General features: G+C 32.5%; 4 protein-coding genes and 1 pseudogene across 4 annotated transcripts; 4 read left to right on the top strand and 1 right to left on the bottom strand.

The window, feature by feature from the left end:
* Positions 1-28,589: 28,589 nt before the first annotated feature.
* LOC145613812 (uncharacterized) lies at positions 28,590-29,229 on the bottom strand. The gene is made up of 3 exons (XM_081668860.1): positions 28,922-29,229; positions 28,711-28,847; positions 28,590-28,621 (listed from the first exon to the last, which is right to left on the bottom strand). Exons 1-3 carry the CDS (start codon positions 29,227-29,229, stop codon positions 28,590-28,592), a joined length of 477 nt encoding a protein of 158 aa, XP_081524986.1.
* A 9,316-nt stretch (positions 29,230-38,545) lies between these two features.
* On the top strand, positions 38,546-39,448 carry LOC145613811 (fatty acid elongase 3-like pseudogene; annotated as a pseudogene).
* A 2,247-nt stretch (positions 39,449-41,695) lies between these two features.
* LOC145613810 (uncharacterized) lies at positions 41,696-44,878 on the top strand. Its single transcript, XM_081668859.1, has 5 exons — positions 41,696-42,013; positions 42,352-42,447; positions 42,542-43,162; positions 43,777-44,130; positions 44,249-44,878. Exons 1-5 carry the CDS (start codon positions 41,696-41,698, stop codon positions 44,876-44,878), a joined length of 2,019 nt encoding a protein of 672 aa, XP_081524985.1.
* Positions 44,879-52,147: 7,269 nt separating this feature from the next.
* LOC145614859 (heat shock 70 kDa protein 18-like) lies at positions 52,148-55,633 on the top strand. Its single transcript, XM_081669924.1, has 2 exons — positions 52,148-52,479; positions 53,727-55,633. The coding sequence occupies exons 1-2, from the start codon at positions 52,251-52,253 to the stop codon at positions 55,436-55,438; spliced, it is 1,941 nt and encodes a 646-aa protein (XP_081526050.1). The 5' UTR covers positions 52,148-52,250; the 3' UTR covers positions 55,439-55,633.
* Positions 55,634-64,355: 8,722 nt separating this feature from the next.
* Positions 64,356-65,705, top strand: LOC145615631 (uncharacterized). Its single transcript, XM_081670700.1, has one exon. The coding sequence runs from the start codon at positions 64,356-64,358 to the stop codon at positions 65,703-65,705; it is 1,350 nt and encodes a 449-aa protein (XP_081526826.1).
* The last annotated feature ends 6,384 nt before the right edge of the window (positions 65,706-72,089 follow it).

The following is a 72,089-nucleotide window of genomic DNA, read 5'->3' as shown; positions in this document are numbered from 1 at the left end:
ACTTTCATTTGATTCAAATAGATTTGTTGCGTGCATTTCACTTTCATTTGATTCAAAAAGCTTTGTTTTAATGTGATTGACTTTTATTTGATTAAAAAACTTTTGTTAAATGAATTTGACTTTCATTTCATTTTAAAAGCTTTGTTTGAATATGTTTGTCTTTAATTTAACCAAATTAGCTTTATTGTATGCATTTGACTTTCATTTGATTAAAAAAGCTTTGTTTAAATGTGTTTGATTTTTATTTCATTCAAGAATATTTGTTTAATATGTTTGACTTTGATTTGATTGAATTAGCTTTGTTGAATGCATTTAACTTTCACTTGTTTTACAAAGTTTTGTTTGAATGTGTTTGACTTTCATTTGACTCAAATAGGCTTATTGAAGGCATTTGACTTTAATTTGATTCAAAAATCTTTGTTTGTATGCATTTGACTTTCATTTGATTCAAAAAGCCTTGTTTGAATGTGTTTGACTTTCATTTGATTCAAAAAGCCTTGTTTGAATGTGTTTGACTTTCATTTGATTCAAAAAGCTTTGATGAATGCATTTTACTTTCATTTGACTCAATTAACTTTGTTGAATGCATTTGACTTTTATTTGATTCAAAAAGCTTTGTTGAATGCATTTGACATTCATTTGATTCAATATATTTGTTGAGTGCTTTTTACTTTCATTTGATTTAAAAAGCTTTGTTTGAATGTGATTGGTTAATTTGATTCAAAGACTTTTATTCCATTCTAATAGCTTTGTTAGAATATGTTTGACTTTCATTTAATCACATTAGCTTTGTTAAATGTATTTAACTTTCATTTGATTCAAAAAGCTTTCTTTCAATGTGTATGATTTTCATTTCATTCAAGAATCTTTGTTTCAATATGTTTGACATTTATTTGATTGAATTAAATTTGTTGGATGCATTTGACATTTATTTGTTTAAAAAAGCCCTATTTGAATCTGTTTGACTTTCATTTCACCCAAATAGCTTTGTTGAAAACATTAAACTTTCATTTGATTCAATAATCTTTCTGGAACGCATTTGACTTTCATTTGATTCAAAATCCTTTGTTGAATGTATTTGACTTTCATTTGACACAATTAAGCTTGTTGAATGCATTTGACTTTCATTTGATTTAAAAATCTTTGTTTGAATTTGTTTGACTTTCATTTGATTCAAAAAGTTTTGTTGAACACATTTAACTGTCATTTGATTTAAAAAGTTTGTTTGAATGTATTTGAATTTCACTTGATTTAAAAAGCTTTGTTGAATGTATTTGACGATCATTTGATTCAAATAACTTTATTGAATGCATTTGACTTTTAATATATTCTAAAAGCTTTGTTTCAATGTGATTGACTTTTATCTGACTCAGACACCATTATTGAATGCATATGACTTTCATTTCATTCTAAAACCTTTGTTTGAATGTGTTTTACTTTCATTTGACAAAATTAGCTTTGTTGATTACAATTGACTTTCATTTGATTCAAAAAGCTTTGTTTCAACGTGTGTAATATTCATTTCAAGAATATTTGTATGAATGTGTTTGACTTTCATTTGATTAAATTAGCTTTGTTGAATGCATTTGACTTTTATTTGACACAATTAGCTTTGTTAGAATATTGTTTGACTTCATTTGACTTTATTTGTTAGAATGTGTTCGACTTTCATTTGATTCAAAAAGTTTTATTGAATGCATTTGACTTTCATTTTATTCAAAAGGTTTTGTTTGAATGTGTTTGACTTTCATTTGATTCAAAAAGCTTTGTTGAATACATTTGACTTCCATTTGATTCAAAAAGCCTTGTTATAATGTGCTTGACTTTCATTTGATTTAAAAAGCTTTGTTGAATGCATTTGACTTTAATTTGATTCAACAATCTTTTTGTTGAATGTGTTTGACTTTCATTTACTAAATTAATTTGTTGAATGCATTTGACTTTCATTTGATAGAAAAAGCCTTGTTTGAATATGTTTGACTTTCATTTGATTTAAAAAGCTTTAATGAATGCATTTGACTTTCATTTGACTCAATTAGCATTGTTGAATGCATTTGACTTTCATTTGATTTAAAAAGCTTTGTTTGAATGTGTTTGACTTTCATTTGATTCAATATGCTTTGTTAAATGCATTTGACTTTCCTTTGGTTCAAATAGCTTTGTTAAATGCATTTGACTTTCATTTAAATTTAAAAACCTTTGTTTGAATGTGATTGACTTTCATTTGATTCAAAAACCTTTTTTGAATGCATTTGACTTTCATTTCATTATAAAAGCTTTGTTTGAATGTGTTTGACTTTCATTAGAAAAATTAGCTTTGTTGAATGTATTTGACTATCATTTGATCAAAAAGCTTTGTTTCAATGTTTTTGATTTTCATTTCATTCAAGCATCTTTGTTTGAATGTGTTTGACTTTCATTTGATTCAATTAGCTTTGTTGAATGAATTTGATTTTTTTTTTATTCAAAAAGCCTTGTTTGAATGTGTTTGACTTTTATTTGACTCAGTTATCATTGTTAAATGCATTTGACTTTTATTTAATTCATAAAGCCTTGTTAGAATGTGTTTGAATTTGATTTGACTCAATTGACTTTGTGAATGCATTTGACTTTCATTTGATTTAAATAGCTTTGTTTGAATGTATTTGACTTTCATTTGATTAAAAAAGCTTTGTTGAATGCATTTAACTTTCATTTTATTCAAAAAGCTTTGTTTGAATGTGTTTGACTTTCATTTGATTCAAAAAGCTTTGTTGAATGTATTTGACTTTCATTTGACACAATTACGCTTTGCTTGGATAGCAAAAAAGGAAGGAAAAGAAGGGGGGAAAATGAAGGAAGGGAAAGGAAAAGTAATGGATGGGGGAGGTGAGCTCCATTTTCCCTCCAAATCTCTTCAATTTGGAAGAGAACATGCTTATTAAAGAGAGAGGGAAAATGGATCCCTCCCTCTTTTTGCCCTTCCTTCCCCCAATCTTTTACCCAAACAAGAGAATTTGTCCCCCTCTATTTTTCTTCTCTTGTTTTCCCTCCATTTCTTCTTATCCAAACAAAGTGTTAGGCTTGTTGAATGCATTTGACTTTCATTTGATTCAAAAAGCATTGTTTGAATGTGTGACTTTCATTTGTTTCAAAAACCTTTGCTGAATGCATTTTACTTTCATTTGATTAAAAAAGCTTTATTTGAATGTGATTTACATTTATTTGATTCAAAAACCTTTGTTGAATGCATATGACTTTCATTTTATTCTAAGAGCTTTGTTTGAATGTGTTTGACTTTCATTTGACTAAATTAGCTTTGTTGAATGAATGCATATGACTTTCATTTGATTCAAAAAGCTTTGTTTCAATGTGTTTGATTTTCATTTCATTCATTAATATTTGTTTGAATGTGTTTAACTTTGATTTGATTGAATTTTCTTTGTTGAATTCATTTGACTTTCATTTGATTTAAACAACCTTGTTTTAATGTGTTTGACTTTCATTTGATTCAAAAAGCTTTATTGAATGCATTTAAATTTCATTTGACTCAATTAGGCTAGTTGAATGCATTTGACTTTAATTTGATTTAACAATATTTGTTTGAATGTGTTTGACTTTCATTTGATTCAAAAAGCTTTATTGAATGCATTTGACTTTCATTTGATTCAAAACTTTTTGTTTGAATGCATGTGTTTGACTTTCATTTGATTCAAAAAGCTTTGTTGAATGCATTTGACTTTAATTTGATTCAACAATCTTTGTTTGAATGTGTTTGACTTTCATTTGACTCAATTAATTTGTTGAATGTATATTTGACTTTTATTTGATTCAAAAAGTTTTGTTTGAATGTGTTTGACTTTCATTTGATTCAAAAAGCTTTGTTGAACGCATTTAACTTTCATTTGATTTATAAAGCTTTGTTTGAATGTGTTTGACTTTCACTTACTTGTTTTAAAAAGCAAAAATCAAAAATTGGGTACATAGTTTTGGGAATTAAGTATGAGTCAAACAAGTATGGTTTGATTGGAGGATTAATATCCAACTTACCCCCTGCACACAAGACTCTTTAGACATTGTCAAGGTGTAACATACATACAAAGTGTGTGCTTTAATAGTTAGTGAAAGTGAAATACTTTGACTCATGTGCAAGACCATGGGACTATGTGCTTAGACTCAATGAAGGACTAAATATGATTATTGTCATTAATGAATTGTTTAAACCGATTAATAAACTAATTAATTAGACTCGTCGTGGAGACTTGAGCAAAAAACTGGACAATCGCTGAAGCAACAGGACTATTGCCACACGCCAGGATCCAGCGCCAGACGACAACATTGTCGCCTCGCCCTTTTTTTGTCCTTACACACAACAAAAAATGTCCTTACACACAACAACAATACAATACTTCCTCCGTTTCTTAAAGACTGTTACACTTTTTTTCACGTGTATCAAGGCAACGATGTAAACAAGCAAATTTTTCGACAAAATTTTAATACAACCAAGAATGAGATTGTATATGGCATGTCTTAAAATTTCATTGAAAATTTTGCTCATTTACACCATTAAATCGTTTCCTCAATATGCGTGAAAAAAAGTGTGACACTTTTCAAGAAACGGAGGAAGTATAAAAGTCTATTTACTTGGTGCTAACACTATTTTACCTTTTAGTGAATTCTTTTTACCTTCTATAGAACATCTTTACCATGTACTAAAAGCTATTTACCAATTGTTTTTTGTTATTTTTACTTTGTTTTGCCCCTGTATGAGGATTAAAAGTCCTCCCTCGACAGGTGTTTTATTAATCCTCCCATGACTCTTTCAAGCATGGTTGCATGGGGGTATTAACCATTAAGCAATAAAAGTAAGATTGTAAGAAGATGAAAACTAAAAGAGAAGAAAGGGAGATGGACTAAATGAAAGCATGACACATTTCAGGCATTGACACATGCTCACATGCACGGCTAGGTAGCATGAAAACGAACACAAACACTGATAAGGGTACAGAACGGATACAAGATACTTTAGATTTATATAATACAAATACTAAAAATGCAACAGTTCGACCTTTGACACTATTCACACTTTTTACTTTGACCTTAATTTGTGACTTACACATAAGACAAAATATATTCCATCCGTCACTCAAAGATTGCACAAGTTTCTTTTTTTGGTTATACCAAAATAATTGCAACATACCAAAAATAACATGTGAGACCATTATTTTACTCTACAAAAAATTAACTTAGATCCCACAATTATTCTCTTTCCTCCAACTCCCTCTCACTATTCTTAATAAATTGCTCCGTAAATATTTATCTTTGTTGCAATATTCGGGGGACGAAGGGAGTAATCATTTGAGGTCAAGTTGGATTAATCTCAACTTATACTTTTTACTTAATATACGTAGTACTATTTACAATTTTTACAAATACATTACTAAAGATTTAATCTTTAAGTTTAGCATCGACGTAAAAAGTACAAGTGTTGCATTTTTTTTGTTAAAAGGAGGAAGTGTTATCCATTTCAAAGCTTTTTGTTTCCTTCTTGAAAACCATTTTACTTCATTATTCTTCAATTTTAATACTTTCTCTACTCCAATTTATTTGTAACAATTAGGATTATTTGTAAGAGATAAAATATTGATTTGTTGCGAGTAAATCAAAACGGAGGAAGTACTTCAAATGGCTAACTATCACCGCCGGATTTTAACAATGTTTTGATATGTTTTGCTTACCATTACAGCAGGTTTTGTTGATTTAATTGATGACTTCTGTTTTGTTTGTTGACAGTTTCAGTTCAAATAAGGTGTAGACATATCTGAAAAAAGAAAAAAAAAGTTAATAATTAAATAGAAACAACAATTATGAAGTATTAAGAATCTTTAATGTACTTGCATTATACATATTTAAACTGCAGGTAAAAGAAGCTACTCCAATTCAGTATGTTAGAAAACATTTTTTGATTTTTTTTTTCCCATTCTATTGTTGTTGAATTTGAGTTTTGTGTTATGTGGCTTTTTATACCCCATTTTTTAATCATTGGAATCCGTTAGGGAAAGCAAAAAGATCTTTAGAAATCAATGGATATGGATTACATTGATTACAATTATCTTTTACCTGCCATTAATGATATTGTTTTGGAAACTTTAGTACCCTTTGTAGAATACTTGACGGAATACATGCATTGCGAGTGAGTTAAGTATTTGACGGAATACATTTCTAGTGAGTAAAGTGCAAGATTTGCAACTACAGTGAGTTGTTTACAACTTTCGGCAAAGTTCAATACCTTGAATTATGTTTAACTCCAAAAGCTACACAAACAATCCCTTATGAATGCAATAACCATGCATAACACTATAGCAGTAGCACAATACGTAGTATGTTACTCAAACAAATATTTTTACCTCAGGTATTCGTGTTTTATAATTTATATATATATCCTCAACTATTGGTGTTAAGTTCTCGACACATGAATATGAATACGAGTGTACGACAACTACCCATGTGAAGCATGGGTATCCGAGTTCAAATAACATTCACAATACACGTGATGAGATACTCCCTTCGTAGCGAAATAGATGTTACACTTTTTTTCATGTTTGTCAAGGAAGCGATTTAATTAAGGGTGAAAACGAATAAATTTTTAGATGAATATTTAACACAAACAAGAATTAGATTCTATATCACTTGTGTTAAAATTTCATCGAAAAATTTACTCAATATCACCCTTTATTCGCTTCCTTGATAAGCGTGAAAAAAAAGGTATAACTTCTATTTTGTTACGGCGGGAGTACAAGATTTTTCTCCCAAGACAAATTTCGTCCAATGATTAATTGAAATTTGAAGATAAATGTTAAAACTAGAATTAAAAATCTTCGTTGCATTAGCTTTAATACAGCAGTGCAAAATTTTTGAGCTGATTGTTTTGTTCAGTTCATTTCAACTCCAATCAGTTCAGCTCAGTTCAGATGCAATCAGTTCAGTTCAGTTCAACTCATCTCTTAATATCCTTCTCTCATAAAATATTGATTTTCAGCTCAGTTCAATTCAGTTCAGTTCAGTTCAGCACTAATCAGTTCAGTTCAATTCAACACCAATCTGTTCAGTTCAGTTCAGTTCAACCGAAACAAACAGACCCTTATTTTGCATTCATGTAGGTCTCCACTCCGTTTTGTTTTGTTGAATTTTATATTGTACTTCATGCAAATTCAGCTTAAGTCGATTCAAAAGGAAAAGGCGGCGCAAGTATGGATTGAAACTCGTTGAAGTAATTAATAGAACTAAGTACGAGTAATCAGTATCCTCTCTATATCTTTTTCTCATTTTCACAAAGTTTTATTTAATAGTTCGGCAAAATAAGGGAGAACGGAGAATCTATTATGTTTATGAACTGTCTAAGATCCATCTATCATTAGGGCCTTAGGGGTTATAAACTCCTTAGGCAATGATGATCAATTTTTTTATGAGATACCCAAATAAAATTAATTGAAGTACCCTACTTTCAAAATAATGCCAACTCCTACAATGATATATTTTTGTGAGATCGTAAAAATAGTGAGAGGAATGACAAAATCTTAGTGAGAAACATTTAAATATATTTGGTATCGATTGAAAGAACATTTTAAACTAATATCATAATAATTTTAGATTTTTAGTGTCTTTTAATCTTTTTGATTTTTAACTCCAGCCTTAAAAGAGCTAGCAAGACTGTAAACGACACTTGTATGCATTAGTATTAAAACTCTAAGGCCCTGATCTTTTAGGATTAATTTTACGGTACTTCAGTTCAGTTCAACCTACTTCAGTTCATTTCAGTTTAGTTTAGTTCAGTTCAGTTTAGCCCAATTTAGTTCAGCCACTTCTGCTGACTGTAATTCAGCTACTTCAGTTTAATTAATTTCAGCTCTTTCTTAATTATTTCAGCTTTATTATTATAATTACTATTAATATTATTGTTGTAGTTATTATTATTATTATTATTATTATTATTATTATTATTATTATTATTATTATTATTATCATTATTATTATCATTATCATTATCATTATCATTATCATTATCATTATCATTATCATTATCATTATCATTATCATTATCATTATCATTATCATTATCATTATTATTATTATTATTATTATTACAATTATTACAATTATTATTAATTAATTAATTATCATTAATCAATTAGTAAATATCAATAATAACTGTTATTTATTGATTAATATTTCAGTTCAGCTACTGTAGTTCAGTTCAGTTCAGCCCACTTTAGTTCATTTCAGCCTACTTCAGCCCAAAAGAACATGGCCTAATTATACATACAAGTTAAGAAGTGCACACAATGTGTGCATGATGTAAATCAATCTCATCAAAGATATAAGAAAACTAATTAGTTGCTAAAAATGTAATGTTATCTTTTTATTTGTAAAAATCAGTTCAACTTGAAATTAGGTGTAACCACAATAATAAAGTGGGTAGTTAAAGAAATATGCATAGATAAAAGGAAAAAGTGATTTTTGGATTTGGCCCAAGGAAAGCCTAACTGTGCTTTCTATTATATATATTAAGGTTAGTTAAGCAGGTTTTTTTACACCGCTCAGCTTTCTCATCTCTTTTATCTTCTCTTTCCTTTCTTCATAATCTTAAAAAAACAATAAAAAAAATTCAAAAAAAAAAATGTACGTTGCATCACTCGAAAATCCCCTCGTTCAGTTACAACAGGAGGAATTCTTACCAAAATTTCGATATTATCCTTTCTTGAACTATCTTCAAGATGAGAATCAGATGTACTAGGATCTTCGCGAGTATGTTGAATGTGAAGGGTATTGGAGCAACAACACTCAACAATAACCAATCCAACTATATATATATATATATGTGTGTGTGTGTGTGTGTGTGTGTGTGTGTTACGTAATTTGTTAATATATAAGTTACGTATTTGTTAATATATAAGTTACGTATTTGTTAATATATAAGTTACGTAACATATGTATACATATATACATATACATATGTATTAACAAATTACGTAAAATATATATATGTATATATATATATGTGTATGTATGTATGTATGTATATATATATATATATATATATATATATATATATATATATATATATATATATATATATATATATATATATATATATATATATATATATATATATATATATATATGTTTATATATATAATATATATATATATATATATGACCGGGTTATAATGAGAACCAATTGTAAAATAGGAACTAGGAACCAATGAGGACCGTCAGATGAGGGAGAAGAGGCGCGTGGTCTGACGGCTCTGATTTATTCTCTCTCATACTCGCCATTTTCAACTGCGAAAACCTTCAAAAACCGCCATAACCGTGAAATCAACTGCTCAATTTTGCTTTAAAGTAACAATTTCATGTTCTACTATCTACATTTTTCAATTTTTGAACAAAAATTTTCGAAAATTGGCGAAAATTGACGAAAATAAGGTATTTTATCACAACTTCGAAGTTCATACTATTTTGTTTATTTTTTTTTTTAACTTATATTTGTGTTTTTTTCTTAATTATGTTGAAATTGAAGTAGCAGAACTTGAATCGGAGAAATTCATTTTAGTGTTTTCAGTTCGATTTCTTCATAATCAGGTATTATCGAAGTTTATTTTTGTTCAAATTATGATTAATTTACTTATAGTTTCTGTGCAAAATTTATTGTAAGTTAGGTTAAAATCGACATGCATGAGAAAATTATTCAAATTTTTACTTATATTTGTATTTTTTTTTTTGTTGCTTGATTATGTTGGAATTGAAGTAGCAGAACTTGAATCGGAGTATTTGAAGTTCAATTTTAGTGTTTTCTTTTCGATTTCTTCATAATCAGATATTATCGCAAATTTGTTCATTATTGTTCAATTTATGATTAAATTACTTATCATTTCGGTGCAAATTTGATGTAATTTAGGCTAAAATAGACATGCATGATAAAATTATTCAAAGTTTTACATATATTAATACTAGGTTTTTCGTAAATTTTGGTATAAATTTTATTAAAGTGTTTTTGACGAAAAACTGCAGATCTGTTTATATTTATGTACTTAAGTAATTTTATTTAAGCTCATACTAATTTATAATAATTTTGTTTAATTTATGAGTAATTTTTTACTGCATTATTGTTGCTATAATACTTCTGTTCTACTTGAGTGTCAGAAATTTACTAAGAGTAGATAAAAAATTATTAAAATTAAATAAAAATTAACTAAAAGTAAATTATTAGTAGTTGTTTGAGTTTCTATAGTTTTGAGTGTATAATTTTTTAAAAGTAGTTAGAAATTTTTTAAAAGTAGATAGAAATGTGTTAAAAGTATACATAAATTGAGTAAATGTGTATATCAAAAATGATGTTAATCTTTGCTCATTACTAACCCTATACATAATTCTTGATCATATCATATTTGTTTTGAATTGCTCAAATAATAAAATGGCCAAAAGTACAAAGAAAAAACCAGATCCACCAAAGGATATTGCTTCACCAAAGAAGGCTGCTGCAAATAAAAAAGTTACTGCAGCCAAGAAAACTCCTGCACCCAAGAAATCTCCTGCAGCCAAAAAGAGTCCTACAGCCAAGAAAGTTCCTGCAAATACAAAGCAATTTCCAATTAAAGGTATATAATATAAAGTAAATGGAGACTATTATAAAGTGAATAGAAACATTTATAAAGTAAATCATTTATCTATATAAGTCTGTGTTACAAATAATGCATACTATTACATTATTGAATATAAAAAGTAAATGGTTAGTGTAGAAAATTAATAAAAAAGCTTATAAAGTAAATGAATATGTTTTAAAAGTTTTTTAATATGTCTATACTTAGAATCTGATTGTGTAAACTAAATGTAATAGGTGCTAAGCTTCAAAGGATTTCAAAAAAGCAAATATTGATAAAGAGAAGAATTAAGGAACTAGAAGCATCAAAAGGTTCATAAAAGTTTATAAAATTAAATTCATATGTTATGTATTACAGCAATTTATTAATCTATTATAAAGTAAATAGAGCTGTTATAAAGTAAATAGAAATTGTTATAAAGTAAATAGAGACTATTATAAAGTAAATAAATAGAAACTGTTATAAAGTAAATAGGAACTGTTATAAAGTAAGTAGAAACTCTTCTAAAGTAGATAAAAACTGTTATAAAATAAATTGTTATATAGTGAGCTATTTACTGTTATATGTCTATGATGTTTATTGATAACTTTAATAAAGTAAATATAAATGTTATCAAAGTTGGTTAACATGTTTTAACAAATTATAGGAACAAAGAAAAGGGTAAAATCTGAATTGAAAGATAGCAATTATGAACCAGAAGAAGATCAGAATGAGAACTCTGACGGTTCATCAGAAGAAGACAGAAAAAAGGGAAAAGGTCATTTAAAGAAGAAATTGAAGCTTGACAATTTTGAACTTGATGTACATGAAGTACGTTATTGATGTTAATGATGATAATGATGGTAATCTAGAAGTCAAGAAAACACACTGTAGACCCAATGCAGTTGTTGATTTGATCAAAGATTTTAGTGAGCAGCAAAAAAAAGATGTCATAAGTATTGGTTTTGGAGGGCTGCTTGAGCTAAAATTAACAAGAATTTCAACAAAGATGCTTCCATGACTTTGTCAACATTTCAATGAAAGCAGCTGCATGTCAAGCTGCATGTACAAGATTGACATGCTGAAGGATTTTTCAATTAGTTCCTATGATGTTGAAGATATATTCTTGCTTCCACATGTAACTGAGAACAAGGTGAGTTTTCAGTTTAGGAAGCAACCTCTATCTAACTTGCTGATTCAAAAAGAATGGAAGAAGAAGCTAGGAATTCCAGAAGATGATTGTAGGCGTCGTTTGAAGTGCGCCTACGTTAAAGCATGTTGTGAATATGCTTGGCACTCATAGGAAGTGGGAATTGACATTACGATTAGGGACAACGATTAGGGACAAAGCAAAGTAGGGAGCCGCCAACAAGTTTTTAAGGAGCTTGTAAACCGTTCACGGATCATTTAAGGCAACCACGATTAAGGGACAACGATAGCCAACAACGATTGACCCATGAAGGTTACACCCCATTCATAATCCATGAGATTACTAACTCCATATGGTTCGGAACCACGAAAGGAGGATCGGGGATGATGGTACGAAGTGAGTAATGGAGTCACATTTGCCCGTATTGGCCTCTACTCAATTCTTATGATGAAAAGTATTCCTGAAATCTCAAAGGCATACAAACAAATATTCAATTTGCTCCAAACTATTATTATGCTAAATTGGTTGAATATTAATGCAACACATATAATTCTATAATATTGTGATCACTTGATTGAATAACAAAATTAAAAAGGAACCTAAACCGGTTGTCCAAATTATCTTATTAGTCGTGATATTCAATTACATATTCCCTTTAACATGCAATATGGTGATCAATAATAATAATATAATAAACAATAATATTGGAAGCAATTCAACAATAATAACGTTATTCAAATCAAATAATTATAACCCTAATCATGATATTAGCAATATAAAATAAAATGAGTAATTAAATTAATTAATTACTCACATTCCGCGCGTTCCTTTAAATTGCTACATCATGAATAAATTGTTAGTAACATCAATAAATATAATAAATCAAAATAAATCAAATGTAAATTAAATTAAATAAAAAGTAGAGTTGATTTGGTCCAAACCCTCAGTTAATTATACCATTCATGCCTTGGTTTAAGTATAGAACTTCGGGTATCGCATGGACTCCTTAGAGTGCTTAAGGGATATAAAATGAGAGAATGTGGTGGCTATAATTTAGGCTAGAGCAAGAGAATGATTTTTGGTGTAGGGAGAGAGAATAATTTTTGGTGTAGAAGAGAGAATAATTTTTGGTGTGGAAGAGAGGAAGAGAGAATGATTTGGTGATCAAGCTTGTTGATGATTGAAAAAGGGAAGATATGACCTCTATTTATAAGGAAAAAAGAGGGGTCGAATCAAGAAAAGATAAGAATTCGAATCGGATAAAACTCTTGCGATAGGCAACAGTTTTTACGGTTTTTGTTTTTATCATATCTTTTGATCCAGAAATCGGAATAAGATGAATAAGATATCGTTGGAAAGCTCTTGAAGTCTACGTTTTAACCCAATTGAAATGTGATTGAAATATTTTTATAGAATAAAAGATATGGCCGAAATAGTAGGACGGTGTCAGTTTTGGATAGAGTTTTGTATTTCGCTCATATCTTTTTCGTTATAGCTCGGAATTAATATTATAATATATCATTGGAAAGATAATTTCAAGAGCTATCCAACCATGTAATATTTAGATAAAAATTATGAGGCACCAAAATAATATCTGACAATCTTTGAACGTCTTTCAATTCGAATAGAATTAGGACTTTCAAAAAGAAAAGTTTTTTTCAATTTCAAATGCTTTCATCGTATCTTTTCAAAAAGGATAATTAAGATATTTTAGAAACTCATAGAAGCTTCCAATTAATCCTAATTGGATTAGGAGTAGGATTAAATCCTTTGGACCCTCCACATGATCATTGGGTCGTAGGCAAGGTGGGCTTAGGTTCGGTTTGGACTCAGTTTAGTATTTTAGCCATAACTTATTCGTTATAACTCCGATTTGGGCTTGTAATATATCTTTTGAAATATCTTTTAAAGCCCCATCCAAATATTTAACAATTGGACCCAGATTATGGACCAAAATAAACTGATCTAAATGTTTATATAAAAAGGACACAAAATGAATATTTTGAAGGACACGAAATGAATTATTTTAGGTTTAAAGGCACGAAATGAGGAAAATAAGTTATGATTTGGTGAAATGGGTTAGTAATTGGGTTAGTTTATGAAATGTATTGGGAATGAACATGGATTTAAGCACTCTAAAGATTACATATTCAACCCGACCAATAATGGCGGGAAAAGTTGTTCATCATCGGGTTTGGTTTTGGGGAGAAATTTTTAGGTGTCTACAGAAGCCCCCCCTTTGACTGAGTTTGTAGAAACGTCAGTTTCGAAAACAATAGTCAAAGTAGTCGATAGGGACGGAGAATGATTTAAGACGTTCTGCGATCCTAAATCACTCTGTATACGCCAATACCTGCAGAAAATGTTAGTTCCACAGATAAAAGAGTAAAGGGATCGAATGCATATCTGACACCTGTGTATCGGTGACAAATGAGTTTGCTAGCTTCCTATGCTTGAAGGAATCCACCAGATGATACTTTCCATGCTTAAGGAAAGTCGACAGATGATGTTGGCAGTTTTCTATGCTTGAAGAAACCCACCGGTTGAGATACTTTCCATGCTTGAGGAAAGTCGATAGATGACAATTTTCCATGCTTGAGGAAAAACTTGTCTGATGATGAAATTGCAAGTCTATGTGTATCGAGAACCTTGCGCCGTGAATCGTCTTCGCTTGGGAGATGATCACTAAAATGATGATGGTTCGATTATCCCCGAACGTGGGCTGTAGTTGGTTCGCTTGTCCCCGAACGTGGGCCGTAAAAGGTTCGCTTGTCCCCGAACGCGGGATGTAATTGGTTCGCTTGTCCCCGAACGTGGGCTGTAGATGATCCGCTTGTCCCTGGACGTGGGCTGTAGTTGGTCCGCTTGTCCCCGAACGTGGGTAGTAAATGGTCCGCTTGTCCCCGGACGTGGGCTGTTAATGGTCCGCTTGTCCCCGGACGTGGGCTGTAAATGGTCCGCTTGTCCCTGGACGTGGGTTGTAGCTTGAGACCTGCAAAATAAAATTTCCCAAGTGACTCGTGTAGACTATGATTGACTTGACCAACTGACTTGACCAAGTTTGACTTGACACGACTTGACATGACATGTGTATGACTTGTGAGTATGTGTGTGTGTGTATGATTTGAGTGTGTGTGCAGACACAAGCAAACGAAGATGCAAAAGCAAAAAAATTTCCATCATTTTCGTCATGAGATGAATGGAGGGTACCGACTTTCTCCCAAAAAAGAAAGACGTGAAAAAAAAGTTTATTTTCGAACTTCCCTCAAAAAAGAAATTTGAAAAAGTTTTTTTTTAACTTCCCCAAAAGAAAAGATATGAAAAAGGGAAGAAATTTTGAACTTCTCGTTCAGCAAGACGAAATGAATCGCATGCATGGATCAAATTGCTTTTCTTGAAGATAATGTATGCATGATACATGTTCTTAGGCCAGGAGGCTAAGGACAATTACATCATGTGACACGATAGATGAATTAACTTAGGTCATGGAGCTAAGCATCATATATGGTGTAAAGAAATGATCTCGAACGTCGCTTAGGTCTGGAAGCTAAGCACGTTAGATGAAGTGATTATTGCATAATGAACGTTGCTTAGGTCAAGGAGCTAAGCACAATATTCTTTGTATGATTAAAAATCATTGACATATAAATGTTGCTCAACGCATTATGCGATGTGTGAAACAATGAACATTGCTCAGGTCAGGAAGCTAGGCAAGTAAACAATGTTTCTTCTAAAGAATGTTGTTTTGAAAGATGATGACATGCACAGTGTTGAAACAAGATTTCATGATAAAGGGTTCTTAAAGGGAAGGATGATATGGCCATGTATGTGTGAGTGAAGTGTGTGAAAGTGATACTAAGGTTGGCTGCAAAGGTTGTGGTAATGGAAATGGATGTGAGAAGAGTCAAAGATGATGACTCTTGTTGGACTGGGTAAGCTAAATGATGTGGGTTCAAGCCCCCAAGTCTAGCTCTAAATGGTAAGGGATAAGCATTGGATATTCTTTGACTCAATCATGCATAGATATGAATATGAATGTGGCCGCACCTCAATGTGAGGTTGCCTACGTATCCGTTAGGAATCAGGCCGAACGTAGCTCTAACCGAGCTTTGCACAAGTGTACGTACACCTGAAAGAGGTCTTTCAAGGGTTGTAATGTAGTTAAGCTGATGGTTTAAGGAAAAAAAATGGTAAAAGGCTCAAGACCCGAGAGAAGCCCCCAAGATATGCAATTGTGTATTCGAAAATTTTAAATTCGCAAGTTTTATTTTTCACATTTTTTTTTTTGCTTTGATTTTTTTTTTTTTTTTTTTTTTTTTTTTTTTTTTTTTTTTTTTTTTTGCTCTTTTGAATCAATGTAGGCAATCCCAGATCATGCGGTTCATCACTCACTTAGCATTCATGTTTCTCAGGCACGGTACCAAGCACTCGATGAGAGACGCAATTCGAGACGTGTTCGTATCAAAGACATTGGAACACTTGCCTTTAGACATTGTTTTTTTATTTACTTATTCTTTTGTTTTTTTTTTGAACTTTCTTTTTGAATGTTACAAAAATTGCACACCTTCCTATCCCATGGTTAGGTAAATGTGGGTTGAATAAATGAGGCCAAACGTTAGACGAGGCTCAAAGTGGTTGATGAATAAATGGATATGTGATCGAATGAAAATGGTTTAAGGGGAATGATAGGGTTGCAAAGGTGCCTCAAATCATTGGTGTACCTTGTGTTTAGTTCGGCGGTTTTTTTTTTTCTTTTTTTTACTTTTGTTTTGTTTTTTTTTTTTGCCGAATGGCATGATCAGGCAAAGGAAAGAAATGGTTATTGATGGAAAAGGTAATAAACATGACACATAGACAGTACACATGGATAAGGGGAACATATGCCAGACTCATTAGGGGAAAGGGTTGAAACAAAAGAAGAAAAAAAAAGTATGAAATCTTGTATGGGAAACTTGTCTTGTGCTTCGTCTTCATGGATGCTTATGAATTACTTGTTACAGCCAAGAGGGACAAGAAATTTGTTATTGCTGATGCTTTGATTAGAAGAAAAGAAGGAAGGAATGACGTTCCCCTTATTCTTCCAACTCTTGCCTAGTGATTCTTGAACTCGAGTACTATATATGGAATAAAATGAGCTCACTTAATGCATTGACTCAATACTCGGATTGGAAAGGAAGAGTGTATGAAAGAATTTTCAAAACCAATGTGAAATACTCCACTCATTCCCATTACGACGGATAACGACGCATGCATGGTCCTAGAATATGATCATAAACAATATAGTGCATTACTCGAAGACAAAGTGTGTGCAACGACTCAACATGTGTGATTAGGTGAGTTTATTAAGACTCGTGGTATGATCGCATGGCTAGACATGAGGACGTTGTGAAAAACAAAGGACCAAGGGACCAAATAGCACGGAAGACCAAAAGACAAACTAACTTGATTAATTTTGTCCAATTTTAATGTTTATGCTATTTACTAGGTGAAAACGGTCCATTGGCAATCGTTAGTCATTAAAAGGATCAACCACAATCAAAGACATACAAAGAACACATGTTATGGTTAGCACAAAAATCACAAGAAACAAGGAAGACGAATGAAATTCTAGAAGACTTAGGACTCCTGGGTATAAATGAATAAAATCCTATAATCATATTTTATACGAATTAACATGGATTAAAGGACTTGCTAAATCTATCTTGACACGAAAAGATACAAAGAAAAAAAAAATAAAAAACGAAGGTTGGACACTAAAAAGACACCTAAATTGGACAGGCTGTAGTATATCGGTTATAATTTTGTATCTGTAACTCTGATTGGGACGAAACTAACGCCTAATGAAAGATAAAACTCGGGGCTATAGATCCATAGGTGGCACGACACGTAACTCTGTCTAGAACTCCGGCTATGACCAAAACAAGTTGACTCTTATGCAGGATACGAGAATAAAAATCCGGGTTGACTTAAAAAAAAAAAAAAAAAGAATCTATGACTCGACTCTAATAAAAAAGGAGGGTGGAAGTAAAAAAAAAGAGAAGAAAAAAAAAAAAAAAATATATATATATATATATATATATATATATATATATATATATATATATATATATATATATATATATATATATATATATATATATATATATATATATATATATATATATATATATATATATATATGCACACACATAAGCACATTGTCATGAATGATGCAATGAAGTTCGCAACCTAAAGTCAAGATCTATGTTCCACTATGGTCAAGCTTATTTGGGTGTCAAAGGGTACCATGGTTAAGAGTTTGGATGCGTTAGCAAGGCAGCCTCCCTTGAGGGTGTATGCCAATAGGCGGCTCCGCGAGTTCGTGATGAAATCGAACTCGACTCCATGGTTTGGGTGGATTTAGAAACTCGGATAAACCCTTATTGCCATGAGCGTTTTTGGGTTGATAGAGCTTAAATCCCCCGGGCTATCCACATACGTAAAACACGTACTATTGTGGAAAAATAGGTGACCTAAAATTGCATATGCATATGTGACAATGCCAATTAAATCGCAGGAATACAATTCAAGAATCTTTCAAGTCTCATCCACTCATCTCAATTAAATACTGATCACTCAAATCGATAAATAACCAAGAATCCTCCCCAGTGGAGTCGCCAAATTGTAGGCGTCGTTTGAAGTGCGCCTACGTTAAAGCATTTTGTGAATATGCTTGGCACTCATAGGAAGTGGGAATTGACATTACGATTAGGGACAACGATTAGGGACAAAGCAAATTAGGGAGCCGCTAACAAGTTTTTAAGGAACTTGTAAACCGTTCACGGATCATTTAAGGCAACCATGATTAAGGGACAACGATAGGCAACAACGATTGACCCGTGAAGGTTACACCCCATTCATAATCCATGAGATTACTAACTCCATATGGTTCGGAACCACGAAAGGAGGATCGGGGATGATGGTACGAAGTGAGTCATGGAGTCACATTCGCCCGTATTGGCCTACTCGATTCTTATAGTGAAAAGTATTCCTGAAATCTCAAAGGCATACAAACAAATATTCAATTTGCTCCAAACTATTATTATGCTAAATTGGTTGAATATTAATGCAACACATATAATTCTATAATATTGTGATCACTTGATTGAATAACAAAATTAAAAAGGAACCTAAACCGGTTGTCCAAATTATCTTATTAGTCGTGATATTCAATTACATATTCCCTTTAACATGCAATATGGTGATCAATAATAATAATATAATAAACATTAATATTGGAAGCAATTCAACAATAATAACATTATTCAAATCAAATAATAATAACCCTAATCATGATATTAGCAATATAAAATAAAATGAGTAATTAAATTAATTAATTACTCACATTCCGCGCGTTCCTTTAAATTGCTACATCATGAATAAATTGTTAGTAACATCAATAAATATAATAAATCAAATGTAAATTAAATTAAATAAAAAGTAGAGTTGATTTGGTCCAAACCCTCAGTTAATTATACCATTCACGCCTTGGTTTAAGTATAGAACTTCGGGTATCACATGGACTCCTTAGAGTGCTTAAGGGATATAAAATGAGAGAATGTGGTGGCTATAATTTAGGCTAGAGCAAGAGAATGATTTTTGGTGTAGGTAGAGAGAATAATTTTTGGTGTAGAAGAGAGAATAATTTTTGGTGTAGAAGAGAGGAAGAGAGAATGATTTGGTGATCAAGCTTGTTGATAATTGAAAAAGGGAAGATATGACCTCTATTTATAAGGAAAAAAGAGGGGTCGAATCAAGAAAAGATAAGAATTCGAATCGGATAAAACTCTTGCGATAGACAACAATTTTTACGGTTTTTGTTTTTATCATATCTTTTGATCCAGAAATCGGAATAATATGAATAAGATATCGTTGGAAAGCTCTTGAAGTCTACGTTTTAACCCAATTGAAATGAGATTGAAATATTTTTATGGAATAAAAGATATGGCCGAAATAGTGGGACGGTGTCAGTTTTGGATAGAGTTTCGTATTTTGCTCATATCTTTTCGTTATAGCTCGGAATTAATATTATTATATATCATTGGAAAGATAATTTCAAGAGCTATCCAACCATGTAATATTTAGATAAAAATTATGAGGCACCAAAATAATATCTGACAATCTTTGAACGTCTTTCAATTCGAATAGAATTAGGACTTTCAAAAAGAAAAGTTTTGTTCAATTTCAAATGCTTTCATCGTATCTTTTCAAAAAGGATAATTAAGATATTTTAGAAACTCATAGAAGCTTCCAATTAATCCTAATTGGATTAGGAGTAGGATTAAATCCTTTGGACCCTCCACATGATCATTGGGTCGTAGGTAAGGTGGGCTTAGGTTTGGTTTGGACTCAGTTTAGTATTTTAGCCATAACTTATTCGTTATAACTCCGATTTGGGCTTGTAATATATCTTTGGAAATATCTTTTAAAGCCCCATCCAAATATTTAACAATTGGACCCAAATTATGGACCAAAATAAACTGATCTAAACGTTTATATAAAAAGGACACAAAATGAATATTTTGAAGGACACGAAATGAATTATTTTAGGTTTAAAGGCACGAAATGAGGAAAATAAGTTATGATTTGGTGAAATGGGTTAGTAATTGGGTTAGTTTATGAAATGTATTGGGAATGAACATGGATTTAAGCACTCTAAAGATTACATATTCAACCCGACCAATAATGGCGGTGAAAAGTTGTTCATCATCGGGTTTGGTTTTGGGGAGACATTTTTAGGTGTCTACAATGATGAGATAATTGTGAATAATTTGGAGACCAAATTAAAGACTCTAAAGGAAGGAGGGGAGGATTTTAAAAGATTTTTTTGTGATGTATGTTTGCAGCACATTCTTGGCCCCTGTTGCAAACAGAGTGATTGATTACAAGATAATCAATTATGCAGACAATGTGAAAGAAATACATAACCTAGATTGGTGGGGTTATGTGATGAATAATATGTGCAAATCAGTGAGGAGCTTCAAGAACAACAAAAACAAAGATCCAAGATCAGGAATCAGTGGATGTGTCCTGATTCTTCAACTTATCTACTTTCATCATCTAGCGTTCAGAGGTCAGCCTGAACCTACAACACTACCATTGATCCAACATTGGACAGATGAAAAAGTCAAAGAAAGAATTGCAAAAGAGGCAAAGGCATCTTTTGGACAAGGAGAACTTCAAAAAGATGACTATCCAGTTTGTAGAAAAAAGGAAGGAAGCATTCTTGGGAGATGTAATTGAGAATGCTTATAAAAAATTTTCTGATAGAGTGAGAAGATTGGTGTCATTCAACCTACCAGAAGGTGTGATGACAGATAGTGAAATACATGAAGCTGCAAAAGATATGAGTAATTTTTTTTTTTTAGTTACAATGATTTACTTTAAAATGAAATGCAGTTATTTTTATCTCATATTTGTTTACTTTTATTATATTGAATTTCTCTGTTTCTAGTAGTAATAATATATAGTTAATGATAAACACAAAGTAAATAATGTTGACTTAAAAGTAAACAAATTAACTTTAAAAGTAAATATTATTTGTGTTAAAAAATAATGTACTAATAAATTGTTGTTACTTATTTTCAAGGAAATTGAAGAAGAACTGCATTTGTTGACTAGAGATTCACAACTCTTTGCAATGATACATGCTGAGCGTATAGCTACCAATGAAAAAACAACAAATGAATGTGAATACATCTAATTCTCAACAAGTTTCTGAAACCCAAAGGCTGACGGAAGATCCTAGAGTACAAAGGGCTATTGATGAAATAGTCAGGCTTTATGATGATCTAAGAGATGTATCTAGTGTGATTCTGTCAACATGGGAGGAGCAACATAAAACAGAAACAGATCCTATTGAAGAAGATGCAGTTGATCCTAAAACTGTCCATTTGGATGTTGATGATGAAGATTTTAATGTAGAGGATCTAGGTGATGGAAAAAAAGAGAAGGATGACAAAAAAGAAGATGATGAAAACAAAAAGGAGGAGGAAGAACAGGATGAGGAGGAAGATAAAGAGGAGGAGGAGGAAGAAAAACAGAAAAAGAAGGAAGAGGAAAAAAGGATAAAAAGAAAGATGACAAAGAAAAAGAACAAAAAGAAGATGAGGACAAAAAAGAAAAGGAGGAAGAAAATAAGGAAGACAAAGAATAACAGGAGGAGCAGAATAAAGGAGAGAAAGATTCTGATAATCAGAATGTTGATGCTGATAATCAAAGTGTTGATCCTGATATTACTAAGGTAGTACACTCAGTCACTGAGAGTATACTAAATCAAGCAACACTTACAAAGCAAGCAACACAAAAAAAACAATTGAAGGTAAGTTGTTAACTTTAGTAAATATTTAATCAATACATATTCAATAGTGTATCATAATTTTGTAACTATATGTGCTATTTTATTACAGTTGTTGCTGAAAAACAACTTCAGGAAGAAACAACTACAATTGAGTCACAAGGAGATAGTTTCAAAAGTTAAAATCAATTTAGATTGTGGAGAGAAAGATGTTGACATTGATTTTGTTTGTAAGACAATGAAAGGAAACAAATCAAGAATGAATGAAATGCCAGAGCTTTATCAAGTAGTGGCTGATTACTGCTTTGTGAAGTACAGCCCATTCAAGTAGTAAGTAACATATTATTTGATTCTAAACATATTATATCTACTTTAAATTATATGTAGTTTACTTTAAATAATATTTTATTTACTACAAATGTTTAATTTTTCACAGTGAAGAGATTGTGAAATTTGAAGGTCCTCTCATGATAACAAGAGATGACACAACATCCTTAGCTCCTACAGCCCCTACTCAAATGATGAAATCTAATATAGTTCAATGTTGGTCATTTCTAATGAATGATTCTCGATTGAAAGAAGATCCTTCATGCTTTTTCTTTGGCATTGATCACAGTGTAAGGGTTTAAAAATACTGTTAAGTTTAATCATAATTAAACATGTATGATCCCATAAAGTAATGTGTTTTATGTTCTCATTAATACACAGATCGAGACCTCTAGAGCTGTCTCTCAGGTCACAAGATGCTTCCCAGCCAAAAGATAAAACAGAGGTGAAGTCTCCTTCAGTACACTCACAAGAATTGAATCAAGCATGGTACGATCGAATGTGCCTATGTGATGCAAAGGAGAAAATTGTAACAGCTCAGTTCGTATGTCTTATTATTCATGTTTATTAAACTACATTGTATAGAATTATGATTTTGAATTTGTAGACTAATAACTGTAATTTTAATGATAGATTTTTATTCCAATCTGTACGAGTAACCACTATAGTTTGATAGTGGTTAACTTTATGAATCAGACCATTCAATACTTGGATAACTGACGGGACAAGGAACGGTAGGTCGTTGGGCTACCTCCCCACCCAATCAAACAATATTTATAACTCAACAAACCCCTATGGAAGTGTAGTGGTAAGTCGAGGTCGAACCCAAAGGAATGGAAGTTGAATGTATATTGCCTAATGTCAAGCTACTCCGAAGTCAAATGCGGGGTTTATGGTAAGAACTAGAACTACAGCTAATCAATGCAATGAACTTGTGTAAAATCAATATAAAAGACACTAGGGGAATGGATCCACATGTAATTGTAATGGAGAATGGTAATTTGGGAGGTCAATCCAACTAAGTCAAGTGATATGAAGGAAGATTAAACATGTATCCAAAAGAGCATACCAAGATATTTCTCCTAGAGGTCTAACTAGCGCCAACTACGCTAAACACTAACTAGGAAACGTCACAAGATACCTCAATCGAGAAATTGCAAGTTACTAATCAATGGTCCGTATCATAGCAAGCTTACAATGCAATCTAGTGCAACAATTAAAGATGGCCAAGCTTCAATCAATTACACACATGTACATGAATTATCAACCAAATTTAATCATATCATCAACTCCATTAATTATCCCCAAATTACTCTAATCCATCACTCAAACATGCTTCACCATTTCCCTAGCTAGAAAACTACTCACTAGCCATGGAAATTAAGATCAAAACTACACTAATCATCAATTTCATCATCAACATGTTAGAAATCAAAGATCAAATCAACAATCAATCAAACTTCAATCAAACATCAAACAAACTTCAATCAATCAACAATAATATGAAAAACAAATGAAATCAACTAAAAACAAACTTATATTGAAATCAAAGATGAAAGATCCTTACAAACTTTGATCAAAAGATCAATTACAATGAAGAATTCTTGAACAATCAACCAAAAACCATGAGTTTCTCTCTCTTCAATCCTTGAGTTTCTCTCTCTAAAATTCTAATAAAAAACTAAGATCTAATTTGCTTAATGAATTCTTTTGTAAAACTTCCCTCTAAAAATATAAGGAAATAACTATATATACAAAGAAGAGGTCGGTTTTTACGCCCAAAAATAGACCCACGCCGGTGCGGTCGCACGTAGGAGAGAGAGTGGCGCGCACGGGAAACACAACCAGATAGGTGCGCCCGCACACACCAGGTGTGCGGCCGCACTCGACATATGTGCGGCCGCACACTCCCCGAGTGCGCCCGCACAAAACTGGGTAGAGCCCCTCTCTTCTCTTCGTCCTAGCTCATGTGGTGCACACATCCTAGATGATGGTGATGGAGGACAAGGTAGGCAGCAACTTCCTTGGAATTCTTGAAGAATATAAGCCATGAAAAGAGCATAACCAAGGTCTTGAAACTTGCTCCTCGGATCCCCCTTGACTTGAAACTCTTTGCACAAGCATAAGGCATGAAAAGCAATGAAAAACCATGGAGAGGAAGCTCGGGAATTCTTGGACGATCAATCACAACCTACAAACAAAGGAGAAAAAGCAAATAAAAAGGAAAAATAACAAGTAAACTAGAAAATGCACAAAATAGAGAAACTAACTAAGAAAAGCATAAAATGAAGAAATTAAGAATAAAACTAAGGAAAACTAAAGAAAAGAGTAATAAAATGAAATGAAATTCATCCAAAAAGAGATCAAATGAGTGCCATAAATGTCACTCATCAATAACAGGGAGTATGATGACAGGCACAAGCCTTTCTACAAAATTCTTGGATCTATTGTGGTAAGATTTTTTTTAGTTTATAAAAAGTAAATTATTAAAGTAAATAAGAATACTATAAAAGTAAATGAATATGTATTAAAATATAGATTATAATGACAGTTAAAACATAAGATAATATATAAAGTAAAGGATGTTCTAATTAAAGTAGATAATATTGTTATTAAAATTAAAGAATAGCTATTAAAATACACATCATATTTCCTATAAATATATAATATAAAATATAAAGTAACAGATGTTTTAATTAAAGTAAATCTTATGTTTATTAAAGTAATTATACTATAAATTTTTTTTACTTATATATTGCTTTACAAATGTTAAAGGTGGAGGAAATGTCAAACTTTCTGAAGAGAATTAATCATGAAAAAGCTGATAAAATTCTTGAATATGAGTTTGATGAAGTTAACTTCAAGTGGAAGACACCAAGATATACTCTTGATTGTGGTGTTTTTGCAATGATCCATATGCTGTGTTTCTCTGGAGAGACTTTTGATTCTGACCTTGATTTAGCAAATAGGAGAAAGGTGTATCGTGGAGAAATATGTGCTGCTCTTGCTTTGGCAAACATAAACACCAAAAGAAAACAACTTGAGAAAAAAAATTCAAGATTCAGGGTAGTTAGAAAACTAGAGAAGGAGAAAGGAGTGTAAGATATGATTTGTGTTTCTGATTTCTTGAAGAAACACAAGGAAGTAATGGATAACTTGAGTTTGCAATGTTACCAAGTGATTGACTACTTAGCAATCAATGATGGTGAAAACTTTCCAAACAAGAGGTATGTTTTATACTTCCTAAAAAACAAATAATCATATTGCATTATATATAAAATTGTTTGGCATAAGTTTAACTTTAACTTTAATTCTACATTACAGCGAAGTAGTTGGCTGGTTTATAGATTCAATTGAAATAGTAAGGCAAGATTGTAATGCTTTGCTCAATGAATGGAAAATTTCAAGTAATGTGATCACTGCTTGGTCAAATCACCTGAATAACATTGAAATGGAAAGAGACAGGTCTGAAAATGACTTGGTCATATACTTTTTTGGATTTGACTTCATGGTTGTTTTTCAAATTAACTTTTATAATTAAAAATTCTGCATTAAATAAATATTAGAAATAATAATTGCATTTTTTTTTTTGAAAGGGTGCTTTAACAATGTGTTTGAAGGCTCATGTAAAAAAGGGAGTAACAAGTCTGCAAAAGCTATGGATTGATTGGAACAGTTCACAATCATTGGACATGGATGCAGCTCAATGTGTAAGACAAAATTAATATTAAAGTAGAACAATATATGTTTAAAGTAATTAAAAAACAGGTTTAAAGTAACTATATGTAAAACAAATCTATATGCAGGTATTTATGCCTTTGAGGTTAGAAGAGCATTATTTTCTTGCTGTGATAAACTTCAAAGATGAAACAATTGATCATCTAGACAGCACTTTGTATGAGACAAATGAAGAATATGAGCCTATACAGAGTTTTATCTTAGAAACGGTAAAGAATCAGTAGATTAAAAATTATCTTAATTAAATTCATTTTCCAATATCTTTTATTATACTAATATTCATTGCATTGCAGGTGATACAAGTGCAGAAGTTGTTTAAAAAAAGGAAGCATCCACAGGCAAATGATATACTGTCCTACAAGCTGAGAATAATTGAACTTCCATTCCAAAAAGAAAGAGAGGAAAACTTCTCAGAAAGCTATCTACTGTTGCATATGAAGGTTTATGATGGTGCAAATGGTATAGGATTAGGAACAATAATAGAGGTAAGTTAACATACTTATTTTTGAAGTCGTTACACTTTAGAACTAATCTATACTTAGTGTATAATTTATTTATAATTTATTTTTTTTATAAGAATTTGCAAGACTGAATCACCATCATGTAAGAACAGTGCTTGACCTACTTCTCAGTGAAAAAAATCAAATGAAACAGAAACTGCTAACAAATGTTGAGGATTGGGAAGAAAAGAAAGAATCTGAAGAAATGCTACAGTAGCTACTGCCATGTCTCTGTAGTTTTATGTCTTTTTTGTGATGGATGAAATAGCTTTTGGGTTAGTGCAGGTTTAGGAAAATGAATTTCAGGGACTATTGTATTGCAATCTGGTATATATATTGGGCCTTATTTTGGTTAGCATCAATTATAAATGTAAAAAATATATGATGCTATTTGTAATTAAAACTATGGCTTTAGCCACTTAATATAATATTTGCAGTTTGTGTTAAAAAAAGAATACATATTATATATCTAAGTTAAATTACTAGGATTGTTTTTTCTCAAAAATGATAATAGAAATAAAAGTAAATAATGTTAAAGTAAATAACAATGTGTTAAAAGTAAAAGAAATTTTTTTTTTAAAAAAAGCTTTCAGAAATATGGTGTTCAATTTTAAAGTAAAGATAAATACTTTTAAAGTAATAAAAAATGAATCAAAAGTAGAAGTGGAGATGGGAAAAAGTATTAAAGTCAAAAACATGTTATTCGATTATAAGTAAATGAAAATACTGTTAAAGTAAATAATACTATGTTTAAAGTAATAGGAAAAGAGTTTTAAAAACTTTTTTATGAAATAAGGTGTTCAATTTTAAAGTACAAAAAAATACTGTTAATTTAATAGAAAATAGTTATAAATAAAGGGAGAAATGAGAAAAAGTATTCAAGTCAAAATCATTGACACAAACCGAATGACTCAAATTTGACCCGAAATCATTGACCGAAAAAATGACCCAAAACCCAAAACTAACCCAACCCAACCCATACTTGACCCAAAAATTGAGTTAACCTAATCCTAACCACACACTCGAAATCACCCAACCCGAAGTTGAACAATAAAATTGGACACGAAGAGTTTGACCCGAAGTCTTTAACCAACCTAAATATGATCCGAAGCGTTTGACCTGAAATGTTTAACCAACTCGAATGTGATCATACACCAATCTAAGGATGGATCAAATCTCTTACCTCATTTGCCTCACTTACATCCATAGTTGGAGGTGGTTAATCAAATTAATACAATTATTTATGTTGATCAAATTACAACCGGCCTTACAATTTTTTTGATTTGGTAAAAGTTCATGAGTTTAATAACCGGTCAAATTACATTCAAGTAAAGTCTATAATTAATGGTTAAAAAAATTAACTCATTCTAGAATTTTAGTCAAATTTGGTTCAAGTCAATAATTTTACGGGTTATAATCAAAGTGAAATCACCAAGTCAATAATATATGGGATACATTTGGGTCGGGTCATTCACACGTCAATTAATGTTCAAAATTGGTATGAAATACTCTTGTCAACTTGGGTTCCATGAAAATGTGACAAGTATTTTAGAACAAAAAATGGATATGAACATTATATAAATCAAATAATTCATATGATATAAAATATAACAAAAGTAAATGAAATATTTCATAAAGTTAATGTATATTAGCTAGAAGTAAATAAACTAAACTTAAGTTCTGTTTGACAATACTTATAATAAATGTAAACATATTACATTTATAAAAATAATAAAAAATGTTTGGTCATTAAATCTTGATCTTGATCTTCCAAAACATCTTCTAATTTCCAAGTATTATAATAACTGCACAAAAAAATTAACATCAATTATTTGTCACAAATAAAAGTAAATAAATTAGAAAGTAAAGTAAATAAATTAAAACTTAAAGTAAATAGAAAACATAAAAAGGGTAAAATACTAAATAAAAAAAATTCCAAGTATTATAACACCTGCACAAAATAAAAAGTAAATGAAGTTACTGGTAAAGTAAATAAATAGATGTTTAAAGTAAATGAAACACACTTAAAAGTAAAAATACCTGAAAGACTACTTGTGTTTGGACAGTTTCTACTATCATGGGAAACACCAGATTGCCCACAAGCTCTACCAGTTCTGCCTTTTTTAGATTTTTCTTCAGTAGCAATTTCTTTTACACTCTTCAACCTCTTTGAACTTCTGGTAGAACCTTAATTAAGACACTGATTTGGAGGAAAGACGTTTACATCTATTTCATTTGATCCAACCAAAACCTGAATATCAGCATCTTCACCTCTTTTGAACTAGGTGCATTTTCAGGATAATTCTTTGTTATCATCTGCTCCTCAAATGAAGATAATGTCTTTATAAGCTCACATAAATCATCCTCAGATTGGTCAGTTAAACTGACACAACTGAAAATCTTGGACCATACATCACTTACCAATTGCTTCTTCTTATCATACTTAGAAGCATCTTCCAGAGCAACATCATCTATGACAGAAGCTTTCTTCAGAACATCTTTTCTCCAACGATTCAAGATATAAGCATCAGGAATTTCACGTACACACTTGCCTTTCATAACAAACAAAATGTGTCTACATAAAACACCTTGACTCTCAAACATTCTACAAGTACAACTTGACTCATATGTCTCCAAATCAAAATTTACATCAAAATTTTTCCTTTTCTCATGATCAACAATAACAGAAAACTCCACACCGTCTCCATACAGAGAACTACAACTTTCACCTCCACATGAAAAACAGGGGCCCTAGCATTCTTCTTGAAAATCATAAAATATGGCATGAGTATAAACATTAGCAGCATGCTTTTTCAAGTGTAAATTAGTAACCAATTGAGGCTCAAGTTTATTAAGCCTCTACAACTCATCCTGTTCATGCCTTTGAGCATCAAGCGCAGTTTCATAACGGACAAAGAATTCAACACAGGTCACATGAGGGTTTGTAAAGTTACAAAAGAAACTATTTTCACCTTCAGACCTAGATGTAGAACGCAGTAACCCACCCATAAATAAGTCCCTAAAATATGCAGGAATCCAAAGATGTTTAATTTTGAACATGTATGCAAACCACTCATGATCAACAAGGTTAAACTCCTCCATAACACTATTCCAGCCATCAACAAATACATGAGGATCAATCTCTCTATCCCAAACTACTGCACTTAGCTTTTTCAGGAAATCAGTTTCTTTACAAAAATCAGTTCCAACCTTTTCAGGTACCTTCCTCATTATGTGCCACATACACAGCCTATGTTTAGTCTTGGTAAAATTCTTTTCTATGGCAATACCCATTACAGGATATTGATCAGTGATAATACAAGAAGGTTCTCTTCCCATACACTTCAAAAAAGTTAGAAATAGCCACACAAAGTAATCTATGTCTTCTTTAGATAACAGAGCAGCACAAAATGTAACACATCTCTTGTGATTATCAACACTAGTAAAAGGACAGAAAACCAATTAATATTTATTTGTATCATAGGTGGAATCAAAAGATAAACATTCCCCAAATAATTGATAATCTCTTCTATCAATAGCATCAGCCCAAAAGACACGGGTCAAATGCCTACTTTCATCAACACAGTAATCAAAATTTCACTTTTTGTTGAAGGTTCTGAACAAACATCGCACCATCAGCATTAGAGATATAAACTTTCAAGTCCATAGAAAAATTTTTGAAATCATTTTTACTGCCTCTGACATTTTGAAACCCACCACAAAGTTCTTTCATGATCCTATAAGACATAACAGCCCCTATATTTAACTTTGAGTTGTCAAAAATGAACTTCTTATGAGCAAAATTTAAACCAACTTCATGTTTAGTAACCTGCCTAGTAATAGGTGTAGAAAAAGGGTGAGAATGAGATTCATAAAAACAATACACCATATACTTCCCATCAGTACAAAACCTAAATTTTATCTTAGCAGGACAACCAACTCTCTTCACAGTCTTTCTCTTTAATCAAGCACCTTCAACTTGTTTACCAGATTTCTTGTTATTTGTCACATAATAAATATTTAATTAAAGTAACTACTTTACCAGTAGGATCATCCTTATTATTTTGTGATTTAGTAGTACTAGAACGGACTTTAAATCCACACTCATTAGCATATTTGTAATAAAAGGCAATACCATCTTGAAGAGTATCAGATGTCATACCAAGAAAAGGTTTGTTTTCAGAAGTACAACATGACATATACTCTTTATCACCTTCAGAATTATAATATATTTTAGCAAGCAAAGGCTGAGTGGGTGTTTTGAAAATTCTTACATTGCTATCTTCAGTAGTGACAGAAGAAGAACAATACTCTACACTTTCTGACATGTTCCTGAAAAAGTAAATGAATAGAAAAAAAAAAGTAAATAAACAATATGTAAAAGTAAACAATATTTTTTAAAAATATGCTCTACGCTTTCAGACATGTTCCTGAAAAGTAAATGAATAGAAGTAAAAAGTAAATAAACAATAATTAAAAGTAAATAAACTATAACTAAAAGGAAACAATATTTTTAAAAAATATACTAATAAAAACTATTAAAGATATACTAAAAAGTAGATGACTCAAACCATAAAGTAATTGAAAAAAAATTAAAAAACTTGAAGAAATTAAAAAACATGAAGTTATAATAATTAAGTAAAACTAATCATGAAAAGTTAATGACTGAATGCAAAAAGTAAATTTAAAACAACAACAAATTATACTACTAGATTAATAACAGCATGCAATATAGCAACTATATGCAGAAAACAACTACATTGAATCCGTAAGTGTAAAACCATAAAATAGGATTAAAAACCAAAATCAAACACTAAATTATATAGAATTATTCAAAGAACACATAAAAAGTAAAAATTAAGAAAAATTACAATAAAAAACCCTAAATCGAAAAACTCAGCTCAAGATAAACAATGAAATCAAAATAAACAAAGAAAATACAAATATAATTAGAAAATTACCTCAATGAATGAAAAAAAATCAAAGAATACGATGTAATTGAAGATCAAAATCGAAAAATCTGGGCAAAAAATTCGGTAAATCGAAGAACTCAGATCGCGGCGGAGAGCTCAAAGTTAGAGAGAGAAAATGAGGACGCGTAGAGAGAGAAAATGAAAGGAAGAGTGAAAGAAAGAAAGGAGGTCATTCAAAGTGGCGAAATTACCAAAATGCCATTACTGAAATGAAAAAGGCGGGTGAAGCAAGGACCGTTGGATTAAGCGCGATCAACGGTCCAGATAAGTTCCTAGTTCCTGTTTTAGACATAGGTCCAGATATGTATATATATATATATAAGAACCCTTTCTTATGTAAGAACCCTTATATAAGAACCCTTTCTTATGTAAGAACACCTTATGTTCTAAATTTTTTCTTATGCTCTAAATTTTTTTCTGCTTATGTTCTAAATTTTTTCATATATTCTAAAGGTTTTCTACTAATGTTCCAAATTTTTTTCCAATGTTCAAAATTGTTTTTTAGATTATGTTCTAAATTATTTTTTTCAGCTTATGTTCAAAAAAATATCTACTTATGTTCCAAATTATTTTCAATGTTGTAAATTGTTTTTTAGATTATGTTCTAAATTTGTTCCTATGTTCTAAATTAATTTTTCAGCTTATATTCTAAATTTTATCCTATGTTCTAAATTATTTTTTTAACTTATGTTATTAATTTTTACCTATGTTATAAATCATTTTTTCAACTTATGTTCTAAATTATTTTTCTTATGTTCTAACATTTTTGGTTGCTTATGTTCTAAATTTTGCTATCTTCGAAATTATTTTTCTTATGTTCTAAAATTTTCTGCTTGTGTTCTAAATTTTTTCTGCTTATGTTCTATAATTTTACCTATGTTCTAAATTTATCTTATGTTCTAACATTTTTGGTTGCTTATGTTCTAAATTTTGCTATCTTCGAAATTATTTTTCTTATGTTCTAACATTTTTGGTTGCTTATGTTCTAAATTTTGCTAACTTCAAAATTATTTTTCTTATGTTCTAAAATTTTCTGCTTATGTTCTAAATTTTTTCAGCTTATGTTATAAAATTTTACATATGTTCTAAATTTTTTTCCATGTTCTAAATTTTTTTTTATATGTTCTAAATACGAAATTCTTAAAATTATAGAAATGACATTACTAAAGGATCATTTTAGATGGTTGGATCAAAATTAATAAAGGGCTGAGATTGGTTCTTATATAGAGGAGGGTTCTTACATGAGCCTTCCTATATATATATATATATATATATATATATATATATATATATATATATATATATATATATATATATATATATATATATATATATATATATATATATATATATATATATATATAGGGGAGGCTCTCGTGAGAATTTTTCTTATGTGAGAACAGTCTTTATGTTCTAAATTTTTACTCGTATGTTTTAAATTTTAAATCTGATGTTCTAAACATTTCCTTAGGTGTTCTAAATTAAATTAAATGTTCTAATTTAGTACTCACATGTTCTAAACCATAAATTAGTTAAGTTTGATGTCAAAAATTTTAAATAACTTGTTCCAAAATTTTAATTTATATATTCTAAATTTTAAAACGTGTGTTCTAAGATTTTTAATTATATGTTCCAGATTTTAAAGCGTATGTTCTATTTTTTTACACGTATGTTCTAAATTCTTTAGTCACACTTTCTATATCCTATATCAGTTTATTCTAAATTTTTATTCACATGTTCATATCTTAAATTAGATGTTCTAAATTTTACTCGTATGTTTAAAATTTCATAAAACAAATTTTATAAATTTTTAATCACTTGTTCTAATTCTTAAGTCATATGTTCTAAACATATGACTCACACAAATGTTCTAAATTATTACTCATATGTTCAGAATTTTAATTTGAGTTACATGTTTTAAATTTTTACTCGCATGTTCTAAATTTTACTCACATGTTCTAAATTTTAAATCAGTTCTCATATAAGTATGAATTCTAACATATGGACCTATTCTTACCGGATCCCTCCCCTATATATATATATGACCAGGTAACTCATGATGACCATTAGATCTAATAAAAAAACGCACTTAACAAACGGCTGAGATCAATTCTGAGAAATTATATGCAATTCCCAAAAGCTCTAGTATTTTCTCTTTCCTCCGCCATTATCTCTCACCTCAAGCTCTTTCTCTACGGATTTCTGGAAATCAGCCATCAGCTGCATAAGCAATGTACACAGGTATTTCGATTAAATTTTCTTGAATTTTTTTTTTTTTGTTAATTTTAGCGTTTTTTTAATGAATTGGTCAAATTTTGCGAATATGTAACCATTTTGTGGATGATTTGGTGCGAATTGTACAGACTACAGAGACTTGAATTTCTGAGTTGATTATATGTATTGAATGTTGTTATAATTTTTGATGAGAAATTTTAAGCAAAAATTACTTGTGTAGTTATATTTATTGGTTTTAATTTCTACTATGTTCAAATTAGGTTATTGAGATCGATGATTTGAGGTTTATTAGTTTAGTGTTCTTTTATGTTCTTATTAAAGCTATATTTGAATTTTGTATGTATAACCTATATTTGTGTTTGATATAATTGAGTGTAATAGTTGGAAATTTATTTGAAGATAGGCATGGTATGTAATTGTTGGTGTACTCAGAAATTCATTATTTACCATGCAGTCTTTAATTCTGCAAAATAATCGATATAGTTTTGCCAAATAATCTATACTACCTGCGTTTCTTTTTAGTTGACACTTATGCCTTTTTAAGGAAGTTTCTTTTTAGTTGACACGTTTTCTTTTTGGGTAAATTTTTTACCTTGCATTTACAAGCTACCCCACTTGCCTTTTCATTCTCTATCACTCTCTCTCCTCTCCTTAATATATGTGCCTAAATCAGACGCGTCAACTAAATGGAAACGGAGGAAGTATAATTTTGCAAAAATCTGCTGTTAGTTTTGGGTCAAAGGCCACTCCAACTCTTAAGTCCTATTATCCTTATTAATTATAGCTTTCAAAGTAAACTTAGCATAATTTGTCTTGTAGTTTGCTTGTCATATGCATATAGCAAGTTATCCATGTCATTTATTTCCGCACTTTGTACTGAAGTAATTGTCATGTCTCATGGCTTTATAATTTGTAGAGCTCCTTTAGATCATATATATGGTGGAGGTTATTGTGTGCCTAGGACTTATACTGATTAAAGATGAATGATTATTGTTTCTTATATTATGGTTATTTCTAAAGTAGATAGAAATTGGTATAAAGTAAATCATTTAGTCTCTAAAGTATGTCTTCCCTCTTCATTAAATAGTAGATAGAAATTTAATAAAAGTAAACTAATTAGACTCAAAAGTTAATATTTTGTAAGATTAAGTTGGAATCATAGTTAGGTTATTGATTAGGTTTGAGGGTTGCTCTATTGGTAGAAGAAGGGTTAAAGGAGTCTGCTGTTGGTAAGTTTGCCAGCAGGCTGCAAGGACTGAGGTGTATTGTAAACATACTGTCAAGAAAGTGGGAATCGTAGGTGCCTCTATTGTTTAACTGATAATTTTTGTGAATTTGGTTCCTTTGTTGCGTGTGTAATAACCTACGTTACTCAAACTCTTCATTTTACCTCAATTACCCGTGTCGGACCCTCGATCCTCGGACATGGGTATGACACATGGACACTTCATTTTAGTTGAAAATCATAGAATTTTTTCACAAAATAGCCGAGTCGGACACTTGGACACGTACCCGTGTTGGACATGGGTACCCGAGTCCGAGTAACATAGGTAATAACTACTTCAATCAGCATTATGTATGCGATTAAATAATTAGGGTGTCATCTTTTCATGCTTCATGACTTTTTTTAATTATCTTTGATCAATTTCCTTATCAAATTCCTTGATAAGAAGTAAGGGTATATGAGATATGAACCACTAAAAAAGGATGCTTATTAGCTTAAATGTTAGTTTATTGATTTCTCATTATTTTTAAAATTAAAAAATCAATCTAAAAAGCAATCTAGTCTATTCTCTTCTTACTAACTGATCTAGTTTAATTGAATCCAATGATACTTTGCTATTCAAAAATCATGCTACTACCATAAAGATAGACACCAAACATATTGTTCATATGAAGATGGCACTTACATGCTGCTCTAATGTTTGTATTGATGGCACTTACATGCTGTTGTACTGTTTGTATTCTTGCTTTGACAGATAATCGTTATACTATACTTTTGATCCCATCACTACTTTTAGGTTTTGAACATTCAGATGATGAATAAGCTTGGATAAAGTTGATTTCTATATCAATTGTCTCTGAAAATTAAATAAAATAAAATCTAAAGTGAATAAAATACACTTTAAAGTAAACCTATTAGCTCAAATGGTAGAGCACTAGCGGATGCATAGAGGTGTAGGTTCGATTCCTACATAGGCTATCTCTAAAAGTAAATATTAGACACTCTTAAAGTAATTCAAAATACTTCAATAGTAAATCAAATTTGCTCTAAGGTATACAAACAAAGAGATTGTTTTTTCATGAGGTTTGTAACATGAGATTAACTCGACCTTATAGTGGACACACCTGCTCTCAATAATGTCAGTCCATTTGATAGACGAAGAAGGAAAAAAATACACTAAAGTAAACTAAAATATCTTAAAAGTAAGTAGAAAAACTAAAAAAGTAAAGTAATATATCTCTAAAGTAAATCAAAATAACCGGAAAAATAAAAGATTAAAATATGTCGAAAGCAAATTATAATTATTAATTACTCTAATGGCATGCTTAGCTTGGATTAAGGGAGATGTATTACTAGGGTGATAGAAGTCAAACTAAGCAAAATAAAAGTGAATATAGAGAAGGAAGAGATAATGATGGTGTAATTGTAAGGAGAATTATATAGTGATGGTATGGTATGAGGTGAAGAGAGGAACTAATATCCTCATTTTGGGGGTAAAAGTTACACTAGGGGAGGGTGGGTAACACGAATCTCCGGGGGTCGAAGATCCGCCTCCGACGATCAAGTTAGTGATCGAAAAACGGAATAAATGCAGAGAGAGAAAGTAGAGAGAAGTTGGAGCTTTCAGTGCTCCTTTTAAGGTTATGTCACAATCCACCCCTCCTATCATCAATGATTAGGGTATTTATAGGGGTGGGGATTTGTGCCCCTAGGGTAAGTGACCTAGGAGTTAATGCTCTGATTGGCTGCGCAATCACGGAAGGGCACGTGTCCTAAGGGGGCGCCGTTTTTGCGGCATTCTAGGACAATGGGCCTTTTGATGTAAGGAGGCCCTTTGTCATTCTCTTTATTTAAGGTGCTCTCTTATTCTTCATACGTGTCATCTTCCTATAGTGACACGTGTCGCCTATTGATGGGGCCACGTGTCACCACGGGATTGGAACACGTACTTGGGGTATTTTTTACCCTAAACAGTTATTATAATAATAATAATAATTATTATTATTATTATTATCATCATCATCATCATAATGTCATCATTATTATTATTATTATTATTATTATTATTATTATAAGTGCATGACATCCAATAAAAAACAAATCTATGCTCTATACTTCAGTATTTAAAAACACAAACCATCATGTTCATCATGTTACATGGCACATGTAAACTTTATTTTTCAACAATGCCACATGACACCTCATTTAACATTTCTTTTTTTGATCCCCTTTCTCATTAAAAAAAAAAAAAAAAAAAAAAAAAAAAAAAAAAAAAAAAAATCACTAGCTTTAATTTAATACATGTATGAATTTTGTTTGGTTCACTTTCCCCCAACTTAATATCTTCTAAAGTTACATTCAATTTTCACGCATTCTTCTCCTTTATATAATATTCATTGTGCAATAAAAACATATTATAATTATAATTATAAATTATATGTATACGTATCCTGTAAACAACCCGTGCATTGCATGGGCGGCAGGCCAGTTAGTTAAATGGAAAGAAAGAGCCACGCGACATAATGAGTTTTTGAGTGAGTGACGTGGCACGGTGTGGGGGGGGGGGGGGGGGAGGGGGAGGGTTTACGTGACACGTAGACAATCTTAGGAACAACTTTTAATATATTAGTATAGACTCTTTATTATTATTTCTTACTTTGGTCATTAATTGTTATTACACTATTATCCTTTATTCCCTCCGTTTTTTAATTACTTGCTCCATTTCTATTTTTTACACTATTCATTTGTCCTACTTTGACTAATGTTTGTGATTTATACATAAGAAAAAATATAGTCTTGTGGGTACTTGTTGGAATTGTCTCAATGAATAGATTATTAATTTTTAATTGTTAGAATTTATACTTATTGATAATTAAAGATATAATAGATAAAAATTTGGAATGGCATACGTGCCCAAGAGAAATGGAGCAAGTATCAAAAAACGGGAGGGAGTATTTCTCATAGTTTTTTTTGGAGCCGACCGTGTAACCCCTGACCAACCAAGTAAACCATAATCAATTGACTCTTGACCTAGTAACCCCGACCACACAACATGACCAGCAGATTTAAAATTTGTGATTTATTTTTAATATCTATGACAAATTTAACACTTAACACTTAAGAATACACCTTAAAGTGCTCAACAAAGACAATTAAGTATATAACCTCACGAAATTCTGGAAGTACGAAGCATGAAATGTCAAAGTTGAACTAAGAGAAAAAGTCTTATTTGTAATGCAAAAGGGATCAAATTAATTATTGACTTATATTCTAGAAGAAAGAACAATAAACAATAAGACCATTGACTTATAATCACAAGCCTAACAAAAGTTCTAACCGATCAAATACAACGTTCAACAATCAACTTTATATTAAAGCCTTCCATTTTAAATGACAAATAGCAATATTATTACATTCTATTATCTATGAATCTATATGTACCATGCAAAACCTAAAATATTACCTCTCTCAACATCCTACAATAACAAACTTCCGTTGGAGTCCAACACAAACATGGTTCTCAACTTGGTACTTCCTAGTCATTACATTAACTTCCTACACCCTATTGTCCCTTTTCCTCCACCACACCCTCACCCTCCTCCTCCCGAATCGTCGTCGTTTCTACATCCCCCTCGGCCCCATCCCCGCCATCCACAACCTCTTAGTCTCACTCTTTTCCATCACCATCTTCGCAGGTACTCTCCTTTCCACTACTGCTGAAATTCACGACAACACGCGTTGGCTTTGGCGTTCCACCCACCTCCAAACCACCCCTATTAAATGGCTCCTTTGCTTCCCACCCGGGACTCGTCCCACAGGCCGTGTCTTCTTTTGGTCCTACACATTCTACCTCTCTCGTATCTTCCTTCACCTCCCCCGGACCTTCCTCAAAATCCTTAAACGTCGTCGGGTTAAGTTCTTCCACGTCTTGAACCAGTCCTCTCTTTTGCTCATGTCCTTCCTATGGCTCGAATTCTCTCAATCTTTTCAAGTTCTCGCGATACTTCTCTTGACCTTGCTATACGGCGTCGTTTATGGATACAGGTTTTGTGTTGCTGTTGGTTTTCCAAAACCTAGGTTTCTGTTTCTTGTAAACTGTCAAGTTGTGTTGTTGATTTGCAACTTAGTTTGCCACGTTGGAGTGTTGTTGTTGCATTTTTTTAGTGGTAATAAAGGAGGGTGTAACGGTATAGGAGCATGGGTGTTTAATTCCGTGTGTAATGGGTTAATATTTCTTGTGTTTTTTAAGGATTTTAAGAAGAGGTTTAGTAGAACAAGTTTGCTAGATGATGATTCTTCAACTCATCATCATTCGTCAACATACGTTAAAGAAAAGGATATGTGAGTCGTCCATTGGTGTTAGTGGAGCAATTCAACGAAAGATTAAGCTGATGGTTGAAACCTAATCGGTGTTTACGTTTTTTGTTTTCTTGCTATCTTACGACTACATCAGTACATTGTACACAAATTAACTAATTAACCATGGCGTGCTGCCTACGAAAAAAAATAGAATTTTGTACATTGTAGTGGACTAGGGGTATTTTGTTGACTAATTTACATATCAATATTCATATCATGATATGATATTACTTTGTCTTTGTGATTGCTTGATCAACTTTTTTTTTTTTCCTTTTAATAAGCATCTTACGTCTCCCCTTAATTCTTACTATCTTATATGAATTGAATCCTTCGTTTAAGATGATGTTTGTTCCCGCTTTGACTCGTCATAAATGTCAATATTATGACTCTTGAGTTTAATAGTCATGGTCAAATTTATTACACGGCCTTTCGTTCCAAAAACTAATTGACATGTTAGAGTTTATCTTTTTACTATTTATATACTAATTTTGATCAATTTTTTAAAGTAACATATTAAAAAGAATTTAATCATGAAATATGATAATGTAATATCAATTTTTTAAATCTTTTTTACTCATAACTAGTTTTGTGCCCCGTGCAATGCCCACGTAGTTTATTGAATTTTAAGATAAATTTTTAATCTATATGTCAAATTTTAAAAATCACAGATACAAAATTAGTTAGGAATTTATGTGTTTTTTTGACGGTTTAATCTATGTAGTAGGTATGACTAAAAATGGGCATAGATCGTGCCGGCACGCGGGCGACACGGCACGGCAGCCCACTTGTGGGCCGTGGGCCATGCCGTGAACACAAATGTTGAAAATAGGCACAAGCACGGCATAGGCACGGCATAGGCACGGTCGTTGGCCCGTGGGACGAAACGTCGGCAAGGCCCGTGCCAATATAGCCGTTGGAAGGCTTGGAACTAGCCACATAATACGGAGTTTGGTGCGATCATTGAAGGGTTTGGTGCGAAGGTGGTGAGGAAAGAGCATGATGAAAACAATTTGTTTGTCTTCAATAGTGGGGAGGATGTTATAACTGAAGGTAGTCAGACTACCTAAGTGGCGAAGGAAGGTAGTGGGGAAGGAAAAGTAGGAAAGGTTTGGAGGAGAAAGCCAAGAGATACTGACCACAGTATGGAGAGTAGTGTGATTATTTCGGGAGAAAAAAGGAGGAGTAGGGAGATGGATAATAGTAGGAGTGATGTGATGACTGATGATGAGGAAATGGGAGTAAAAAAAAAAGAGTACCATCGATGACGGCTGAAAAGGTGGCGAACCCCACTAATTGGGCTCTCGATGATAAATGAGTTACATCCTTTCTTGGAACTGTAGAGGTTTGGGGAGCACCGCTACAGTTAATGCACTAAAACGCATTGTTTTTCTTGAGCGTCCCCAAGTTGTGTTCCTTTCGGAGACAAGATTGAAGGCTTTTGAGATGGAAAAAATTAAACAAAAAATAAAATATAACTCTTGTTTTGTAGTTGAGTGTGACGGTGAAGGGAGGAGAAGGAGTGGAGGTCTTGCAGTTCTATGGCAGAGTACTATTGATATAGTGGTGAGCTCCTATTCTTTGAATCATGTGGATGCTTTGATAGGGGTGAGTGAGCAAGATCAAGGGCATTTATGGGCATCCGGAGGAGGAGAACAAATACAAAACCGGGCAGCTACTTGAAAGTTTTCGTGATTCAAATGCAAAACCTTGGGTTGTTGGAGGTGACCTCAATTTAATGCTCCATTCACATGAGAAAAAAGGAGGGAGAGGTTTTAGCTTTAAGGAGGCTGATATTCTTCGAAATGCGGTTGATAGTTGCTAGCTTGAAGACCTTGGTTTTATTGGACATGAGTTCACATGGACTAATAACCAAGGGGGGTTGAAAAATATCCAAGAGCGCTTGGATAGATTCCTAGCAAATCATGCCTGGAGGGAAGCTTTTATGGGTTTCTTTGTCTCTCATCTTATGAAGAGGAGGTCCGATCATTTGCCCATTCTTTTATGCATCAAAGAAGCTGTGTCGAAACAGAAAAAAAGAAAAGAAAAAATTGTATCGTTTTAAGGAGATGTGGCTCCGTGATGAGAATTGTGCTGGGATTGTTTCAGAGGCTTGGGAGCGTGGAGGAGACCTTTGTTCAAAAATAGTTTTCACTTCTTCGAGGCTAAGTGCATGGAGTATAGAGAAATTTGGTGATTTAATTTTTTGAAGGAGCAAAGTGATTGTAGAGCGCAAATGAAACACTTGATGGGGGAGGATCAATCGGAGGAGGTAATTGCGCAGATGAGAGCTATAGATGATCGTATGGATGAGCTTGAGACGAGGGAAGAAATGTATTGGAAGCAACGAAGTAGGCAAGAGTGGTTGAAGCACGGTGACAAAAACACATCTTTCTTTCATCACAAGGATAAACAAAGAGAAAAGAGAAATAATATTTCTCTTATAAAGGATGCTGCTGGTAATTTGTATAATGAAGAGGAGCAAATTTCAGAAATTTTTGTTTCTTATTTCGAGGATTTGTTTGTGGGAAATAGTAGTATAGCCAGAGCCTGTGTTAGAGAAAGTTGATCCTATCATTGATGAGAGACAGTTCACGAGCTTGGAAGCCCCATTCACTGCGGAAGAAGTCCAAGTTGCACTTTTCCAGATGCATCCTACAAAGGCCCCCGGGCCGGATGGTATGTCTGCAATTTTTTTTTTCAAAAATTTTGGGACATTGTCGGGGTTGATGTTATTGGGAAAGTACTTGATATTTTAAATAATGGTGGGGATGTAGGTTCGATTAATCAGACTCATATTGTGTTAATTCCGAAAAAAAAAAAGAATGTGAGTCTCTTGTTGATTATAGGCCTATTAGCTTGGGTAATGTCTTATATAAAATTGTTACTAAGGTGCTAGCAAATAGATTGAAGTTGGTGCTTCCTTACATTGTTCATGAGTCACAGAGTGGTTTTGTTCCGGAACGTTTGATCACGGATAATGTGTTGGTGGCTTATGAATGTTTTCATTACCTCAGAAAGAAAAAAACTGGAAAAAAGGCTATTTGGGTCTCAAGCTAGATATGAGTAAAGCCTATGATAGGGTGGAGTAGGCCTTTTTGGAAAAAATGATGTTAAAATTGGGGATGCCGATACTTTTGTGGGGTTGATCATGAATTGTGTTTGTACTGCATCTTTTGATATTCTTGTCAATGGTCAACCTTCGAGAAAGTTTAAGCCTAGCCGGGGTCTTAGACAAGGCGATCCCATTTCCCCTTTTCTGTTTATTTTGTGTGCCGAGAGCTTGTCTGCTTTGATCCGGGATGCGGAGTGTAGGAATCATATTCATGGGGTGAAAATTGGTAGACATGTTAAACCAATTTCTCACCTATTTTTTGCAGATGACAGTCTTCTTTTTTTGAGAGCTACAGAAGAGGAAGTTGAGAATGTGCTTGGAATTCTGTCTACTTATGAAGTGGCTTTGGGTCAGAAACTGAATGTGGATAAATCAGAGGTGTCATTTAGCCGAAACATTGATCAAGAACGGAAAAACATTCTTCAAATGAAGTTATCTTTTAAGGCTGTCAAAGGACATGACAAATATCTTGGGTTGCCAACTTACATTGGTAGCTCAAAGAAACAAGTTTTTCAGAATATTCAGGATCGGATTTGGAAGAAACTTAAAGGGGGGAAGGAGAAGTATTTATCTCAAGCCGGGAAGGAGGTTTGATTAAGTCAATTGCGCAAGCAATCTCGACTTACACTATGCAATGTTTTGTGATCCCGGATAGCATTTTAAATGTTGTTGAAAAATTGTGTCACCAATTTTTTTGGGGTCAAAAAGGTGAAGAAAGGAAGATTTGTTGGGTTGGGTGGGAGAAATTGTACGCTTCAAAAAATCAAGGAGGTCTTGGCTTTCGGAATATGAAATTTTTTAATAGGGCTCTCCTTGCAAAGCAAATGTGGCGTATTCTCTCAAATCAGGACTCTCTCATGGAAAAGGTTCTTAAAGGCAAATATTTTTCGCACACATCTTTTTTGGAAGCAAAAGTTAGCCTAAATGCTAGTTATACTTGGAGATCGATATTGGGGGCTCGAGATGTTCTGATGAAGGGCGCTAGAAAGAACATTGGAGATGGCACATCTGTTAATATTTGGAGGGATCCCTAGATACCAAATATGTCTGGGTTTAAGGTAGGGACGAGCCAAGATAACAATGCAACGGGTATCAATTGTGTGCGCCAATTGTGGAGTAATAGGGGCTAGGATACGAACACTTTGAAGGCCATTTTTTCAGAAACTGAGGTGAGTAATATTCAGAGTATCCCTATACCTCAGTTTGACCGCAAAGACTCGTGGACTTGGCACTACACCAAGGATGGAAACTACTCTGTGAGGAGTGCCTATCATTTGTTGCTTGAGGATAAAAAATGTGAGGTGGCGTCTCCTTCACATGGTGGCTGCTCTTTTGATTGGAAATCGATATGGCGTGTTGATCTCCCCCAAAAAATCAAATTATTTGCTTGGTGTGCTATTAGAGATGCTGTTGCTGCAAAGAGTAATCTAGCTCGAAGAGGTATGAATGTTGATCAATTATGTCCTTTGTGTCGTGAATATAATGAATGTACGGTGCATATGTTGGTGAAATGTGGGGATGCGAAACTAATCTGGTATATTTATTTCGCCACTGAGGTTAGACGTATTGAATTTTGGTGGGGAAACCTTTAGGGAGTGGTGCAACTCGATTAGGGAGACTTACAAAGATGCGTCTTGGTGGAACATCTTTTGGAGTGTTGCATGGGGAATATAGTTGAAGCGTAGATGGTGTTTTGAAGGAAAGAGGTGTGAGAGTAGTGAAGTCATTCGAAGAGCAGTGAGTTTGGTTGGGGAATTTGAGCAGGCGCAGGAAATAAGCAATACAAATCCTCCTTCCCCGACCCTAGACTCGAGTTGGAAACCTCCTGTGGAGGGTGTGATTAAGGTAAACTCGGATGCAGCGCTTTTCATTCCTAGTGGGGTGGGCCTTGGAGGGGTAATGACATATAGTGTTGGTGATGTGGTAGCCTCGACATGTTTGAAATTGGAAGGCAAATTTGAGGTTGGTGTGGTTGAGGCCCTTGCTATGAGACATGCTCTTAACATTGCTATTGAATCCGGCTTTCGCAAAGTTTGCCTAGAGACTGATTGTTTGAAGCTACACAACCATTTGGTGAAGAGTATCACTCCTAGTAGAGCTTTTGGGACGATTGTGAAGGATATCCTTCAGCTATCTATGGCTTGCCATATTGCTTCCTTTTCGTTTGTGAGGAGGAGTGGTAATCGGGTTGCTCATAACCTCGCCAAATTATGTCTTTCTTTTAATGAGCTTAGAGTTTGGATGGAGGATTTCCCTAGTGATGTAACTGAATTTGTTGTGGCTGATTTGAGCCCCGTTGTTTGATTGAATAAAGCTCTTGCTTCCCGTCAAAAAAAAAAAAAAAATAAATAAATTCTTTTAACCTTGTATTTATAAATACCCATTTTAGGGTAGAGAGAGAAACAATTAGATTATAATCCAATTTTAGATCATAATTTCTTAGCTTAGTTGAGAGCTTCTCTCTCTAGTTTTAGGGTTAGTTTTAGGAGTAGATTTTAGAGAGAGAAAGTGAGGAATTTCAATGGTGATTTGAGTGATTGAAGATTCAAGGTGACAATTGTATTGAAGATCATCAAATCAATCAATGAGGATTTCTAACTCAATCTCATTTTATTGCTTTGTTTAGTTAATTCATGTTTGTTTGATTGGATTTGGTTTGATTTTGATCTTTGATCTTTGATTAGTGTAATTGTTCTTCATATTTTGTTGATTCTTGTTTTTTTAGTTGTTTGTTGATAGATGATGATGTTTGAGTAGTTGTTTGGCTAGGGATAGGGTGAAGCTTGTATGATTGATTGATTGTGCTCCATTGAGGGAATTGTGTTGATTGATTGTTGATGTTAAAGTGATTAATGGAAGCTTGCATGTGTGTAATTCGATTAGGCCTTGAGAATTATGCTAGATTGCATTGTAGGTTCACATTGATATGGACAATTGATTTGTGGCTTGCATTCACACGATTGTGGTGTCTTGTGACGTTCCTAGCTAGAGTTTATCATAGTTGACGCTAGTTAGACCTCTAAGAAAATAGTTTGATATGCTCTTTTGGTTGAGCTTACCATTGATCTTCACAACCATTGGTTTGCGCATGTTTCCGGGTTGGTATAATTGTCATGATACTTGTTAATCCTTGTCCCTAGTACTTTATTTGTTTGGTTTCTTTGTCTTAGAAGTCGTTAGTGTCCTCTTTTATCCTTAGACTTCAACCTAGCTTAGGCACATAACTGGAAGCACTTAGACATTACTGTTCCTTTGGGTTCGACCCTTGACTTACCTCTATACTTGTATTTAGGTCAGTTAAGTGTTTATAAATTTTGTTTGGCTTAGGGAGGATTAGTCCAACGACCTAGTTCACCCCACGTCAATGGCCCGCTAGGAACGTGGGCCATGCCTTGGGCTGGGGTGTGCCAAAAATTGGCACGACACTCCTGGAAGCAAGCACGACACAAGCCACAGCCAGGCACGACCTGCGGTGGCCCGACACGGCACGGCACAATGCCCACCTTTAGGCATGACTAATAATATATTGCTGAAATTTTGTCTTAAAACTATGATGGGTATATATAAGTAATGTTCATTACATTCCCTCAAAATAAGTAATGTTCATTACATAGTATTATCATGCTCTTTATTAATATTATTGATGTTCTTTAGATATTTTAAAAAACATAAAGTTGAGTGTTCTTTACATACAAAATTGATTAATGTTCTTTACAAAATAAATACATGTTCTTTAGAAAACAGCTACATGTTCTTTCTGCATTTTTTTTACTGTACAAAGCAAGGTACAGACTGATGTACCTTAAAATTTTCACTCTAAATACTGAAAATTCTATAGTGGTTGTTTGAAATATAACTACCACAATATTTTAATGATTATGTAATTCATAATTGACTTATTTTTCTCCAAGTTAATTAATTACTTTATTTTTGTACAAAATATTATTATCAACATTTTTTTAATTCATCAAAATTGTAGTTTCATTTATATAAGTTTTATTCTTATTTTATAGTTTTTCTCGAAAAATATCCCTACCTTATAAAAAGTGGGAAAATACTCTTATGAATAGTGTTAGGACATTTTTAACCCTGAAAATGTTTAATTACCTTTATACCCCCATTAATGTTGTATGAGTAGTTTATGAATAATCAATGTATTTATTTTATTGCTAATTTGTTATTATTGATCAATTTCACAACATGGGTTTTATCGTTAATTTAATTGCTCACTTGTCAGTATAATCAATTTAGGATTGCTTTAATTATTCTAACCTTCATAAGTATTTATTTTTTAAAAAAACCTAACCTTCATAAGTATGATTATGAGAGGTTTTGATTTTACATTCTTTCCTATATGAAGCACAAGGAACTATGGAAGCAGGCATTTGTCCAATATAGTGCAAAAGCAACTGTGTTGAAACTGAAATTGATATATGAGAAATCAGGCTCAAGTGTGGGTTGGTGAATCGGTTATATTTCGGACAGAAAGAGAAAACCGAGGTCCATGATTTTGATATAAGATTACAAGGGTATTGGTTCATTTAAAAAAGTTCATGAAAGTGAAATCCGAACGATCATATGAGTAGTTCTTTAAAAAAAATAAAAAAATAAAAAACTAGAAGCTAAGACAAAGGTTGGTCAAATACAATAACCAGAAAGTTATTCAAGAGATTGCGGTATTAATGCCATTGAGATAGTTTAGTTAGTTTGGTGACTCTTAAGGTCCAAGCAATAATTGCCCATTTTTTTTACTCATTTGAACTGAAGACTAGCTTGGTAGAAATTTGAATTGGGAATGAACTTGATTGACAATTTCACACAGTCAATCACTCAACATCTACTGTTATTAATCCTTGGACCTTATTTCTCCACTTAACTTAGGGTCTGTTCTCATTGACTGAACTGAGTTGAACTGAATTGAACGAGAGTTTTGATTAGTTCAAGATTTCAATCTTTATCCAGGGCTCTTGGAGCCTTTTGATCTTGCTACTGACTTAGGACACACTATGTTCGTTGATTCTGAAAGCATTAAGATATGTGAACTGAACTGAACTTATTAGAGCTGAACTAAACTGAATTGAAATGAATATTTTATGAGAGAAGGAAATTAGGAGCTTAACTAAACTGAATTGAACTGAACTTATTAGAGCTGAATTGTACTGAACTGAAAATAATCGTATGAGAACAGACCCTTAGTTTTTGAGGTTACTTGGTCCATTTTGTCTACTACATTTTTTACCGATTCAAGAAAATAACTTCATTATTTTTGAAACTTTAACAAAATAAATTAATGACTTATAATATTAATTTACTCTGTAAAATAAATTATTTACAAGGCAATCATTGTTAAATGACATAAACTGTAATTATTACGATCATAACTTTAACCGATTAAAACTTAAAGTGAGGTGTATTGGTATCTTCTATGAATACAAGAAAAATATAGACATGTGATGTCCTGCTAATTGAACCATTTCAATCTGTACTTTAAATATAGCAAACATTTCCATGTCTAGAACTCAATACTTTATACAACTCCTTCACTAATTCTAGAGTAATTTGCTAAAGTTTTGAGCATTGCTAAGATACATGACATTCAACATATCAATCGCATATGTACAAATAGTTATAATAAAATATATGCAAACATGCATAAGGTATTAAGACTAACTGCAGTAAGCCAGTAACTCAACTTGAAACACTACCTATACCCCGCGCATCGCGCGCGTAGGATCCCCTAGTATATTTAATGTTGGTTAAATTTTTCAAAGATTATATTTGCATTGTAGATATTAGAATCATAATTGTGTCCATTTTATAGTGTGAAAATATAAATCAGATTGTCTATCATTAAAATAAGGATTATTTGTGCGAATCTACCTAATAAAACCCAAAATTTTGTGAGAAATTACCTAATAAAAAAAGTGTTATAAAAAACTACCTAATAAAAGGTTAAATGTTTAAAATACTCCCTTTGTTTTTTTTTATATGCATCACTTTGGATTGCACAAAGTTTTGGGAGAGTAATATAATATTGTGAGTGAGTGAATAAATTATTATAGTAAAAGTAAGATATGGACCAGGAAAGAAAAAGTATGTAAGAGAGGATAAATATTTTTATTATTTTAGAAGGGGACCATGGAAGCGAGAGAGATGATAAAATAACTTAAGTGGGGTTTAAAGTAAGAAAGGGAAATGATTAAATATAGTATAAAGTTACCAAATATAGAAGTGATGCATTTAAAAAAAACACCTCAAAAAGGAAAGTGTTGCAAATAAAAAAAAAAAAAAAAGAGGGAGTGCTACCTTTAGGCTAGATTTCTTACATTAACCAAAGTTTGTGGCGTTGACCCACCTCTAAACACCCTTGAAACCACCGCAAGGGTTGGTTTTTAAGGTGGTAAGGCTATTTTCGAGGTGGTTTTGGGATATTCTGAGTTAGTGGGGGTAGTTTTGGGCTACGAGATGATAATTCCGGTGGTATTCTGAGGTGAGTCAACGCCTAAAATTTGGTCAACAGTGGAAATCCGGTCATAGGTTTTATTTTACGACATTTTACCTTTCATAGAGTAATTTCTAACAATATTTTTTTTATTAGGTAGTTTCTCACAAAATTTGGGTTTTATTAGATAGTTTCTCACAAAAATTCCTTAAAATAATATGGTAGGGCTATTCTGATTTACTGAACTAAGCTGAATATAACTGAAGTGAACTAACTGATTAGATTGAGCTTAAATAAATTGTTTATGAGAGAAAAAAAATTAGAAACTAAACCGATTGAACTTGAATTAAACTACACTGGAGTAAACTGAAATTAAGTTAACAGGCCACCATTTCCCAAAGAGTTAATACAAATTGAAGGTACTAAAGTTTGCCAAAAGTTGCACAAAAGGGACTAAAGTTTCAGAAGTTGCAAAGAGGGTACTGAACCCACTATTCAAGGTTAACAATCCAGTTGCAATTGGTAATAACCGGTTACTTCCTATTTCCTTTTAAAAAAATAAAAAAAGCTTAATTGTCCACTCAGCTGTACTTTGGGAAGTGAAAATCCATCATTACACTAACATTGGCACGATTTTTGGAAAGGTTAATGCCTTTTTATTTAGTCTCTCTCACCCCATTGGCTTCCTCATCACTTCCATTTTCAGATAAAAACAGAGCATTTCATTCCAAAAAAAAAACTCGTACTTCCTCTTCAAGAAAATCGCCATTAATGTGGGAGTGTGATTGTCAATCTTCCTCCAAGAAACCAAAGTTGGCTGAGCTTCAATCTACTCAAGGTATATTCCCTTTTTTTGTCTTCACCTTTTTAATTTCGCCATTAATGGTGTTGTATGCTTGTTCTGTTTTTTTTTTGGGCGAATTTTGTTTGAAAGTGATTTTTCTTGTTTCAATTATCATGATCTTGTATATTGTTGCGTAATTCTGTTGTTGTGGGTGATTAACAAAATTGAATTGTGTTGTTGTTGGGTAGAATTTCTTGAGAATTATTTCTAGGGTTTTGGCTTACTAAAACAGAGTAGGTTTTCCCATGGAAAATACCTTGTCTAACTCCATTAATTTACCTAGGTATGGACGCTCTTTCCGATGCTCACCCAATTTTCAGCAACCCCGATTTGCTTGTGGTCCATGTCTTCTCCAAGCTGGTCTGGGGTAGTCGGGATAATGTGAAGAAGGTCTGCAGGAAATGGCGTCTGTGGTGGAAGACCCGCCACCTTGCCCGACTCCAACCCTTTTTCCGTCCTAGGGCCTCTGTCAACGAGTGGATCCTCAACGACCTCATCTACAATGATGGCCGTGACTTTCATGCCTAGATCAACAATGACATGACAGTCTATTTTGATGGCTTCCCTCTACTCTTCAAGGAGGATGTGTAGGCTGTTGTTGTTAGGTTGGGTGGGGGGTATGTGCAGTTAGATGGTTTTTGGGGTTAGGAGCTGCTAGATTTAAGCTTGTTCTCATTTTTTTTTAAAGTTTTAAGATGTGAATTGTAGGAGTGCATTGTCATGGTTAAATAGGTTTTTGTTGTTAAAGTGACAAATCATTTATAATCTTTTGGGATTTGTCACTACCATGACAATGCTTAGGTTGAAATGGATGGCTTGGCTTGTATAGCCATTTTGTAATGGAACAAATGTATATGTATGAATGAAGCCACTTCTTTTAATTTGTTGTGTTGTTATTATTATGCAATTATTTTATCATGAATCAAATGCTATGATATGCTTATTAAGAGAGTGCTTATTGTGGCAGAATGGATGAATTAAGCCATGTTTAGTTGTACATGAATTAAGGACAAGACATGAATTAAGACCACTTTGTATTTCCTGTAATTTTTGTAATTATTTCTTCTGATTTTTTTTTTCAATAGTTGCAAGGTGGAGAAGATGGCTATGAAGATGAGTATATATGGAAGTTTTTTGGAGTTGTACCAGCTATAATTTAATTGCTAGATTTCTTGAACAATGGCAAACTTTAGTCCCCTCCTTTATTAATGTCAGAATTTTAATTATCCTTTTTTTTTGTTTGGTTAACCTGTTGTAGAAGGTCACTTATGTGGTGAGTACTCTATCTGCAACTACTTAACTTTAGTTCCTTTTGTGCAACTTTTGGCAAACGTTATTACCTTCAATTTGTATTAACTCATTTCCCAAAAGAGAAAAGAAAAAAAAAAAAAAAAAAAAGAAGCTAACAAGCCCGTAGTCATATTTCAGTTGACCGCCGGATCCCGGAAAAAACATCCAACTAAACACCAAAAAGTAGGGGTGTCCGTTCGGTTTTCGGTTTGGATTTAGTTCAAATCCGATCCAATCCGAAATATAATTCGGTTTTCAATTTTCCAATCCGATCCGATCCGAATTTCTCTCTTAATCCAATCTGATCCAATCCGAATTAAAATTCGGTTATTTGGATCCGATCCGCAAATCCGAATTATAATACATTTTTTTTAGCTCCTAATACAATTATAAAAATAAAGCTTTAATATAAATAAAAGTCTTTGAAATAATGATTAAAATAAATAGTTCAACGTCAAGTTATTAATTAATTAATACAAAGTCTCCCTAATTTATTTTTATAGTAGTAAGTATTTGAGCTAAACTTCAAAAAATGAAGAAATCCATATTTATACAAGCTTAGGGCTTGTTTGGCATTGTTTTTTATTTTTAGTTTTCTGTTTTTTTGAAAACCAAAAATCAAAAACAGGAAACAAGAAAAAGGTGTTTTCACTTTTTTGTTGTCAGTTTTCAAAATTATCATGATTTTGATAAGCTGACTAATTTTTAAATCATTATATGACATATATCATATGATTTTGAAAAATAAAAAACCAAAAAACAGAAAACCAAAGCGATGCCAAACGAACCCTTAATTTTACAATTCGGTTTTCAGTTTGGATTGGATCCAATTAGGGTCAATCCGATCCAATCCGAAAATCTGAATTTCCAAAAAATCTCAATCCGATCCGATCCGATTTAAAGTTCGGATCCGATCCGAACTGATAATTCGATTTGGATTGGATTGAATTTCGGTTTTTATCCGAATTATGGACACCTCTGCCAAAAAGAAATTAAAACCAATTTCAAACAAAGCTATTCTCATTTCTCCACAATTTTAAACAGAAGTTGGGTAAAAGCCCTGAAAATAAAAGTAGCGTCTTTGAGTAGTAGATGAAGTGATGAACGGAGGAAGAAAAGCAAAATTATGGCCGGCTATAGGAATTGATCTCGGAACCACTTACACATGCGTCGGAGCATGGTCCCCATTGCAAGACCGCGTTGAGATAATCACCAATGAATTAGGCAACCGTACGACACCGTCTTGGGTGGCATTTAACGAAACGCAGCGTTTCATTGGCGAGGCTGCCACCAACCAGGCCGGAAATAATCCTACCAACACCATTTTCGGTTTTTCTCTCTCTTCTATGATTTTTTTTTTAAACCCTTGTTGTTTTGTAATTGTAATTGGCCAAGTGTTTTTAAAATTACTTATTTGAATTAACTTAATTAATTAAATGTTGTTATACCACATCTAAAATAATAAAAATCAAATCATGTCCGTTGTTGTAGACGAGTTGTGACAATTCTTTATACCCTCTTTCATACTGCTAGTGAAATTTTGTAACTTTAAAAATAGAGTTAATTGTAATTGTGTATAATTTTAACTTCAGAACAACAATGTATTTGGTTGAATTTGATTTTAGTTTGTAGATGTTAGTTGTTTTGTCAATATAAGAATGTATATATTATTTTGATGTTTAGATTGAGATTATACCATTGGTGCTATTATACTACATAGTTTATAAAAGAAGATAATCACAAACAATAGGTTGAGCTATCCTGTTTAGGATCATTACTCCCTCGGTTTCGAAATGGAAGTAATGGAGATTGACTATTTTGAGATGTTCGGAAAATAAATTTCATGGTTTTTCGAATTAGAAAACTCTATAATGTAGTAGTGAAGTGAGGTTGGCTTGTTATTGGCTCTACTTTAAATGATTGTTTGGGAAACACTTTAGAAGTATTTTTTTGTAAGATCATTACAAAATGGAGCCATTTTCGTCAAATTTTTGTAATGGGACAACAAGTTTTGTTAGGAAGTTAGTGTCTTGTTGTGTGAGCATAACATTGAAATTTTATTACTAGAATGTTGATTGTCTTACTTAAATGTTCAAGGCAATGCATTTTTATTGGCAAAAATCGTAAAGAATTACCCTGTATATTCTTCAAGATATTGTCTTGTTCTAGTCAATGTCAAAGTAGCTGTCCTTTTTGGCTTTTGGTCTTGAATTTGATATCAAAACAATTAAGATTAATCAAACGTGGGCAGTTAAAACCAAACATTTGAATATAAGATGTGATCAGATTTTTGTTTCTGAGCTAGCAGTCACTGAGCTTAGTTAGCGATATGTAAACATAATTTGAAAGTGTATTGTTAAATCTGTTAACACATCTTGAACCTTTTTCCGTGTTGTTTGCATCTTACATGTGAAGAGGGAGCATGCTTTCCTTGTTTAGTCGTAGCTACTTGTATTAGTCATTTTATGATGATAACTTTCAGTTGGTATCATAAATGCATTAATATTGGAATACAGTGATGGGATTTGATTGATTTTGGGGATGATAATGAGAACCTTTCTTTTTTCATGTCGTAGATGCTAAGAGGCTTATAGGTAGAAGATTCAACGATGAAATGGTACAGAAAGACATGAAGCTCTGGCCATTTAAAGTGATTCGTACTGCTGATGGAGATAATTTCAAGAAGATTGTAATAGTAGTTACTTACAAGGGTGTGGAGCAGCAATTCGCTCCAGAGGAGATATCTTCAATGCTTCTCATGAAGATGAAACAGATAGCTGAGGCGTATCTTGGTTCAGAAGTTAAGAATGCTGTTGTTACTGTTCCTGCCTACTTCAATGATGCCCAACGACAAGCAACTAAAGATGCTGGTGTCATTGCTGGCCTGAATGTAATGAGGATAATTAACGAGCCAACAGCAGCTGCAATTGCTTATGGTCTTGATAGGCAAGGTGCTAGCAGTGATGCAACAAAGAATATTTTGGTTTTTGACCTTGGTGGTGGAACTTTTGATGTCTCTTTGGTCACAATCAAGAAGGGTGTTTTTGAAGTAAAAGCAGTAAGTGGTGATACCCACCTTGGTGGAAGAGATTTTGACAATAGATTGTTGAGCCATTTCATCGCCGAGTTTGAGAGAAAACACAACAAAGATATAAGTGCCAATCCTAGGGCTGTTGGAAGGCTTAGAGCTGCTTGCGAGAAGGCTAAGAGGCTCCTCTCTTCAACTACAGAGACTACTATTGAGATTGATTGCCTTTTTGAGGCAGTAGATTTCTCTTGTAGCATAACTCGTGCTCGATTTGAAAAGATGAATAAGGATTTGTTCCAAGATTGTATGTTACCTGTTCAAATGTGTTTGAGAGATGCCAAGATGGAAAAGAGTGAAATTCATGATGTTGTTCTTGTGGGTGGGTCAACTCGAATACCAAAGATTCAACAACTATTGCAAGAGTTTTTCGATGGAAAGGAGCTTTGTAAAAGTATTAACCCGGATGAGGCTGTGGCATGTGGAGCTGCATTCCACGCTGCGATCTTGGCTGGTGTAAGTTTAAATAAGAACCCTGTGCTTGTGGATGTTACTCCTCTGTCCCTTGGTATTCAACTATACTTTGGTGAAATGCAAGTAATCATTCCCCGGAATACACCTGTCCCAACTAAGATGGTCGGCAAAGTTACTACTGCATTTGACAACCACTTAATGGTAGATTTTCCAGTATTTGAGGGTGAGAGACCCATTGCTAATGAAAACAACTTATTGGGTGTATTTTCCCTGCATAACATTCCTCCAGCACCTCAAGGCGTCCCTGAGATTGATGTCTGGTTCAACATCGATATTGATGGCATCTTAACAGTGTCTGCAGAGCTTGTTGGCACTAACAACAAGAACCAAATCACCATCACCAATCATAGTGGGAGGTTATCAAAGGAATCGATTGACAAGATGAAGAAGACTGCCCAAAAGTACAAGGCTGAGGATGAGGAGCGTAAGAAGGTAGCCTTACTTAAGAACAAGTTGGAGAATTATGTATACGAGGTAAAGGGAACATTAAGCAGTAGTGGAAAGAAGATGAATAACAAGGACAAGAGAAAATTGGGTAACGCCATTGAGAAAATAACCCAGTGGCTGGAGTGGAACTATTTGCTTGCTGAAGCTGTCAAATTCGAGGAGAAATTAGAAGAGTTTAAAAGCATCTGCGAGCCTTTGATTGCACAGATGCACCAGCAGGAGGATGGTTCTACTAAGGCTAGCAGTGGTTGCTCCAAGATCGATATTATAGAACTCGATTAAGCTTTAATCAATTAGTTAACCTGACTACAACATTTTGTCATTAGTCTATTAGTACTAGTGAATTCCATTAGGCAGATATAAATATGACTGTTAATTTATTAGGTAGTGGCGTAGCGCCTGTACAAATGTTATCACCTGTATACTTGCAGCCTTGCAGGTCTTGTGTATCCTTTGCTTTGCTATGATATGCTTGCTCATTTTTTACCTTGCACCATGAACCCAGGATTTGAAGGCTATTTATTTGATGGCATAGTTATCAGCTTGTTATTTTGTTACATCTGAAACTTAAATAGATAAGGGTAATAAAATCCAGTTTTTGTCTAAAAAAAGCTCATCTCCACTATTTTTTTTTTTTTCTCTTAAAAAATTGGGGTGATTAAATGGCACATAAGTTGGGTATGTATCTACGCAATTTAGTACTAATATTACTCTCCAGACAAAAACTTGAACTAGACTAGTTACTCCTGATTCATTATAAATTAGGGTCTGGAGACCCAATAGATCTAGGTTTGTGTGCTCTGGGGTTTGGGTTTAAGCTGTCTAACAGAGACTAAGACCTTGTTTAGTTCACCTTATTTTTTACTTATTTTAGAAAAAAACACAAGTTTAGATCAAATTAGAAAAAATAAGTTCCTATCATATTATCGTTTTATGTGCAGTTTTTTATTGCTAAATATTTTAAATTCCGTAAGGATAAAAATTATGAAAATTACATACTAATAAAATACACATTATTACAAATTTTACAAGACCCCACTTAATGTATTTTTTTTTCTTATAGATTATCGTACACTTAAGGTCAAAGTTTGGTCAAATCGGACAATTTGATCAGATCAGATAAATTCTGATATGCAAAAATAAGGTGAACCAAACAAGCCCTAAGACTAGTTCTACCAAAATATAAGTTGATTAAAAAAAAAAAAAAAAAAAAAAAAAAAAAAAAAAAAAAAAACTCAACATAATCATTGCTGTGTACTAACTCCCAATCTGAGTGTTTAGACACTAAATAATGTATGTGGTTAGCTCGCGTCTACAAGGGTGCTAGCCAAGTGTATAAAGGGCTCGTGAGCAAATAGCAACACAAGCGAGAGACGAGACTTATGTGTACTCTTATCTATTGGCGATAGAGTGGATTTGGGGATTAGATTAGGTCGATTGGGGCTTGTGACAACCGAACAGGTCGAGGCGACCACAAACTGGTGCGGCAAAATTTTTTTTATTTGTTTGGAGAATCTTTATAATTTTATTTATTTTGGGGTGTATTAAAACATAGGGTGGCATATTTGTTTCACAAAAAAAAAAAAAAAAAAAAAAAACATGGGGTGGCATAATACTCCATATTAAGGCTTTATTTAGTTCATTTGATTTTGTTTAAAATTATTCTTCACGAAGTTATTCAAGATCAAGGGTTAAAGCATGTTGATAAGGACAATTTTAAAATAAGCTAATTAAGGGTTAAGAGTATTAGCTAAAACACTGTAATTTGTAAATAGCATTACAGAGTATTACAGTATGTGTTAAATAACTTGACTCTTCATACAATCTCCAAAGCTATTGAATACTTCCTATAAATTACCAATTTATAATTTCTTGTAATGGTGACTTTAGAAGGAAAAAGGGCATATGCAAATTATTAAAATACTACTTCTAATAATAATTAAGGGAATATTAATTAGGCTAATTAGATTCAGTGGACACTCATGCCACTTACTTGCTCGTACTTGCTCTCACAAATCTCTTTCAAGATCACTCTACTAGTTGCCCCACTACTTGTTCATCTTAACTAGTTGTAATAATCTAAATTATTTATTTTATTTTACTATTTATTTGCTGACATAGATAGACAGGTGGAAAGTTTCTATAAGTTAAGAAAGAAGATGGGACAGTAAGATGAGGGACCCATGATTGAGATGTTCCTCTTTGCCCCCCTAAGCTACGTTCTTGTTAATTATTTGATCATATTTTAATTTAATTAATAAATAAAATAAGGTGATCATATTTAAATTAATACATGGCTTACACAACTTTTATTCTATCCAATCATTTTCTACTAATAATTGACTTGCTTAAAAATTTGTCAAGTTCTTAGAGTATAGTATTATTACATGAGTTCATGCATGCCAATAGAACTACTACATCATTTGGTCAACCCAACTATTTCACTCATTATTGTGTAGTTGATAATGAGATCCAAAATCTATAGAAAAATTATCATATAATTCATTGGCCGGCTCTGCCAAGAGCATAATTTTTTACTGCATAGAAGTGATAGAACTATAGAAGTAGTACTCATTGGTATTCTCTCCTTAACACTGGATTTCACAAATTATGATACATTATGTGGTAACATCTTGTACAGATTTACGTTGTTTGAAGTTTATTATTTAGTGAATAATTCTATTAAGAAGTTGCATGTGAAGTCCATATTGATTCTAGATGGATCAAGTATTCATTCCATACTATCTTGGTTTAGATACTCACCAATAACTATAATTTGTTAGCTAGAATACACGCATGTCCAATCTAATTAGATGCCAATTATGAATATTAGCTACGTTAGCGTAATTATACTAACAGTCTAATTTATGTGTATATATAGTCTTTTCAATTATATATGAGCTATGGTTTTAACAAAAAATAAAAAATTCATTTACAATTTCAAAATGTGACGCACGAAAGTATCAACTCACAAAATAGGTATAAGTAGTGATCAGTTTTACCCTAACTATTCACTATACATCACACCTTGCCACCTTGGTAGAGTGATGAGACGACCCTTGTAGTTGGTTAGAAGACATGCATGCATACATATAAATTGTCTTGATTAAGTTAATATATATCCAAAGGAAATATGGTTGAATGGAATCAAATTATACAGAAATGCAATCCATTATACAAGTATCTTAAATTATGCATTATTATTATCAACCCATAAATACATTTAATTAGGGCAGTGTATATTGTTGAATATGTCATATATAGAGAGAGTACAAGACAAGTGTACTAAACAGCTAAGCTAATAAGTAAGAGAAGAATGAGGCAATTAAGCAAGAGTGCGCAATTGCACTACTTAGCTTAGCTTGGACTTGTACTGAGTACGTAGTTCTCCACTAAGTTGCCTAATTCAGCAACTCGATCACACTATTTCAGCAACTCGATCACACTATCTTATCTTTTTTTATTTATATTACGACATATTTCTTATGGCATAATTGATGAGTGACCAATTATATCGGTTCCCACGTTATATGGCAATATGTTTGACATGGTTCGTGGTCCCAGTTACTACTAAGTATGATTAGTAACAACCAACACCATCATATTTTTTTTTTTTTGGGGAATATAATGGTGATAATTATTATTTCTATTACTCAAACTAATTACGGAGTATTTTCTTTGTAATAAGAAATGCTTAAGTTAAGGCCATAATTATTAAAGTCATACATATTAGGAGTATTAGCTAGTAGAAGTCTAGCATATGGCTAAATTTGATTGGTGCATTACATGCTTCATGCCACAATGGCAAAAAGGAATTTTGTATTCTCAAAAAAAAAAAAAAAAAAAAAAAAAAAAAAAAAGGGAAAAAGGAATTTATAACTAGTTTACTTATTAGATGTATTAGCTAGTAGAAATCTAGCATATGGCTAAATATGAATGCAATGGCACTACCAATAACAAAAAATGATTATAGAAAAAGTAACCTTTTTATTTAATTGAATATTATTTTAGAAAAAAGAAGTTTAGATAAGTGAAATTCAAATTGAAAAACACTTAAAACGTGTTTGGTAAGAGTTTTTTTATGGGTTGGAAATGGATTCAATTTAACTATTATTGTTACCAAGTGTTTGGTTAGGAGATTTGGATAACAATTATTATGACCTAGGGTAATTGTTCTCTTCTATTTGTTACCTCTGTAAAACCTAAAGTAACAATTACCCTTACCTTTCTCAAACAAAAATAATAAAGGACGTTATATTAAGTGATTCCATTCTATGGTTAAGACAGACAAATGGAAAAAAAAATAAGAGTTAATAAATGATTCCAATCCTCCTCTTTATTTGTTTTCTTTTCACTATATTTCCAATATTTATACCAAACATCTTTTTTTTTTTTTTTAAATTTTTTTTAAATTTTTTTTATTATTATTATTTTATTATTTTTTTAAAATACCAAACGAATAGTACGGTTGACGGGAGTATCATATAGTAACGGTGTCTTGTTGCATGTTTAATCTATTTGTTTATTGGATATAGAGCAGTATATACTCGTAGCTACTAGCTTAGCCCCTATTGTAAGTTGACAGGAAACACAGGGTGAGATGAATAATACACAACTAACTCAAGTCAACTAATAACAGAAAAGACAAATTTGATTAATTCATAAATGTGATTAAGACCATTACTCCATTCTACTTCAATCCAAAAAAAATGAAGATTTCAATTTGCCAATTATAATTATAAAAAAGACTCTCAAATTTTAATGATAAATAATGTGTACATATAAAGTTTAATTTCCTCTTCAATTTATTGATTACATGAAAAATTGAAGCAACTAATAAAGCGACATCATTGCAGTAGATTGGATAGCAAAAGTTGTTAATCACTTAGTCAGTGATAGTATGCAAAGTATTGTTCTTTGTGCATTAGGAATTCCCCTGATAATGAGCGTTTTCTAATGTTTTATTTTTCTTAATTAACTATATAAACAAAATAAATAAATAAATAAATAAACAAATAAATAAACAAATAAACAAATAAATAAATAATAAACATTGCGAGATTAATTGTAGACTTGCACTCCACACTTGGTGATGACCCATGAATGATCATAGAGACATTACAGTTGCAATAGAGTAGTGCCTTAGCCGTAGCATTCAGAATATATAAACAATCTGTATATTCTAATACATTCCCATTAGACACTTTTTGGGTGTATAGTAAGATTTGCAATAGGCAAAGCAGACAACCTTAAGATTGTGGTATCAATTTAGATAATATAATCCTTATACTTTCTCCATTACAAATTAATTTTACAAATTTGACTTTTACGACTCCTTATTATTCTTATGCAGTGAAACTTATCGAACCACATTTTAGTTGACATTATAAATACATCAGTAAAAAAATGTGGTCAGTGTTATTCTTTTGATGGAAATAATAAGCGCACCAATGGCACCATGCATATAGCTATAGCATCTAGTCGTTAGTACCGCAACGGCGGTGTTCGGTTGTTGGCGTATAGCGGATCAAATCACTCTGGTCTTAGGGCTGGGGGAGGGGAGGGTGGTGGTGTGGCAACTAGCTACAGTGAGCTAAGTTGGAAGTCGTTATTATTGTTTTTAGAAGTTAAGGGAGATAAAAGATAACCCAGATAGACTGAATCTCAAATCTCACTTTTTTTTTTGGTCTAGATTCCCGCTGTTAAAGTGTCCCTAATAGGGATTGAACCCTAATCTCAAATTGAGTGGTAAATTTTGTTGGGGTATGCAATCCCATGTCCACATGGAAAGAATAAGGTTGTTTTTTATTTTATTTTAAACAATGCTATATGAAACCCTTAGGAGTTAGGACTATATGAATAAACATTCAATATGTTTGCTAATATAGTATTTCCTCCGTTTTCTTTTACTTGCAACACTTCCTAAAAAGGAAATGTCACAATACTTGCAACACACTATATAAAAGGAATGTTACTTTAAGGAAAAACTATACTATATAGGAAATTTTGCAAAAAATTACCTTTTAAATCTTGTTTTTTGCAAATAACCACCTTTTAAAAAAAATGTTGCAAAAGACCACCAATTTCAAAAATTTTGTTGCAAATTACCACTTTTTAAGCCAAATTTATCAATTGTTTACATTGAATTGGTGGTAAATTGCAACAAAATTTTAAAAATTGGTGGTTTATTACAACATTTTTTTTAAAAGGTGGTTAAATGCAAAAAACAAGATTTAAAGGTGGTTTTTTGCAAAATTTCCTACTATATATCTTATTTAAAGCACATGACCCACTAAATTACACTCCTAACAACCACTCATCCTACTTTAAAATTTATTATATCATGTAAACCCCACCTTTCTAATTACCGCGCTAAAGGGTGTGTTGCATCTAAAATAAAATAGAGGAAGTATTAATTTAGAAATGCATGACAAAATCACACACAAATCAGTGTAATTAATGATACATTTTTATTTGATTTAGGTATCCATTTTTAGCTCCTTATATGTAGCCCTTAGTGCTATATATCATTTTCCTTTTATTTTTAATGTCAAAATTAATTGCAAATCATTTATCTAATTTATAAATTCATTTATTAATGTTGAAATAAAATTTTAATTTTTTTTAATTTTCCTAAATGATTTACAAATTAGGTTTCTATAATGTTTGAATTCATAAATTAATTATGAAAATATAAAAAAAAAATAAAAAATTTGAAAACAAGAAATTTTTTAAAAATTAATTTAGACATAAAAATTAATCAAAAATCAACCAATTTAAAAATTAGTATAATGGTCTGATATTCATTTTAAGAATGTCTGTCATAGAATTTTCACTCAGTTATACCATTCTAAATAATGATAGATTAGATGCCTCACCTCTCCTCTTCTCTCCTCCTCTCTTCTAGGGTTTCTCCAAAATCTTGTCTATATAGGCCGGAAATTAGACTACTTTTGACCCTTTTCCCTTAATTTTATTTAGTTTTGCAATTTAGGTTTCAATTAATCTACACAAGTATTGTAGATATTCGCCCGTCTCCCTATGGTGGAGTGTCTCCTTATGGTGGAGGCGTTAGTTTTTATTAGTTTAGGGTTCGTTTGGCATCACTGTGGTTTTCTGTTTTTTGGTTTTTTGATTTTAAAATCATATGATATATGTCACATAATGAATCAAAAATTAGTCAAAGTTATTAAAACCATGATAAAAATGAAAACTGACAACAGAAAAGTGGAAACACCTTTTTCTTGTTTTCTGTTTTTGGTTTTTTGTTTTCAAAACAACTGGAAACTGAAAACAAAAAACAATGCCAAACAAGCCCTTAGTTGTTTGTTTATGTTTAGAGTTTGTTTGTGTGGTAGGGTTTATCAAAAAGATAATCATTTGCCAGTTCTTTGGTAATGATTTGTTGGGAATCACAACAATTGTCAAGTTTTCAGATGCGTTCAAGTGAATCAGATGAGAATCATTTTTTATGGCTACAACAAATTGTTAGACCGTCTCTCCGAAAAGGCTGTGTATTCCAGCGATGTGTCCGAGAGATGTACCACATTGCAAGAATTTTTCAACGTTTGTAGCTTTGATTAAGAAACCCAAATTTGATTCAAATTTATGTATTTGTTGATTTAGATTTCATTGGTATATGTCAGACGGCTTTTTTATTAATGAATTGATTTGTTCCAAAAAAAATGATAGATTAGATAACATTAATTACATATTAGTAAAACAGATTAATTGTGAACATGCGTCCGTGTTTTTGTAGGGGGTGTCTCATAAAACTGATTGAATCAAGACAAACTCTTTAAAATGTAGAAAGTTGTCCTATATCGTGTTCAATTAGGCTTAATACTTAAGCATCTATACATTTTTGACACACGGTGCATGTAACTAAAATCATGATAGATAAGGCAAAAATTTGAAGAAAATTTCTTGATTAAAAGTCATTAAGACAAGTAAAAAGGGGAGAGAAGTGACAATTTTGCACTATATGGACTGAACTTCATAAACTCCTCCACCTTTTTTCCCAATTTCCTCTTTTCTTTTTTGTTGATTTTAATTTATTTTCTACTCGTAACACACTTCTTTCTGTATACCAGCTGGCAAGACAGTCCTCCGCAATTAATATCTTTTAATATGTTAGTTTACGTGCATGTTTCTCATGGTATGGTTAAAGTGAATTTCAAATGGAAAAAACTTTACTTCAAATCAAGCAATTACATTAAACCAGTTATTGACTGATCGAGTCAATTTTTAACACGTCAACTAGTATGATAATTAGTGTGTCATCAAACATTCTAACACAAGTATGTGTACAACATAGGTAACAAAATCTGCTGAAAAAGGAAAACAGAAAGAATAGTAGAGAAAAAAGGCCAGTGGGGCACCGCAGATTCCGTGGGTTCCAGGCTTGCAATCCAATCATTTGTAGCAAATATTAATCCAATAACAACGAACAAAATAAAAACATCAAGGAGAAGTAATGGGGGTGTTTGTTGCACTCATATCTCTCCTCCTCTAATCAAAACCGTACCTAATCATCTCTTAATTATGCTTAATCTCACATTTAATTAATTAAAATCTTGTCTTTTTTATTTAATTTAATTAAATAACCATTTTTTTTGAAAGAAATTAATTCATTTTTAACCTCTCTTTATTTTTGCTCTTTACTTAATTAGCTTCTTACTTAGCCTCTAAATTTTTGCTAAAAATATGAAATAAATCCACTTCCATAGATTTGCGGACTAATTCACATTCTTTCTTTTGTTTTCTATGCTTTTTCTTTATTTATAAATAAATAATTAAAAAATAAAAATTGCTATTTTTTTACTGTCTCTTAGCTACCAAATAAGGTGTCTAATTTGACTCCTTAGCCCACTCCTCCTCCTCTCATATTTTCCAAAAAATTCTCATTTAATTATCTATATATAAATCACACCTTCTCCACTCCTTTCTCCACCACCATCAATCTATCACTTTGTTATATCCTCCAACAATCTCTCCCACCCTCTCTCACTAGATATATCTCTCTTTTTTCCCATTTTATTCTTCATCATTGTATTTAATTTTTCATTTTTATATATACTTAACTCTCATTAATTAATTAATTCTCCCTCTGTATTCTACCTTAAGTGGTGGTACGTACGGTGGTGGTTTCGGTGAAGGTGGTGTCGTCGATTGGTCCGACACCAACAACATACAAGATATGGACGGCCAGGACGAGGTTATCAATAACAGCAACAATAACAATAATAATAACAACAACGTAGGGACGGGGCAATCGATTGTGAAAGGGAAGAGGACTAAAAGGCAAAGGCCACAATCTCCCATTCCTTTCCGCATGATCACCACCACCACAACTAACACTTCGTATAAAAGTGACGAAGGGAGCGACATTTGTAGCAACAACAACGTGGCCGAGGAGATGACAACAGGCACCACCACCACCATCGCATCAGACGACGATGATATCTACTTCAACGGAGGTGGAACCGCGGCGAGTACTACAGAGGAAGAGGAGGACATGGCGAATTGTCTTATCTTATTGGCGCAAGGCCACTCTCGTGACCTTACACCACAACATCCTCCACTCCTTTCTTTGGTAGACGATCATCAAATGTATAAAAAAACTAACAACATTGTTTCCACCAATGGAAGTAGTAAATTTGTTAGCCGGAAATTCATGGAGACTCCGTCTACAACAGGGAAGTCTGGTTATTATGTATACGAGTGCAAAACGTGTGCGAAAACATTTTCGTCGTTTCAAGCACTTGGAGGTCACCGTGCTAGCCATAAGAAGCCTAAGAACAAAGACGAAGATTACAGCAACAAAAGCAGAGCCAATAATATTTTCTCTAGCATCATAACTTCAACTAACAATAATAACAGGAACAACAATAACAGCAATCTGATGCTTTCGTCAGATGATGAAGAACCACCATTTAAAGCCGCGAGACATAACAACAACAACAACAACAACAACAACAATAACAATGTGACAGCTTCTTCTACCTCGCTGTCACTTCAACTGACAAATCGAGCATTGTACAACAATGGAATAACCAGCAATCACAGCAACAGTAAGGGCAGAGTACACGAGTGTTCGATTTGTGGGGCAGAGTTTTCATCAGGACAGGCCTTAGGTGGTCACATGAGGCGTCATCGAGGCCCCGTATCTGCAGCCGTTGGAGCTGCAACAACTGCTCCGGTTATACGAGCAGTACCTTTATCTGTCGAGCAGGCGCCTGCTGCTGCAGCCACTGAAATGTCAGAAGAAATGATGATTTCTACAGCGATGAAGATTCCGCCTGTCAGAAATACCAGTTCAAGTCTTTTGTCACTTGACTTGGATCTTAATCTTCCTGCACCAGCAGAGGATAATGCAGGTGATCATCAAAGAGAATCAAAGTTCGTTTTCGAGTCGAAACAACTCCCTGATGATGAGCAATCACAACTACCTTCGCCACCGCCACCACCGCCACCACAGCAACAACAACAGCAACAGCAGCAGCAGCTTGTTTTCTCTTCGCCTGCTTTAGTGGATTGCCACTACTGATGTGAAGGTTTGGTTCATTATTAAAAAAAAAAAAAAAAAATTCAATTTCTTATTAATGGTAATTATTTGTCTAATAGAAATTCTTACAAGTGCACAAAAAAAAAACAAGTCAACATTATTTTAAATGTTGATATCTTTTTTAAAAAAATTATTTAATTTAATTTATTCAGAATGGATTATAATCATCATCAAAGGATCATATGTATTAATTTAGATTTTCAATTCTTTGTTACAAATTATTATACATGATCACAATTAGAGATCATTATTTTGGACATGGCTAGCTTATTGTAGGGCCTTATATAATTTTTTTTTTTTTTTTTTTTTTTTTTTATTTCCCCTTCTTATCCAATTTGATCTACAGATGTTTACCTATTTTCAAGACTTTGTATACATTTTGAAATTAAAAGATCATATTATTTGGATGAAAATGTGTAATTATTTACTAATAATGTTGGATCATTCTAAGTTAGAATGAATGTATCAGCTCACACATTCTGGCATCTATAACTGCATGAAGATGCACTATCTTTTAATTGTTCCTCTATTCTATACCATCGTATATTCCATTTGTCCAAAAATAAATTACCGTATCAATAAATTAATTTAAACCTAAGCAAATAACACATTTCGAAATACTATAGTACATTAACTAATGGACAAAAACAAGTTACGTAGATTGGTTTTTCTGTGACCTAATTATAATGTCATTAAATTACAGTCGTTAAAAGTACGGATTCTTATATAGTGCATAAACGGACAGAAACAAGTTACATAAATTGGCTTTTCTATGGCTTAATTATAATGTCGTTAAATTATAGTAGTTGTTAAAAGCACGGATTCTTATAGTGCACAAGTGCATTAGAATAAATGTGTGTTACACTTGAAAGAGTGAAAAAAATGAGGTAAGTGTGAGGGATGAAGTGGCGGTGCAAGAAAATGTCCGCTCAATATTGTCATTACCGCAACTGAAAAGGACTAAAATTCATGACTCAATGCTTTTTATATATAAAATAAAAAATTTTTAAAAAAAAAGTCATCCTTTTAGAATTAGTTGAAAAGAATAAAAATGTTATGGTACGCAAGTAAGCAACATATGATTTCTACTATTTTAATTTGAAAAGATTAAAAAAAAAAAAAATGCAATATTGTTAGAGATACAAATACTCCATATTTGTAGTTCTCTTTGATGGGACCACCCAAATTTTCAGTTAGTTACTTCATTACCAATTAGTGTTCAAACACCAAAAGACAAATACTTGCTCTTGATTAAATAGTTAAAGTTAGCATTAATTTAATTTGGTTTATGATCGGTACTTAGCTTGCAAGAGGAAAGTAAGTAACCTACACATGAAAAGTGTATTCAGTATATCAATCTGATACTTTGGAAGTCTGTTTTAACAAAGTCTTAATAGCTAGTTGACAGCTAATAGTCCAACTAATAGCTTTTTTTTTTTTTTTTTTAATTTATTTATTTATTTTTATTTTTTTAACAACGGTTCAAAGAGGAGGTTAGCTCCCAATTGACTCGAGACTATAGAGAGAATGTTTAAACCTCTTAATCGTACTAAAACAAGAACTAAAACAGGGATTGGGGATACAAACGGTGTGAACTGCTTGACAATTTAATAACAGGGTTGAGAAAATCCATTGCCGACACAGCCATAAGATGATCCAGACTTGTTCCCTTACATTTCTTTATCCTATAAAAATAAAACCTTGAATACCTTTTAACTTTCTTGTTCTTCACCCTTGACCTGATCGGCGTTCCATGCTTCCTTGACGTGGCAGAGAACGTGAAGGTAGATAAAGGTGGAAACTAAAGGACTGCACCTAATCAGGTTCAAAAATCATGGGGTCTTCGTCATTAGAACCTACAGATTCCACTTCAGCGATATCAGTGGTAATTAAATCTCTCGCAAGAACCTCACTCGCCTCCTCGATACTTGAACCCTCATTACTGCTAGAAGTTAGGCCAGTAGATATGTGATCCTCTAACTTCTCAACGACAACGATGTTGGGCTTGGGAAGTCCAACAACATGATTGAACACATCGGAGTCTAGAGATTGCTTAGCCTTTTTCTTTCGGCTTTTTATGACGTGATTCTTCTTTTCCTGAACCACCTTCCTAGTGGGCAAGAACAAGGTTTTTGGAACTTTGGAGTCCTTTTCCTTGTTAATTACAGGCTGCCCATCTTGTATGGTATTTTCCTTAACTCGTACAGTCATCCATGAAACAGCAAAATTTTTCGTAGAAACTCAAGGTTTTTCCTTTACTGAGATTCAAATAAGTTAGACCAAAAATACTAAGGACTGGTTACTTTTCAATTCATTGAACCTTCCTCTTACTTGCTCAGCGAACCCTGTTGAACCTTATTCCCCTGACTTGCTCATCAATGAACCTTGTTGGGACTTGTCCTCTAATGGTAATTAAGTTCGACTATTCCACCTATAATGACCTCTAATATACACGGTTCATATTCTAACCGAAGGAATTATGTCTTCGATAAGTGCAATTACTAGATATATCAAGGATCATTATCATGGAGATAATAAGTTCATTCTTTTGGGTCATTAATGTTTGGTGCTAGATATGACAAATGATCTTTGGGCTAGTTAAATAGTCCAAAGCCCAATAGAATGGATCCTATGAGGTCACACAACAAGGGTGTTGGGTTAAACAAGTAAGAGACCCATTAATGAGCCTCATGAGATCATGACATACCACATGGAGTGTTGGGCTCGAGTAGTTTGATTAGGCTTAGGAGTTTGGGCTTGACATTGGCTCTTATTTAGAGATATGATCTATAAATAAGATCCATGCCTAGGGTTGACAAAATTCACAATCAACATTCAGACAATTTTGAAACAAGCAACCAGTATTCCAAACCCTAATCCCTCTCTCTCTCTCCTCCCATACACGGCCCTCCCCCTCTCTCTCTCCCATTCGTCGGCCGACCACCTTCCTTGGTGGCGCTTGGTGTTTGTGGCGGTGGAACGTGGTTAGTTTGTGTCTTTCTTCTCCGTTGAAGGTTGATTGAAACGTTCAATCACAACTAACTAGTATTAGCGGAGGTTTAATCTATGCTCATGGGCCAAGTAGAGGAATCACGCTTGGGGTTCATTATCTTCCTTTGTTTTTGCTCAATCGCACGTGGAATCACGCTTCAAAGGTACAATTATATGTTCTTTATTTGTTATGCAATGATCTTGATTATTAGATGCTTATTAATATGATTCATGAAATTCTTCTTAGAGTATCTAAAGTCCTACAGTGGTATCAGTTAGCCTATTACATTTACGCATGTTGAATTTTAATTCTTTGAATGTACATAATTTTAATTCAATTAACAGGGAGAATAATTTAATTATGGTTCAATCTTCATGTTAAATGGAGCTTTAATTTTTGGAATTTAATTAAGTGTGATTTAATTCTGCTCAAAATAGCCTAGAAAGGACCGAATTTCGCCCTATTATGTTCAAAAATTTTGAAAACCCTAACCCTAGATTCAAATATTTTGAAACCCTAAACCCTAAAGTTATGATTTTGTGTTTTGTTTATTTTTTTTTAATAATTTTGATTGTTTTATGCTTCATGATTTTAATCTAGTTGATTTCATGTATAAATTGTGAATTTTGCATGATCAATGAATTAATTTAAATTAGGGATTATTTTTCATGAAAACCCTAGTTTTTAAAATTAGATTGTAAATTTAATTTTAATAGGATGAATTAGCATGAAAGTTATGTTTTAATTTATCATGGACCACATTAAATTTATTTATTAAAAGTTGTTGATTGTAATAAAATTAAAAAAAATTGGTGTTGGTTTGGACGGCAGCCACGGCTGGTTGCTACGGGTGGTGGTCCAAGAGGGAGGGCAAGGCAGGTGGTCCAAGGTGCCTGGGCAGCAGCGTGCAAGTTTTGCACGGCTGCTGCTGCTATTGTTGCTGTTGCTTCTTGCGGCAGTGGCTGCTGCAAAGCAGCTAGCCACTGTGGCTAGCCTAGGTTGGCCACGCACGATGGCATGTAGCCAACAGCAGCACTGCTGCCGCTACTGCCTTATTGTAGTGGGAGCTGGGAAAGCGCCCAGCCACCATTGCTAGCCTCGGTTGGCCAACCGTGGTGGCTAGCGGTGTGCGGTGGTTTTTTTTTAAATAAAAATAAATAAATGAATATTTTGTTTTAAAAATATTTCAAGATAAAATCAGTTTTATTTTGGGATAAAATCAAATTATCAAAAGTTGTTTAATTTGATATTATCCATACTTAAAGTGTTAAATTTGATAATTATCCATAATTAAAGTGGTTAATTTAGGATAAGATTTGTTAGAATATTCTAAGCATATTCCAAAAAAGATAAAAATTGATTTAAATAATGTGATTGTCCCATAATTAATTTAGGATATGATTGATTTAAAATATGTGATTGGTTAGTGATTAGGATATAATCTCCTAAGTTTAATTTGTTAGGATAATATTCGAGGATAAATATAATTTTTCTTTTAAAATTAAAATAATATTTTATTCTATCTTATGACTAATTTAAAATATACGACATTTTATTGATGGTCATGAATAATAAATGATATTATCTAATTGCAGTAATTTAATTAAAATATGAAATATTTAGATGTCATGTTCCCTTAATTATGAACATTCGATGTTGTAGTTTAGGAAACCATGATGAGTGATTTATTATGTGGCAATTTTTTAATATATGATTATAGACACCCATTTGTGTCTCTCCAAAACTAAACCCAGTGATGAATACCTTTCACGTCGAATCATAATCGAATGAAGTAAAAATGTGAAAAGCCTAGTGTTGCAGTAGGTTTTATTAAAAATCCTTCTTTCTGTTTTTGAAAACCTGCTCTATTTAATGAAAATATCCAGCCCAGTTTGGTTTGGTCCATGATAAGGGTACAATGATAAGGTAGTTGGATAGGACTTTAAAATAACTTTCCAACGATATATTATAAGCCCAATTTCGATGAATAATGAGGAAGTTATGGCCAAAATACTGAAGTTGGCCCAAACCGGATTTTACCTACGACCCAATGATCATGTGGAGGGTCCAAAGGTTTAATCCTATTCCTAAACTCATTAGGATTGATTAGAAGCTTCTATAAATTTCTAAAAGATCTTAATTATCCTTTTTTGAAAAGATAAGATCAAAGAGTTTGAAATTGAATAAAATTCCTCTTTTTGAGAGTCCTAATTCTATTCAAATTTAAAGATGTTCAAAGACAGTCAGATATAATTTTTGTCCCTCATAATCTTTATCCAAATTTTATATGGTTTGATAGATTTTGAAATTATCTTTCCAATGATATATTATAATATTAATTCCAAGCTATAACGAAAAAGATCTGAAAGGAATACGAAACTCTATCCAAAACTGACACCCTTCTACTATTTCGGCCATATCTTTTTATCTACAAAAGATTTAATATGATTCTAATTTGGTTGAAAATTAGACTTCAAGAGCTTTCCAGCGACATATTATATGACTTATTTGGACTTTTGGATCAAAAGATATGATAAAAACAATATCTGCAAAAAACTGTCTTTTGTCGTGATCGTCGCCTCCGCTGCTGTGCAGCGCCCGACGACGTCGCCAGGTGACGAAGCCTGTCGTTGGCGATGAAGTGGAGTTTTATTCCTCTTCAAATTTTGATTATTTTCTATCGGATTCTGGACTATTTTCCTATAAATAGGGTCCCTAGACCTCCGTTTTAAATCATCTACAATCTACAATCACCTAATTCTCTCTCTTCTCTCTCTCTCGAGTAATACATTCTTTCTTTCTCACTCTCTTTCTAAATTAGCTTTTACAAACACAATTCCACACTCATTAGATTCTAGACACACCTAGCCAAGTTCGAAGTTGCCTTCGCTCTAGACGTGAAAGGTTGATAATTTCTGAGGGTTTGGTCCCAAATCCAGTCTAAACATTTTATGTCTTTCCTTTCAATTCTTTAATTTAATTGTTTGATTTATTATTTCATTTAAGTTTATTAACACGTGTATTTTGTTATTAGAAAGAGGTACGAGGCTTCAAAGTAAGTTATTAGCTTACTCCCTTTTTATTTCAATGTAGAAAGCATGTTTAGATTTGTTTAATTCCTAGTATCATGTTAGGATATTATATATTAATACTTTCTAGAATCATATTTAGGGTGCCTTTTATTCTTTCTAATAGCATGTTATTATCATGTTAGGTTTAAAGCTTTGATCTTTAATGCTTAGTGACATGCTAGGATTTGTTATAAATCTTGTTAGTATCATACTGATGAATCATATTTATAGGGTTCTTAGGCACGCTTATGTTAGTTTTTGTACCTTTTTCTTAGTATTTTTGGTTGATTTTAGGGTCATATT

Source organism: Chenopodium album, chromosome 25 (assembly GCF_948465745.1).
Source record: "Chenopodium album chromosome 25, dcCheAlbu1.1, whole genome shotgun sequence".
Classification (NCBI taxonomy): Eukaryota; Viridiplantae; Streptophyta; class Magnoliopsida; order Caryophyllales; family Amaranthaceae; genus Chenopodium; species Chenopodium album.
Note: the sequence above shows the minus strand (reverse complement) of the source record. Positions and strands in the feature narration are given on the sequence as shown.

Coding starts and splice junctions, on each gene's coding strand:
- LOC145614859 (XM_081669924.1), top strand. CDS start 52,251: ATGAACGGAGGAAGAAAAGCAAAATTATGGCCGGCTATAGGAATTGAT. Junction 52,480..53,726: donor TCCTACCAACACCATTTTCG/GTTTTTCTCTCT, acceptor TTCATGTCGTAG/ATGCTAAGAGGCTTATAGGT.
- LOC145613810 (XM_081668859.1), top strand. CDS start 41,696: ATGAAACACTTGATGGGGGAGGATCAATCGGAGGAGGTAATTGCGCAG. Junction 42,014..42,351: donor GTAGTATAGCCAGAGCCTGT/GTTAGAGAAAGT, acceptor ATTGTTACTAAG/GTGCTAGCAAATAGATTGAA. Junction 42,448..42,541: donor TGATCACGGATAATGTGTTG/GTGGCTTATGAA, acceptor AGCCTATGATAG/GGTGGAGTAGGCCTTTTTGG.
- LOC145613812 (XM_081668860.1), bottom strand. CDS start 29,229: ATGAAAGGCAAGTGTGTACGTGAAATTCCTGATGCTTATATCTTGAAT. Junction 28,848..28,921: donor GTGAAGATGCTGATATTCAG/GTTTTGGTTGGA, acceptor AGGTTCTACCAG/AAGTTCAAAGAGGTTGAAGA. Junction 28,622..28,710: donor AAACACAAGTAGTCTTTCAG/GTATTTTTACTT, acceptor TATTTTGTGCAG/GTGTTATAATACTTGGAATT.
- LOC145615631 (XM_081670700.1), top strand. CDS start 64,356: ATGGACGGCCAGGACGAGGTTATCAATAACAGCAACAATAACAATAAT.